At 38.7% G+C, this 53,670-nt stretch overlaps 1 protein-coding gene across 2 annotated transcripts; it reads right to left on the bottom strand.

Moving 5' to 3' along the window:
- Window positions 1-22,001: 22,001 nt before the first annotated feature.
- On the bottom strand, window positions 22,002-49,383 carry LOC120538447 (gamma-secretase subunit APH-1A-like). Of its 2 annotated transcripts, none has more exons than XM_039767923.1 (7): window positions 49,150-49,383; window positions 45,642-45,812; window positions 44,974-45,047; window positions 44,764-44,886; window positions 24,249-24,376; window positions 23,235-23,358; window positions 22,002-22,870 (listed from the first exon to the last, which is right to left on the bottom strand). In XM_039767923.1, exons 1-7 carry the CDS (start codon window positions 49,260-49,262, stop codon window positions 22,806-22,808), a joined length of 798 nt encoding a protein of 265 aa, XP_039623857.1. In that variant the 5' UTR covers window positions 49,263-49,383; the 3' UTR covers window positions 22,002-22,805. The 2 variants fall into 2 exon arrangements, with proteins under 2 accessions (XP_039623857.1, XP_039623858.1); XM_039767924.1 differs by having other exon boundaries at window positions 23,271-23,358.
- Window positions 49,384-53,670: the final 4,287 nt, after the last annotated feature.

The following is a 53,670-nucleotide window of genomic DNA, read 5'->3' as shown; positions in this document are numbered from 1 at the left end:
ATCGTGTTCTGCCATTCGGGTTACATGGAGCTCCTGCGACTTTCCAGCGTCTGGTGGACAAAGTGCTCCAACCCCATAATGCGTATAGTGCTGCCTATCTGGATGATGTAGTCATCTATTCCAGCACATGGAAGGAACACGTACAGCAGGTCACTGCCGTATTGCGGACACTAGGTGAAGCCAGGCTTTGTATTAATCCCAAGAAATGTTTCTTTGGATTGAAAGAAGCTAAATACTTGGGCTACCTGGTGGGTCGGGGTACTGTGAAACCACAGTGTTCAAAAATAGATGCCATTGATAAATGGTCCCGTCCGAAATCCAAGAGGAAGGTCCAAGCCTTTCTCGGGTTGGCCAGGTACTACCGCAGGTTTGTACCTCAGTTTTCAGAGAGAACGGCGCCCTTGACTGATCTTACAAAGAAGTGGGCTCCTAATCATGTGGTATGGACTGACAAGGCGGACGCTGCATTTAGTGACTTAAAAGAGGCTCTTACGTCAGCACCAATATTAAAAGCTCCTAATTTTTCTCCCCCTTTAATTCTCCAGATGGACGCTTCGGACACAGGCCTGGGTGCAGTGCTGAGCCAAAGCGTCGATGGTGTTGAACACCCCATCATGTTCCTGAGCCGGAAACTGTTGGATCGAGAGACCAGGTATGCAGCGGTGGAAAGAGAAGCGCTTGCGATCAAATGGGCGATTACACAGTTGAGGTACCTCTTGGGCCGGGAGTTCACTCTAGTGACGGATCATGCTCCTTTACAGTGGATGGCCCTTCACAAGGAGTCGAATCCACGGGTCACTAGGTGGTTTCTTGACCTTCAACATTACAAGTTTTCGCTTATTCATCGTAAGGGTTCTCTCCATGCCAACACTGATGCTCTCTCTCGTGCCCACGACCTCTCGGTGCAGGGCGCCTGACCCGATGGGTCTTTGGGGGTTTGGGGGGATACTTGTCACACACGTGTGAGGAGGACGGCAGAGTGCGCTGACTATCTCAGTTCCCTACAGACCTTTACCGGGAAATCCTGCAAGGTTCCGGCGCCTCTGAAAACGTCACTTCTGAAGCCGGCCCCTTTGATGACATCAGTTACTCTCAAGACCTTTAAAGCCTCCATCTTAGGCTACTATAGCAGTTATGTTTTGGACTCTGATATGCACATCGCTTGTTTGAGAAAGAAAACCCTTTTGCAGCTGGGAAAAACAATATACGGGTGGCTGCCCCAAACCTTTATAATGTCTTGGACTCATTTTTATGACAGTGGCGTAGTCGGCAGGATGAAGTCCCAGAAGAAATCGGGACTCGGACATGTAATGAACCAGGTAGGAAAGTACTGGGGCCAAGTTTCAGGAGGAGGAGTGCATTTGTGGGTCAGGAAAGACTCCGTACAGGCTCCGCTCCTCAAATACAACCCCGGGCTTATAACTTACCAAATGGAGAATGTGAAGGGGACATACAGACGTAGGCTGGTTTCTGGGGATGAAACAAAAAGGGCTTATTATGTTCTCTCATATATATATATGATTTAGGTGGGAATTTAAGTAACAAGCTGGTTAAGTTTGCAGATAATACCAAGATAGGTGGATTAGCAGATAATTTGGAATCCGTTATATCATTACAGAAGGACTTGGATAGCATGCAGGCTTGGGCAGATTTGTGGCAGATGAAATTTAATGTCAGTAAATGTAAAGTATTATTACACATAGCAAGTAAAAATGTTAGGTTTGAATACACAATGAGCGGTCAAAGAATCAAGAGTACACCTTATGAGGATTTAGGAGTCATAGTGGACTTTAAGTTATCGACTTCCCAACAGTGTTCAGAAGCCATTAAGAAGACTAACAATATTAGGTTATATAGCACGTGTGATGCACTGGTGAGGCCTCATCTTGAGTACCGTGTGCAGTTTTGGTCTCCAGGCTACAAAAAGGACATAGCAGTGGTAAAAAAGGTCCAGACAAGACTGACTAGACTTATTCCACGGCTACAGGGGTTGAATTATGAGGAAAAATTAAAAAAGCTGAGCCTATACAGTTTAAGCAAAAGATTAAGAAGTGACCTGATTGAAGTGTTTAAAATTTTGAAGGGAATTAGTACAATGGATCGAGACTGTTATTGTAAAATGAGTTCATCAAGAACCTGGGGGGACAGTTGGAAAATTGTTAAGGGTAAATTTCGCACAAACATTAGGAAGTTTTTCTTTGCACAAAGAATGATAGACACTTGGAATAAGCTACCAAGTAGTGTGGTAGACAGTAAGAGTTTACGGACTTTCAAAACTTGCAGTAAGTAGATAGGACTGGCAAACTTTGTTGGGCTGAATGGCCTGTTCTCGTCTAGAGTGTTCTACTGTGCTAATATAACTAAGTTCATACTGCTGGATTATAAAGAACATTTTAGAGTTGGGCTAATTAATATAGGTGACTTGTTTATCCATTCTACAGTAACTAGCAATTCCAGGTAGTGGGAAAAGTAATAACAGGTACAAAGGACAAACTTAATCAATGATGATTTACAATACACACACACAATCACAATTTTACAAACAATGCATCTTTTGCATAATTTTGCATAATTCAGCACCTTCGAAATGAGGTTGTGCTCACAAACCATTTATTTCATATAGTAAATTTCACAGCAAGCAATATCACACACATAAAAAGAAAGTGAAATGTTTGTGTTACTGTTCACTGACACTATTGATAGTAGGCCTACTTATAATGAACCTGAACAAGTTATAAGCTCTCATGAAAATTCAGTTACTTGTTACTTTGCACGTCATTCAATGAAATGCCTATTTAATAGATACATTTGTTTTGTAATGCAATATTTTATTTCATTAGTTCCACGGCTATTATCTAAAATGTATGTAACATCACACAAATTCAAATAAAATAAATAGGTTGTGTACTGAAAATGTAATAATAAATACAAATCAAAATTTTTAAAACATTTTTATGGAACACTAGTAGGAGCACCCGGCGTTGCCCGGGAATCTATAACCGGTGAATTCCCAAATGAAAGAAACGGTACATAGAAATAGAACAAACATTTTTCTGATTGACATTTTATTGTAAGTTCCTCTACTCTGGATTCTGTGTGGTGTGGCGGTTGAGACGGGCTTGAACTAGACTTTGTTGTGGCATCTGAAGTGGACCTTCAAATTCTACATCTTTTTTTCGGTGGCATGGGTATATAGGTGAAAAGCAGGACAATTATAATATGTTATGTTGTATTACATACGGAATAAGCACCACAGTGAGATGAATTTACGTTATTTACAATATGTCGGAAAGCGAACAAATAGCAACAGTCAGTCAGAAAGAGCAACGCTGAAATCGTACTGTCAGTCGGAAAGGGAGCAAACAGCACTACAAATACAGAAAGCCAGTGAGAAAGAGTAGCACTGAAACCGTACTGGGAAAAATGGCGGGGAGGGGTGCTCTGTTTGTAAGGAGAGTCTGTGTTGAACCGTGATGCTATCTAACAAGACGTTGGTGATGGTAACTACAGAGAGAAGTGACATACCTGGTGGGGGAAGGATGCAGTCTTTTTAAGGCGAGTCTCTGTTCAAAATTGATTGCATATAACGGATGTTGGTGAATGAAATACAGCACCATCAGTGTGTGTGGGTGTGTGATGTGCGGAAACGTGGGTGTGTCATCCGGTCATGCGGACTGGGTTGTTCGCGTTTTACATCCATACGGCAGTTCCTCTTCACCTGATCATATCAGTCAGCCTTCTCATACTTGGACACTTCCGCCATCTGTTGGCAATTTAAAGAAACATGGGTAAAGAGCAACACAGAGAGACTAAAGCTTCCTCTAGATGGGCCGCAGTGAATGTCTGTTGGAACGTGCGGCTATCTTATAAATGATAAGTACAGGGACGTGTGCCGAAGGCTGTGTTGGTGAAAAGGTGTATATATATACACACACACATATATATATATACACACACACACATATATATAATATATACACACACACACACACACATATATTATATATATACTGTATATATATATATATATATATACACACACACATAAACATATATATATACATATCCATATATATATATATATACATATCTACATATATACATACACACACACACACAGACACACAACTATCGTATCTGTTCAAGTTCTATTTAAATTTTAAATAGAAGGAATTTTTATTTAGTCGACAGAATATTATTCCAGAATCAATCAACTGAAACCTTAAATAACTTATATTTTGCTCTCCATAAAAATATATCCTGTCTAAATTATACAAGTTAGAAATAAAGTAAACGTTAAAAGAACAAACATTCAAATTTATTTACTTATATGTAATTTTATATAAAAAATAAACTTAAATTTTAAATATCCCAAAAGATTTTGCTCTCCATAAAAATATATCCTGTCAAAATTATACAAATTCAAATATGAACATGCTGCATAACAACACCTGGAAATATAAATAAAATGTGTTCTTTTCAGCAATAACAAATCAAATCATTCAGTTGTCTTTGCTCTTATGTCATTTTATCAGATTTGGACGCCTGGCATCTTTTTTTGGCAAGAAGTTCGTTTATGTTTGGTGTGAGGTTCTGTGTTGTGGAGATTCTCAGATGGACTGCAGGTGCTCATCAGTGAGGCGACTCCTGTGTGCTGTTTTGTTAGTCTTCATGACTGAGAAGAGCTTCTCACACAGATATGTGCTACCAAACATGCACAAGGTTCGAGCCGCATGTAGACGGAGCTAGAGTACTTCTGCGGGAATGGAGTGAGTAAACTGTGCGGGCCGTGCAGTATCGTACTTTGCCTTCAGTGTGCCATTACACTGCAGCTCAATCACCTCCATCTGAATCTACACAGGTGCAGTTTCCACATTGACAGCAAATGGGTTGCGAAACAATTCAAAATTATTTTTTTGTTCTTCAAAGTCACCAAAGCGCCGTGCGAACTCAGTGCGCAGTGCGCTCAGTTTATCAGCAAAGTGCGTATTTGGGAACACCATTGTGCCGATTTGGTTCAAGATTACTTGGCAAAAGGGAAAGTGGGGCAAGTTGCACTGGTGCATTTGTGTCTCCCATAAAAGTAGCTTCACTTGAAATCACTTTGTGATTTTGCACGGGTAAAAACGTCTGCTGAAGTGTCAGATTCTTATTTAATTCTTCTGCTTTCTGTATCTTCTGCATTGCATTCAGGTCTTTCAGCCTCACTGATGAGCACCTGCAATCCATCCTGAGAATCTCCACAACACAGAACTCCCTGATGTTTTGTCTCATAGTGCCGTCTTAGATTAAATTCTGTAATTACAGCCACATTAGCTCCACAAATGAGACACACGGGTTCAGTAAACATATACTCAGCCTCCCATCGGTTTTTAAAGGCTCTATTTTCAGAATCAACTTTTCTCTTCAGCATCGTGTGAGCTAGCTTCGCAATAACTTGCAGCATCATAAGCTAGACTTGATTAACGCGGTAAGTGTTCGTTAACTCTTCTGCTTTCTGTATCTTGTGCATTGCATTCAGGTCTTTCATGTTATCTTGATGTTTTGTCTCATAGTGCCATCTTAGATTAAATTCTGTAATTACAGCCACATTAGCTCCACAAATGAGACACACAGGTTTACCGGCAATGTCAGTAAACATATACTCAGCCTCCCATCGGTTTTTAAAGGCTCTATGTTCAGAATCACCTTTTCTCTTCGGCATCGTGTGGGCTAGCTTCGCAATTGCAATAACTTGCAGCATCATAAGCTAGACTTGATTAACTCGGTAAGTGTTCGGCCAGGCAGCTGAAGCACTGCATTATGGGATCTGTAGTTTATTGTGTTACCAGCGCTTCATATCCCCGGGCCATTAATAACAATAATATATAAAATGATCTCGGGGCGGATATAATTACACGGGGCGGATGTGGCCTGCGGGCCTTGAGTTTGACACATATGGACTAAATAGAACTTGAAAAGATATATTTTTTCAAATGTGATCACGCAATTCAGATCGAGTTGATGCGCACTACAGTACAATCGAACCCGTGTGCTATTGTGGTTTTGACTGTGTGCCTCAATAAGTCATCCTCCCCTCGCTCTTACTTTTTTACCGTTCATCTAATGAATACACTGAGTATGGCTTTACCAAAACAATCATTGATCGCGAATAAAGTATCCATTTTTCATAAATCTTCAATTGGTGATCTGTCTTTCTGCGTTAACCGCATATTTTTTCATACGTCTCAAACCAAGGGGATGCGAGGCTAAAATGTATCGGGAAGCGCGCGTACATACTCAGTGCATCCCCTCGGGAATCGAACCTCGGAAGCCGGCGCTAGAGGCGAAGCCTCTACTATTACGACACGGCTGGTGGTTTGTCTATTTGAGCGTAGTAGTGTAATTCAGTTTTTGTTCAGCACTCTTTGGAACTGTTGCTTTTTGTCTGCGCACTGCGTCAGTTCACGTGAGCCACTGAATATGGTTTTATATGTCACTCGCTCGCTTCTAATTGTTTTGCTGCCTTCTTAATTATATAATGTATGTTTTCTTTAGCGGTTTTTGTAGCTCTTCCTGGTTTTCTACATACTGCGTGATTACGTGGGAGGCGTGATGATGTCACACGAAACTCCGCCCCCCACGACTTTCGAGCTCAACTCCATTACAGTAAATGGAGAAAAATAGCTTCTAGTTATTACGCGTAGAATTTCGAAATGAAACCTGCCCAACTTTTGTAAGTAAGCTGTAAGGAAAGAGCCTAACAAATTTCAGCCTTCTACCTACACGGGAAGTTGGAGAATTAGTGATGAGTGAGTGAGTGAGTCAGTGAGGGCTTTGCCTTTTATTAGTATAGATGTACCATGTTCTCATCATGACATTCTTTTTTTATATTGATATTTTTCTTAAGCTTCTGAAATTAATCATTTAACTCTAATTTACAATTTGTGTATAACAAAATTTTATTTGATCTGGTATGACCTGTCATACAGCTCTTAGTTGAAAAGCAAATGGCTATTTTTTTTATATATACATCTACCTAATAATATATTTGTCTCATATGTTCTTAGAATAGTCCAAACTCATCTACCTATGAACTGAAGAATGTATTAAAGGTTGGAGGATATCATGTGAGTGGTGAGGACAGTATAGAAATTGTGAAGGTTATAGAGGAAGGATGAGCACTGCTGGCAAGAATTATTATTATTTGAAGTTTAATGTAAAGAGGACAAAACAAATGAGGAAAAAAAGTTAAAGGTCATGTCCAGACTGAAAATGAAAGTAGCCAAGTGAAGTTTTTGCTGCATAGCCTTCACTTGCATGCAACTAAACATGAAAGAAAAGTGTGTGTGTGTATATATATATATATATATATATATATATATATATATAAATCTATACTAATAAAAGGCAAAGCCCTCACTGCCTGACTGACTCACTCATCACTAGTTCTCCAATTTCCCATGTAGGTAGAAGGCTGAAATTTGGCTGGCTCATTCCTTAATGCTTACTTACAAAAGTTAGGCAGGTTTCATTTCGAAATTCTATGCGTACCGGTCATAACTGGAACCTACTTATGTACATATATACGGCAATAGCCTGCAGCTCGGTCGCCGTGTGAGGCGGAGTTGCATCCCTCATCATCACACCTTCAACGTAATTGAGTGCCTGCCCATATAAGGCTGTCAATCAGCAGCAATCCAATAGACACGCTGCCACTAAATATTCACGGGTGAAGGGCTGTGCTTATGCAAACGAAGATGAGATGGTCAGGGATCGACTAGAATTTGGCACAATCTCAGCGAAAGTGCGAGGGAAACGTTTAAGTGCCGGGTCTAAGCTAACATTAAATAAAGCCGTGGACATTGCAAGATCCCCTCCTTGAACTGTCACCTTATCGTGGTGGAGGGGTTTGCATGTCCCAATGATCCTAGGTTATGTTGTCCGGGGCTTTATGCCCCTTGTAGGGCCACCCAAGGCAAACTGGTCCTAGGTGAAGGATAAGACAAAGAGCTTTTCAACAAAACAAAACAAAAATGATGAGCAAAAACTCTGGACAACGTTTTCCCTTGCCCGGACACGGGTCACTGGGGCCCTCCTCTGGAGCCAGGCCTGGAGGTGGGGCACAATGGCGAGCGCCTCGTAGCCGGGCCTGCACCCATGGGGCTCGGCAGGGCACAGCCCGAAGAGGTAACGTGGGTCCTCCTTCTCATGGGCTCACCACCTATGAGAGGGGCCAAGGAGGTCAGGTGCAGTGTGAGTTGGGTGGTGGCCGAAGGTGGGGACCTTGGCAGTCTGATCCTTGGCAACAGAAACTGGCTCTTGGGATGTGGAATGTCACCTCTCAGGAAGGAGCCTGAGCTAGTGCGCAAGGTCTAGAGGTTCCGACCAGATATAGTTGGACTCACCTCGACGCACAGCTTGGACTCTGGAACCAATCTCCTTGAGAGGAGCTGGACTCTCTACCACTCTGGAGTTGCCCCTGGTGAGAGCGCCGAGCAGGTGTGGGCATACTTATTCCCCCCTTCCTAAGTTTGAGCCTGTGCATTGGGGTGTACCCTGGTGGACGAGGGAGTGGCATCCCTCCGCCTTCTAAGGGTCCTGACTGTTTGTGCGTATGTGCCGAACAGCAGTTTGGAGTATCCACCCTTTTTGGAGTCTCTGGAGAAGGTGCTAGAGGGCGTACCTTCTGGTGATTCCCTCGTTTTGCTGGGAGACTTTAATGCTCACGTGGGCAATGACAGTGAGACCTGGAAGGGCGTGATTGGGAGGAATGGCCCCCCTGATCTGAACCCGGTGTTTTGTTATTGGACTTCTGTGCTCGTCACGGATTGTCCATAACGAACACCATGTTCAAGCATAAGGGTGTTCATATGTGCACTTGGCACCAGGACACCCTAGGCCTCAGGTCATGATCGACTTTGTGGTCGTGTGTCGGACTTGCGGCCATATGTCTTGGACACTTCGGGTGAAGAGAGGGGCGGAGCTGTCAACTGATCACCACCTGGTGGTGAGTTGGCCGATGGTGGGGAAGATGCGGTCAGACCTGGTAGGCCCAAGCGTGTTGTGAGGGTCTGCTGGGAACGGCTGGCAGAGTCCCCTGTCAGAAGTAGCTTCAACTCCCACCTCGGCAGAACTTCAACCACGTCCCGAGGGAGGTGGGGACATTGAGTCGAATGGGCCATGTTCCGTGCCTCTATTGTTGAGGCGGCTGACGGAGCTGTGGCTGTAAGGTGGCCGGTTCCTGTCGTGGCGGCAATCCCCGAACCCATTGGTGGACACCGGCGGTGAGGGATGCCGTCAAGCTGAAGAAGGAGTCCTATAGGACTTTTTGTCCTGTGGGTCTCTGGAGGCAGCTGATAGGTACCGGCAGGCCAAGCGAATGCTGCCGGTTGTTGCTGAGGCAAAACTCGGGCATGGGAGGAGTTTGGAGAGGCCATGGAGAACTTTTTCGGACGGCCGAGGAGATTCTGGTCCACCGTCCGGCGTCTCAGGAGGGAAGCAGTGCAGTGTCAACACCGTATATGGTGGGGATGGTGCGCTGCTGACCTGACTCGACGTTGTGGGTCGGTGGGGGGAGTACTTTGAAGACCTCCTCAATCCCACTAACATGCCTTCCAATGAGGAAGCAGAGCCTGGGGACTCTGAGGTGGGCTCTCCCATCTCTGGGACTGAAGTCACCGAGGTGGTCAAAAAACTCCTTGGTGGCAGGGCCCCAGGGGTGGATGAGATATGCCGGAGTTCCTTAAGGCTCTGGATGTTGTAGGACTGTCTTGGTTGACACGTCTCTGCAACATCGCATGGACATCGGGAACAGTGCCTCTGGATTGGCAGACCGGGGTGGTGGTCCCCTCTTTAAAAGGGGACGGAGGGTGTGTTCCAACTATAGAGGGATCACACTCCTCAGCCTCCCTGGAAAAGTCTATTCGGGGTTCTGGAGAGGAGGGTCCGTCGGATAGTGAACCTCTGATTCAGGAGGAACAGTGTGGTTTTCGTCCTGGTGCGGAACAGTGGACCAGCTCTTCACCCTTAGCAGAGTCCTGGAGGGTGCATGGGAGTTTGCCCAACCAGTCTACATGTGTTTTGTGGACTTGGAAAAGGCATTCACCGTGTCCCTCGGGAATCCTGTGGGGGTGCTCGGGAGTATGGGGTACGGACCCCTGATAAGAGCTGTTCGGTCCCTGTACAACTGGTGTCAGAGCTTGGTCTGCATTGCGGCAGTAAGTCAAGCCCGTTTCCAGTGAGAGTTGGACGCCGCCAGGGCTGCCCTTTGTCACCGATTCTGTTCATAACTTTTATGGACAGAATTTCTAGCGCAACCAGGGTGTTGAAGGGGTCGGTTTGGTGGACTCAGGATTGGGTCACTGCTTTTTGCAGATGATGTTGTCCTGTTTGCTTCATCAGGCCGTGATCTTCAGCTCTCTCTGGATCGGTTCTCAGCTGAGTGTGAAGCGGCTGGGATGAGAATCAGCACCTCCAAATCTGAGACCATGGTCCTCAGCCAGAAAAGGGTGGAGTGCCCTCTCAGTGTTGTGGGAGAGATCCTGCCCCAAGTGAAGGAGTTCGAGTATCTTGGGTTCTTGTTCACGAGTGAGGGAAGAATGGACCGTGATATTGACAGGTGGATCGGTGCGGCATCCACAGTGATGCGGACTCTGCATCGGTCTGTCGAGCTACGTTCCTACCCTCACCTATGGTCATGAGCTATGGGTAGTGACTGAAAGAACGAGATCGCGAATACAAGCGGCTGAAATTAGTTTTCTCCACAGGGTGTCTGGGCTTTCCCTTAAAGGGTGAGAAGCTCAGTCATCCGGGAGGGGCTCAGAGTAGAGCCACTACTTCTCCGCATCGAGAGGAGTCAGACGAGGTGGCAGGGCATCTGATCAGGATGCCTCCTGGACACCTCCCAGGTGAGGTGTTCCGGGCATGTCCAACCGGGAGGAGGCCCCGGGGAAGACCCAGGACACGCTGGAGGGACTGTCTACCGGCTGGCCTGGGAACACTTTGGGATTCTCCCGGAAGAGCTGGAAGAAGTGGCCGGGGAGAGGGAAGTCTGGGCCTCTCTGCTTAAGCTGCTGCCCCCACGACCCGACCCCAGATAAGTGGAAGAGGATGGACAGACATCGCAAGAATGCACAAGATAGCACAAGCACAGCTGAGAACCTTCGATGCATGTACTCCGAGCAGCTCACGTGAACTGACTGTGAACGCAGTATGCAGAGAACAAGACCGACCTCCAAACAGCGCAGAGACTTTTGATCACGTGAACGTGTCTGCAAAAAGTGGCGTCTCCTGCCCTGCTAAAAATATTATAAAAGTCAAGCAGTCGGCTCACGCATAGCTGTGCCGGCCTTCGAGATGCTGACTGCGCTTCTGCCTTAAGTGAAAGTAAGCACTTAATCTTTTCCTCCTTCCCCTGAGCTATAGCCCAGACAACTGCAAATACGGGATCCCTTTTCTAGACCGCAGCAAACTAATATTAAGGCGCTTCGCACTTTCTTTTGCACGTATACGATTATGAGGTCACGGAAGACACGCATGGGGTGGAGGACCGACAGTACCATCGGCCGGTTAATGGCAGGGCCATCTCTCCAGTCTAAACGAGACCTGCCGCGACACTCCCCAAATGGCGCTCATATCGTCAGCGAAGACGTCTCTCAACACTATATAAAGGTGATATTTTTAGACTACCTTGATGTCTATTGTTTAATTTTGATTTCATTAGATGGACAAGATACAATGAAACTGTTGGCATTTGCAAGTGAAACAGCAGATTCAGAGAGCAGAATTGAGTCATTAAGATCAAAGACCTCACAAAGCCTACCGGAGAACACTTCACATACCTTGATTAACCTTGATCATAGACTCAAAGCTCTGTGTGGCTATATTCTTTCACTGGGACTAAAGAGACTTCTCTCTTCAATTACACGTCTGATGAAATCGTTATGGCCAAAATACTAGGTCTGCTACCTAACTTCCTTTTCATGGTGGAAATAACCTCTAACATGTTTTTTCTTTGCAGATGCATGCTGACATTTGTGTTATGAAAAAAACAAATTTTGATATAAAAAGAAAGAGGAGCAAGGGAAGCAGGTTCAGTACTTCAAGTTCTTTTTTTTAAAGTTTTCAAAACTGCATACACTGCAGTCTAGAATTAAAACTTAAGGCAGCTCTGTATCTGCTCTGGAGGTAGATAGTAAACAGCAGTATCCATGAAAGGCTGAAATAATTTCTGAAGTGAACCTGACAATGTAAAAATTGCCCAACCCCACGATGTATACTCTTATTAAACAATGAAAAAAATAAAAAGGTAGAACAGTTTTCTTCCAGCTAAGCAAGACCAGGTGGCTTATTATCAATGTGACAGAGAGCATTATGCCAGACTAAATATTTAGTCAGGAAATGTTTAATCTGGCACAATTTCAGACAATACTAAGTGGGTACATATCTATTAAGGCAAGGTTATTTGACAGAAGAATAAAAATATGACTGTAATATGGTAGAAGCCTGGAGCAAAGTCATAAAATATGGCCAAAGGAGTCAAGTGTCTGGTTGCATATCATCTAATGCACACATTTTAATGCTCAATTTTAAATTATATTACCTTAGTCTAGTATAAATGTTGAGAAGTGAATTCTTTGGCGAGTGGGGATATACTTGCCTTTTTGCATAAAGTTTTGGAATGATCCTGTACCTGTTTTAGAAAAAATGTTTAAGGAAAAGTTGTTACACAACTCCTTTTTTGGGTTTATTCTATATTATACAAGGATCGGGGAAAAGTACAGACAGGGTTTTGAGTTGAAAACTGGGACATATTTAAAAACACAAAAACAGTTTGCACATAACAGAAAAGTGGAGTATTTGTGAGAAAGCTTTTCAATGATACAAATACTTTACTGACTGTTTACATCTCCAAAGATGACACTAAAATGTATATGTCAAGCATTAAATGTGGGTTATATCAAATGAATAGGCATATTCACCGCTTGGTTTTCAAGGATAAAACCAGTAAAAAGTAAATTTGTGACCGTACTAATGCAATTCTTACTAGGTTCTGAAACACTACATTTTTGCTGGATCTGTACTTGGAAAGAGGAACATACATATTTTTTTCTGTTACCATATTGGGAAAAGCTGCAGATTATCCTAACATTTGGTTCTAGTCTATTAAAGATTATTTATAACATACTGGGTAATTATTATTCAATAGTACCAATCATGCTCTCTCAAGGGACAGGTCACCTTAAGAAATTTATTTTTTAAGAAATGCAAGGATGTTTTGCACCAACTTTTAAATGTTGTGTTAAACTGCTTTGAGGAAGATGTCAAGGTTCAAGTTGTGTCTTCATCCTGTAATCATCTGAAGCAGTTATACTGAAACAAATCAATCCTGCATTGTTTAATAATTTTTATAACATGATTTATGTTAACTGCTGCAGTATTTTTTTTATGACAGTTGCTTAGTTGTGGCAGCATAACTCAGTAATTTACCCATGTATTGGCTACAAGATAATGGCTTCATTTTTGTTACTACTAGTCCTCTAGCAGTTACACAGCTTTGCAAATAAAGGTACAAAATATTACTTCCATGAATAAACAAACTGAAATGTGATCATGATGATAAATACTAAGAGATTAGAACAGCACTCGCAGACATTTCTCCATTTCTGGTCTTAAGGGTCTCCTGCTCTCCATCTTCAAGTCCAAATCTAAAGCTTTTTCTATTGCATTTATTATACACAAAAGCAAACATGACAAACACTATATTAAATTTTATTGTCCAACAGTGCATAAATTCAGTTATTAGTTTCTTTTATACTGCAGAAGAACTGCAATCAATATGCAAAAATTCAAACTTTTACCTGCTCATAAGACAATTGGTTCTTTTTTCTCTTGTTTCTGCTGACAATACATACAATGTCATCACAGTTGTGGTTTCATTAGTGACCAGAACACAAAATTACATCTGTTACAATCTAGGAGTTTACTGTAATTAAGTAAGAAAATATAGACCCATAGGATTAGCTACACCAGCTCTGCCAGAAAAAAAAGTCTGAGAGTGTAATTAGTTCAAGATAAGAATAGAACAGCATTTTTTCAAGTGATACATGAACACTTAAAGAAGAGTGAGCAAGTTGATCCTAGATAATCAACATTCCATAAAAAGGAAATGGAGCTTAAAAAAAAAAAAAAAAACACAAAACAAACAAAAAAAAACACCACACACTGAGTTCCCTCTGTCATTTTATTTTTGAACTTTTATGGCTGCACTGCACCTGACAATATCTTCAAGTATCATTGCACTACTAAAATGAATCGTATTATCCCAACACACATCGTCTTTGAGAAACTATATTGTACAGAACAGTTTATATTTACCTTGAAAATCAATTGATGGTTCACAATAAAAATGCTGGCATACTTAAGTCAGAGAGATGCAGTATATGTTTAGTTACTTAAACCAGGAAAACACTTGTGTATTAAGTATCATCATACATTATTAAAAAAAAAAAAAAATCCTACAACTGTAGAGCATAGTGTCCCATTTATTAACCATTACCATTTATGATTTTTCAAGCACCAAATACATTTTTCAATTGATATATAAACTTGTATACCCCTGACACTGTTATAAGGCTGAATACTTTATTATGTAACTGAAAAAGAAAGTGCTTGTTAGAAAGTTTAAATGTGCTACACATCTTTGTTTTGTTTTCTGCAACTGAACACTGTTCATTTTTTAAAATGTTACATGCATCACTTTGGCATTTTCTTTAACTGAACAATTTGCAAGAAGATCTTTCCTTTACATAAAAATCTAATTTTTATTAAAAAAACTGACATGAGAGAATCTATCTTGACTATAAAAAAGATCAACAAAAATTACAGGATATGTATTCTACATACTGCAGTTAAAATATGTTTAAAGATGCTAGGGGGGGTTTGGGAGGCTTTACCTGGTGTCCACTATCTCATAGCTCAGGTGCTCGAAGGGAGTTGGGGTGCTTCTCCGTTAGAGAAAGTGATTGTATTTAAAGAGATTGTATACAGAAGAGGATGAAGGACAAAGGAGGAAAACAGTTTGGTCCCAAGTTATTATATAAAGAAAATCAGCTACTTGAGTATTTTACTACAACTCTCTATTTTAAATAACAATGACTAATAAAACATAGAAAAAGGTAATGAAAAGTAAAAAATTTAATTATATTAACACCTTGTCAAAAACAATATTATGAATTACTTTATCCTCTAACTTACATTACATAAATGTTGCTTTTTTACATTTCTGTTTGCATATTGCCATTTTTACTGAAGTACCATGCACCCTCGTGTAAGACAGGCACCCTAATTTTTACAAAGAAAATCGTGAAAATCATTTTGCCCTGTGTACAATGCGTGTTGTGAGATTGTATAGGATGCGTTTAGAGAGAGAGAATGCGAGTGCGCGCGAGAGAGAGTATGGCAATCTGTTTAATTTAATCTGTTTAATTTAATATGTGCTTTCAAAACTTTGATATCATTAGTTTTAAATTTGATATCAGCACTTTGAAATTTGATATCGGACTTACAAAATTTGATATCAAGTTTCCAAATTTTCATATCGCTTTTTTACAATGAGATATTGTGTGATTTAAAAGTTAAGAAAATATTCTTTTACAGGTGCAAAGAAGGTACACATCTATTCAAAGAGCAGTCTATCAGGGAAGCACTAATGAAAGAAATGTCAAAGTGATCGACTCATTGATAAGACATGTACGAAGAATTCAAGATTTTATTAGAAACTCTGTAGGAGACTTAATTGAAAGCCTTCACCGACTGAGAGACTATATTCGTCTGCCACCACAGAATAATGGTGATCATCGCAATTTCTTGGCCAAACGAATTTCTTCGGGTATTGTTATTTTACTTTAAAATATTCTGTCACCGCCAAAAAAAACACGTTTAAGTGGACCTGCAGGTATTAAGTCTCATAATGTGGTTTATGTCATAACGTCATGTCTATTAAGTTTGCAACATGTTTACTGGCACTTATGCATATCGCTTTATGCTGATATATTACGGTTTTATTTCTACAAACCACAACGTGAAGAACACTTTGCGCGGAGGAATAAAAAACATCATTTTGTGGGGCAGAACCTAAAACATCATTTTGTGGGGCAGAACCTGATAACATCCTTTTCAAATTTAATATCGAGCTTTTGAAATTTGATATCAAGTTGCTAAAATTTGATATCACGCTTTGAAATTTGATATCAAGCTTCTGAAATTTGATACTGAGCTTTTGAAATGTGTTATCGAGCTTCTGAAATTTGATATCAAATTTCATAAAAAGATAAATGGATTAAATTTTAAAGTGACCTGCCATACTATGGAAGCATTCAAGCTCTCTTTTTTGAAATTAAGTTTCAAAAGTGTGATATCAAATTTAAAAGCAAAAATATCAGCATTGTAACTGCTGATATCATGTAAAACGGATTAAATATTAAAACGGCGTGCCATAATAGAGTGCGAGTGCAAGCACGAGGGAGAGCGTGCGAGTGCGTGAGCAAGGGAGCGAGAGAGAGAGAGCGCGAGTGTGCGAGCAAGGGAGCGAGAGAGCCCAAGTAGAAGAAGTAAACATTACAGAATTAAATTTCCTTGTGTATGACTCGCACCTGATTTTCTAATGCTAATTTTCGGTAAAAAATGTGCGCGTGGTACAAGCATAAATACTGTATTTGGGATATTTTGCTCTTTTTCACTTATTGTATGACTAGCAAAATACCCACACTTCGCAGCGGCGAAGTACTGCCTTAAAATTTTTATTAAGAAGAAAATTAAACCTTTTTAAACTGAGGGAAAAAATATACCAAAAATTATTTGTTAAGGATCTCTTTGTATACCACATTGTGAGTTCGTGAGTGAATATGACCAAGCTGTGCGCTGAGCTTACACTTGAGCATGCAACGTACAGTTGGACATGTGAACAGTAATCTTGTTTCAAATCTCACAGCTTGGATTGCTGCTGTCATAATCGGTTTGCGTTTCCTGGTTTGTTTCAATTACAACAGTATTTGTAGGACATGTGTTGACGAGACATTCGGCATCTGTCAAGCGTTGTAAGTATACAACCAGTTTCATCGATAACTTCACATCCAGCTTTTGAGAGTTTAAACATTCATAAACATCAAAGTGTCCACTACTGAAATCGTCACCTGTCAATCTAAGATGTTTAAGAAGCATTGGCGGTTATCGAAAGGTGTAAAATAAATATTTGGCCATTTCGGTACACTTGAAAGCGACAACCGAACAATTCAGCGGCAGCCATCAACTCACATGCAGATGCATAGGTGAAGGGCTTAAGTATTTCTCTATCTCTTATAGTGCTCCTGTGTAGTATAATTATCTCCAGTACCGTCATCAGTCTACACCTTGAACCTGTCCCAGTCATTCAATACATAAGACACAATGTTCCTCCGGATATCAAGAGTGAGCCTGATATGGCCATGCAATATGTAACAAAGAGAATGGAAAAGGCAGGTGCCATCTCTGGGAATGGAAACCACTCGGTAAGTGAGAGTTCTTTGATCGATGGTGATCACCTCGATAGACATGTTAATGGGGGTACGGTTGGAATGATAAAGGAAATGGGTACCTGAACAATGTAAATTAAGTCTACAAATACCTAAACAATAACTATAATCGTAATAAATGAACAATAAAACAGCAGAGAAGCCGTGGATTAAATAAAAAGGCTGTAGTTTTTAGCAGGGAGACGTGAATCCCGTGACGAAGCAAGGAAGGAAATGTAGAGACTGTAGCGACTGACGGCCTTATATAGGCAGGCCGCCAACAACGTGGGAGGCGTTGGGATGGGAGACCCAACGCCGCCACACACAGTGACCGAGCTGCAAGCTATGGACGTATATGTGTACGTAAGTAGGATTCAGTTAGCGTTGGGAACCCACGTACCAAATTTCGTGAAAATAGGCCCATAAGTAACAAAGACCGTTGAAAAGTTGAATATGGCGGCCGACAGTGGCATCATACCACCAAAATACCATGCCATACCATTTTTATTTGTTGAGCGCTTAAAAACACAGCATTATAACTGACCGAAGCGCTGTACAGTTAAAAAGATGCAAGACTAAAAACAAAATATTAAACACAAACATTAAGAGAAAAATTAAAACAGAGATACTAAAAACAGGCCAGAGGACCCAATAAAATAGGGAAATAGGAAGAAACAAGTGGAAATGAGACAGGTTAAGAAGTAAAAGCCAATGTGAAAAAGTGTGTTTTTAGGCATGATTTAAATGAGGCGACTGAGGTGGCTTTTCTAACCACTAAAGGTAGGGAGTTCCAGAGCCTGGGTGCACAGACGGAAAAAGCCCTTTCACCACGAGCTTTAAAACGTGCCTTGGGAACAGTTAGGAGCAACTGATCTGCGGATCTAAGAACATGAAGAGGATTGCGAGGATGAAGCAAGACACTCAAATATGCGGGGGCTAGACCGTTTAGTGCCTTATAGGTTAAGAGGAGTATCTTAAAATCAATTCTGAATCTAACCGGCAGCCAGTGTAGGGTTTTTAAAATTGGTGTAATGTGTTGGCTTCTGCTGCTTCCAGTTAGAAGCCTTGCAGCTGCATTTTGAGCCAGTTGGAGTCTAGAAAGAGTGGCCTTACTGATACCATATAGGCAGGAATTTGAGTAGTCGAGCCGGGATGTAATGAATGCATGAATTACTGATTCCAGGAGGTGGTTAGACAGAAGAGGCTTGAGTTTGGCGATTCACCTACGATGGAAAAAGCAGGATTTTACGGTGCTATTGACTTAAGCATCCATTTTCAGGACTGCATCCATTTTGATTCCAAGATTGGAGACAGAAGAAGTTACTGGAATGGGAAGAGAGTCGAGGCCAAGGGGTGGAGTCTGTTTGCAGTCAGGACTAAAAACAATGACCTCGGTTTTTGAATCGTTCAGGTGAAGAAAGTTTACAGCCAACCAGTCCTTAATGTCAGTTAGACAGTCGAGGAGAGGTTTGGTGGAGTCAGTTGGCTTGAGGGAAAAATAAATTTGGCAGTCGTCAGCATATAGGTGATATGAAATTGCATGTTTTCTAAAAATTGCACCTAAAGGCAGGATATAAATTGAAAAAAGTAGTGGCCCTAAAATGGAACCCTGAGGGACCCCACATGGGAGTGGGACTGATTCAGATGAAAAATCGTCTAGCATGACTCTAAGAGTTCTGTTGCAGAAATAGGACCTGAACCATTCGAGGGCTACACCAGTCCAGGAATCAAGTCGGGAGATCATGATGTCGTGGTCGATTGTGTCGAAGGCAGAAGATAAGTCGAGAAGAACCATATTCACGTGGAGTCCTGAGTCCAATGCCAAAAGGTAAAATAATAAAATAAAAAATAAGTACCAAATTTCAGCCTTCTACCTACACGGGAAGTTGGAGAATTAGTGACGTTGGAAAGTTCAATATGACAGCTGACAGTGGCGTCATACCACCGAAATAAGTACGTACATTGGTTTTGGTTAGCGCAGGGAAGCCGCCTACCAAATTTCGTGAAGATGGGGCCATGAATAAAGTTCAACATGCCGGACGTTGTTGACCGTTATGCGTGGAATATCGAAATGAAACCTGCTAAACTTTTGTAAGTAAGTAAGCTGTAAGAAATGAGCCTGCCAAATTTCAGCCTTCTACCTACACGAGAAGTTGGAGAATTAGTGACGTTGGAAAGTTCAATATGGCGGCCGACAGTGGCGTCATACCACCAAAATAAGAACTGCGTACATTGGTTTTGGTTAGCGCAGGGAAGCCACCTACCAAATTCCGTGAAGATGGGGTCAGCCTTCTACCTACACAGGAAGTTGGAGAATTAGTGACGTTGGAAAGTTCAATATGGCGGCCGACAGTGGCGTCATACCACCGAAATAAGTACGTACATTGGTTTTGGTTAGCGCAGGGAAGCCGCCTAGCAAATTTCATTAAGATGGGGCCATAAATAAGTTCAACCGTTATCGACTGTTATGATCATTACGTGTAGAATTTCGAAATGAAACCTGCTAACTTTTGTAAGTAAGCTGTAAGGAATAAGTCTGCCAAAATTCAGCCTTCTACCTACACGGGAAGTTGGAGAATTAGTGATGAGTGAGTGAGGGCTTTGCCTTTTATTAGTATAGATTCTCTTTGTTCTTGATTTTTATTATATTCAGCTCTTCTTTGTTCATTTTCTTTTTTAGATGTTTATTATCAGCTCTTGTCACAATTTCTTTTGCGATATAAAACACTGAGTGTCACGGGGTGGTGTGGAGAGAGGATGTGTGCAGCAGGAATAATGATTGGGCGAGCGGTATGGAGGGCAGTGGTCAAGGCTGAATAGACAGGACAGAAAACTTTATGAAAGAAGAGGTATAACACTTTAGAAGTATTTAGTTTCAAACATTTAAATCCATTAGTCCATAATTTCATTTGAAATGTTTACAACATTGATACCAATATTTAAAGCACATGGTAGACATTTAAAAAAAAAAAAAAGTCAAATGAGACTTATTCTGACCTTCTAACCACTGGAAACATACAGTATTGTATACACATATATGCATACACTGTCAACATCTTTATTAAACATAAAAGGTTAAAAACTAAGTGCTAAAATAAGATATATTGATAGATGTTTATGTTTAGGACAGAAATTGATTCCCTTTAGAAAATGTTTTAATAAAACAGAGTTCAGATAAATTAATTTCTCCACATATTATATGCCAAGATGTCTTTTTAAAAGTCTGGTTGATTTCATCAATGCTTGAAAACCACAAAAAAACTCAATGTAGTTTATCTGGTGTAAGAGCACCCTCAGGAGGACAATCATGTTTCAAGAATTAAAACTGTTTAAAAAATGTAAAGGGGATAAATGAAAAAGAAAAACAAACAAAGAATGGTATAAAATTTTGCTTTTAATTGTAATTGCTTAAAAAAAAAAAAAAATGGAATGAGGATATTTTATGTAACCACCCCCAAAATCTCTTAATTAAAATCCATAGATGCAGTATAGCAAGGAAACAATTACATCGAACAAGACCCACTTCAGACCCATTTCATTTAAATAAAATCATAATACTTTTGCCCAAAATCTACCATTAATTTCTTTAAAAAAAACTTAACAAATTGAAAAAAAAAAAACCTGAAAAGTGAACTACTGATAAGTTTCATAAGTTCATATAAAGCATTAATCTCTTAGGAATTCATGTGAAATAGGCAGGTATTAACTACAGACAAATATAAAATTGAAAGCCCTGAACCAATGTTGATTTCATTTTAAAAAAACAAAACAAAAAACTGATACTGTTAAAAGACTTATTATCTGTACCCCTGAAATTGTGGTTACATTCCCTGATTAAAAACAAACACCTTAAGGGTAATGCTGACCTTCAGGATTCATAACATTTAACAAGTTTTTAAAATATTTTTGGGTTTCTTTGCTCACTGTACTATAAAAATATTTAAGTAAAACAGAAAAATAAAAAAACCAACAATAAACTAATGCATAAACTCATTAACTTTTCACATGAATGAGCAACAAAAACCTAACCATTAACTCAATTTTTGGAATTACAGTGAGCATGGTAGCACTTGCAATTAAATTAATCAACAAAAAGTATCACTTAAATGGCAGAGAACGGATACATAAAATACCACAACACTACATTCTCAAACCCACTTAATCCAGTTTGAGTTTGCGGGGCCCCCAGAACCCTGGCTCCAGTCACCTCTGAATAAAACACCATTTCAACACAAACCCAAATACCACTGGAAATTACAAGCATGCATTTAGTGATGAATGACTGAAAACTTGTTGTTAAAGCAAAAAAATGTAACCAAATTAACTAGCTACATTTCATAAACCTTTTAAAAAGGTAAGCACCTCAAAAATGGTAATGCATATAAAACAAATTAAATCATCTGCATAGGAATTTCTACAATCTTATAACAGGTGTACTGAAGAAATTAATGATACAACAGAGCAGTAAACTGGATTCTGCAGGTATATTTTTTATTTATACAAAAAAAATATATTTCTGACCATTATTATAGGTTCAAGAAAGCATAATTTTATCAAGCATACCACCTAATACCTTTACAGTGAAACATTTCCACCTAAAAAAATATAGATGGTAAAATTTTTACTATAATTCACTTGTTCAATTATAAGTAAATACTCTGGCACATAACCCATTTGCTTTCAGTGGAAAGCAGATACATAACATTTTAATTATCATACTTAAATTCACAAGGGGGCTAAATTTTCCAAGGTGTAAACTAAACCAGGGATAAACACAAAATAATTTTATTTTTTTTACAAAGTTTAAAGTTTTAACACAAAAAAACCCTCTGCAACTTCATAGTTCATATCCTTACAAAAAAATCCATTCAGGACCATTTTACTGTTCATTCTTTTGGGCAGCCACTTATTTATTTCTAGACATACAGTGATATGCAAGAGTCCCCATTATTCCAGAAATGTATAAATGTTTAAACATATTCAAAAAAAGAAAAACATTCCCATTTCAAAAATTGTGTTAATCTCCTTTCACTTTGTAATTAGAGATATTCAGGTTTATGATTAAAATTGTGTTTTCCATTTGTTGCTTCATCTCTACAGAATCAGAGAACCTTGGGTAATAAGCATCAGGCACAAAGAGCTGACTCTTCAATGTCACCTATACAAGGGGTTGCCTTAATTAAATAGATAACTAACCTGATCATAAACACTTTCTTTTAGAAGCATATAATATATCTGCATATCCAGAATGCTCCAGTTGTGAATTCTAGTGTGTCAGTCATCAATGGGACCCTGAAGAGCTGAATAAACAACCACTCGATCATCTACTTTACTCTTGCCTGTTAAAGACATGAAAGAATACAGTGTGTTTTTTATGTTGATGCATCCTTACATGAGGGTGGGAAAAAAAAAATTGTAGACCATTTTCTGTTGATTGTTAGGTTTGAGAAAAAAAAAGCTAAGCATCATTAGCAAATGAGTAAACACACTCAAGCCAAATTCAAAATAAAACTACACTCGCACAGTATAACAACTATCTAGCTAAAAATAGAACTAAAAATGGCATCAGGTCACCATCACTAACAAAGCCCTTGCATTAAAACTGAATACAAGAGAGTACGCTCAAATACATAAAAGCTTTTACATAAAATGACTACTCTAAGAAGCCAATAATGCTAAGAATAATTAAGAAACTGCTCTTACATAAGAAACAAAGTTGCAAGTTGTGTAGAGACCCACCAGCAGTGAAATAGGCCCATACGGCCATTCCAAAGGTCAGAATATAGATGGGGACAAGGCTGCATTCATACCAAGGGTTCAAAAAGGTCTGCAGAAAAACCAGAGGTAAAACATGAAGATAAAGCAATTATATGAAGAATATAGTTTTGTATGTTATTTAAATAATTACACTATTACCAAGTGTTATTTTAAGAATAAACTTCATAATACAGTAACTATGCTGCATGACACAATTTGCAGTCTATTAACATTTGCTCAGAAAAATACAGAAAAAGAAATCAAATAGACTAAATTGTTTATGACTGCATATCGGTCTACCATACCTCATGAAAGGGACTCAGTGTGATGGAAATAAAGTAAAATCTTTAAGTACTTAGTTCCTTGACATACCAGCTCTACAAATCTGCATAAAAGTCCCAATCAGACAGGTGAAGTAAAACCAAATTGGATTTAGCTCCTCAGTCTAAGAGATCCCAGAAATTAGACGCAAGTCTTAATATATTTCCTGTCTATCTGAATTTTGTACATCTCTTCCAAGCCAGTGTGGATTTTCTCGGTGTACAAAAGTTTATTCCCATATATCTAAACTTACAAATTAAGTTAATTGAGAAGTATTGTATGCCAAGAGAGATGGGAGTGTGGGTGCCTCTCTCAGGGCACACTTGAACCATGACATTTAATCAAGATTTTAGCTGCAGGTACAGTATATAGCCAAAACATCAGGGAATAGCAGCTCCCAGAATCTCTCTTCTACAACATTAATGTTCAAAAAATGAACAAAAAAGCAACTCTGTTATCTAACATTTTTGTTTAAATACTAGATTGACAGAGCATGAAAAATAAAGAGACAGCCTAAATTTTAGATAGGTCTAATGTAAAAATCATTTTATAACCTGGATACCTTCTTTTACTTCATCCAACAATGTTTCACATACAGACAATTTATAAAAAAAAAAAAAAAGAAGAATGTATTCTCACCAGAGCTGAAGTCAAAAGGTGAGTGATGACAACGCCACTACCAGCCCACCAGTTTCTCTGTTCACAAGCATTAAAGAAAATGACTCCCCAAAAAGTGTGCAAAAAGATGACGGCCATCGTCAGAAATGCTGACAAGACAAGAAGGCAGGGGTGTTGGAGGGAGAAAAACAAAAATCAAGACAGAGTCATAATAAATAATAAGCAAAACAGCTAAAAACAGACAATTACAAATAACACAATCATTGAATAATTACATGTAAACAACTAAACGATCCTGAAGTATGCATAAGACAAATTACAGTATAAGAGAACAAGGTTTAGAATAAATATATATTTATAATAGGTTATCCGTTCTTTTATCGCTTCATCTCTTTGCAAACCGGAAACAATGGCTATTTACAGGATGACCACATGGATCCTTATAGCTAGTGCTGGGCGGTATACCGGTTCATACCGAAAACCGTTTTTTATGATATGGATTTTTCTTATACCGCAGCACCGGTTTAAAATTGCCTAAACGACGTTCGGAACGTGGAGCAGCAGGAAATGTTCAAGTAGGGACCTTTTTCACTGCTACACCGCTAAACAGAGATTTGTTGCACTAGCGCTCTTTTTCACTGCTACAACACCAAATAGTGGGAGGTAGCATTGGTATGCCGCGCGGTGAAAATGGACTAAAAGTAAAGTTGAACATGATGAACAGAAGAACTTTTACCAAAAAAAAAGGAGTCACGTCCGTTGCCTGGAGACAACTTTAGTTTTAAAAGGTCAGATGCGTAAATACTGTTTCTATACTACTGGATAATACTGCAAGCCAAGTTGTACTTGTTTTATTTGTTTTCAATACAGTGTAATGTACCTGGGTAATTGTGTGACGACATGTTGACTTTATTCTCATAATTTGTCATTAAAGTAGACCATCGTAAACTAAACTTCACCGTAAAATGAATATTTAATTCACTAGATTTTCTCAAACCCCGTTATAAGTTATATAGCAGATTAAATGCTTTGTGTTAAGTGATTCTTAAAACTGACTTCTTCTTTCACTAAGAGGAGGCGCCGGCAGCGATCACCACACAGAATACATTCACTTCATGATCTTCCTGCTCTCTGAACGTTTAGAATGTCAAGATAAATACTTAAAATAATTTTCATGGTGAAATGCATTAATGCATGCATTAATCATATGGGGGCACGGCGGCTTGCCTGCCTTGCATTTGCATGTTTTTCTGGTGGGTTTACTCAGCGTGCTTCAGTTTCCTTTCAAAGTCATGTAGGATGTGGGGTTTTGTTGTGCTATATTGACCCTGCTAGTGTATGTTTTGCTTGTATTCATCCTGCGATGTGCTGGCGACTCGTTCAGAGATGGGCGCAACTCTGAATGGATGGCATAATTAAACATGTATAACAAAGATATTTTTAAAGTTCTGAACACTCCGTGGGCTAAGTTTATAACTAGTTTTAATTTCACAAAGACGTTTATCGTGTGGCGATTGGTTATGTGGTGAAAGAAAAAGGAAGGAAAGAAAAAGGAACTGTTTTGGTACATCAGATAGAGACAGCATGCATGCAATAAAGATAGCCCGCTCAGAAGAACATGCATTGAATTCTGTGTTTGTGTCTCCGACCAGCAGATCAGAAACCCAACATTTGCACAATATTTAAGTTAAACCTGTGTGATAGCTATTCATACATCCAGTTTTTTGGAGCCTCATCACACCTGCCATAAAGTTCTCTACACTGAACATACACCTGGGGACCCCTTACTGCGAGGGAGCAGCACTACCGCCTCACTTCCGTGCATGTGTAATACCTGCTTTAATGCATTTCATCATGAAAATTATATCAAGTATTTATCTTAGCATTCTAAATTTTCAGAAAGCAGGAATATCATGAAGTGAATAGATTCTGTATGGTGATTGCTGTCTTCTCTTAGTGCGGAGGAAGTCAGTTTAAGAAGCGTAGTGATTAACCACTGGGTCAGGGAACATAACACAAAGCATTTAATGTGCTGCATTAATTTATGACGGGGTAAATTAAGTAATTGATTAAACATTGATTTTAGGAAGAAGTTTAGTTTACGACATTCTACTTTAATTACGAAGTAAACTATGTGAATAAAGTGGAAATGTCGACTTTAATCTCAACATAAACGGCGAGAATAAAGTGGAAATGTTGACTTTGATCTCGACATATAGTTTGGTTTTTTCTTCCCAGTATAGCTTAGCTTGAAGCAAGGTCCATATTAAAGCAGTTTGCCTAAATGATGTTTCAGTTGGTAAAGATGTCATCACCAAGTTGCAATTATTTTATTTTAATCTGGTGAATACTGCGTAATGCACCTGGGCTTGAAGTCTTGAAGTAATAGTGCAACTATCAGTAATAATACTATTATTTTATTGTTATTATTTATTAGTTTAAATATGCAGTTTAATGATGATAAAGTTGTTTAAAAAGTCACTTTAACGTGTCAGTGGACAGAGATTGTTAACATTAACAGAAAGTGTAGTTGGTTTACAAAAAATAGTTACTATTTATTCCTTTTCTAAGACATATTCGGTGCAATACAATTTTTGACAAGCACTTCTGGAAATTTTACTAAGTCTAAATGCCTCTTTGTATGGTTGAAAATATGTTGTCAAAATTAGTTTGTTTTTGAAAAATTAGTTCAATAAAAAGGTTCTATATTTTGACGGCATCTGTCATGAAATGTGATACCTTCTCCATTAGTGCCACCCCCTTGAAAACTATCACTTTATGGGGCAATGCAAAACTGTATTAATACTTGTGTGCACATTAAAATGTTGTTTTTTTTGTACAATGTACAATACTTGACAGTGGAATAGGTTATTCTTAGCCAGTAATTGCAGTGGAAAATGTGGTTAACATCCACTCATGCATGGGGGAAAAAAAATACCGTCAAATACCGTGAAACCGGGATAATTTAGAAAAATACCGGGATATACAATTTTGGTCATACCGCCCACTCCTACCTATAGCTTTCATCAAATTCTGATCCTTCCATCAGCAAAATGGAAAAGTAACCTAGATTTGTCTGACAAAGTAACTTTTTCTCCAATCCAACAGTCCAGTTTTGGAGGCTCTGCACACATGGCAACATGCTTATATTTCGCTTACATCGCCACATAACACTGTGTTCAGCTATGCAAAACCACATTACACAAGGTCCAATAAGTGGTGCGCTAAAGGATTACATTGCATCCCTGTGTTGAAGTAAGAAGTGATCTGTCTAGTTGTGTTCCATCTGTTTGCTTGTTACAATTCTCAGCATCATCTGTTGAACTTTGAGTCACAAGTTTCCTTTCTCCATCAGTATTTTTGTTTGTTACACTTTAAACCTATTATAACGATTGGAGGGATGCAAGAACTGACCAACCTAGTGCCAGGTACCAAGTCATACTGCAATCTCTAAGGACACTTGTCAACACTCAGTTAAATACGAATGCTAGAAATGCTGGTCTGCACAAGCAATACACACACCACCATCACATGACATATGTGTGGGATTATGAAATTCATGTGAAGGCCTATTGCAGGTTACATAAGGTGAAGCCCATGACCAGAAGTCTAGAAGTGCTGGGTGAATCTTAAAGACTCCAAAGGTCAATATTACTTCAGATCTCTCAATCTTATGCCTGAAAAAGGGAGGAAGATAATCGGGGTGTGTCCCCCACCTCAGGCTCTCACCATAAGACACAGTAGTCCTTTCATTGTTTAATTAAAAGGTACTAGCTATCTGAAATATCAAGTCACCCAATCCCAAAACCATAACTGAGAGGATGGCTTGAAGGAGGATTTTTTTCTTTTGTTGAGTTGTATTTCAGATCATCTATAAACATAGACATATCAAAAGAGAAAGCAGAAAAGAACATACAATGCGCCATTGGCCTCTTTTCTCCTTCCAGCACTGGAACTACATGAATTTTACACAAAGGAACACTGCAATCACTTTACTCAATAAAGTGCCCTCATCAGGCAAATAAAAGTAAAGAGAGAGAGAGAGATAACAAAAAGAGTATGGCAGAGAGAGAAAAGGATATTGAGCATTACATATTAACATGATATTTATAACTAAGAACCACAGTTACTAATCGATGAAATCAATGCAAAAACAGCATGTAAAATGGTCTTCTGGTGTCTACCACTGTACAGTACTGAGGGAGTTTTCCATTAGCACAACTAGACAAGCTCTTACTTACTGACTCTGAGGTTCCAGGTGTGTAATCTTTTCTCTCAGCTGCAGCCAAGAAGTCAGAAGTCTTCCTGTTTTATTTAAGTATGGTACATTCCTTTTACTTCAACATAAGTCAATGTTTACTGGTTAGGAGGTCCTAGGTTTGCAGCCAGCTTCTCAGTGGGAGGATGCGAGATCAGCGAGGCTGAGTGATTTTTACTAGGCAAATCTAAATTTATGAGCCTCACACAGGAACATATACTCAAAATCCTACATCTGAAGACATTCCATTTCCAGAGGTCCAACATTATCCTGCCTATTTTTCACTCCACCCTTTAGATGGTCTGTCAACTGAATGTACCAGCTAAATGGGTACAATGCATTCTATTTGAAATATAAAAATGGTATGCAACAAGCCCATCCACAAACAAGTACACCTAAGTTTTCAATTGTTTTGAGAAACACAACAGAAATATCGAGGCAATTAATAAATGTAGGGCCATCTATTTACATGCCATGTAAGTGCATGTTTTACCTAAAACCTCAATGCTGCGGTCTATAATGAGGCAAGGCATGTCTGTGAAAGCTGAAGGTTGTGACAAGCTTTTTTAAAAAAAAATAATAAAATCAGCACCCACCCACTTGAACAGCGAACCAACTTCTCTTCTGCCTATTGTACTTATATTTCATAAAAACTATAAATTCAGGTCCCATGTAACTACTGTCTTAATTAATGCCTCTAAGCATCAATCAAGCACTGCTACAGTCTATTTCAAATGGCTGAATATAATAGGGTGGGGGGAATCCAAACATTTTTTTGGGCCACTCATCACTTTTGTGTTTTCTGTAAATGTCAGTTTAGCATGTGCTTTACCAAGTGAATGACAACTATGACCTGTGCCACCTTTGCCAGCAAGCACTACTACAGCCATTAAGGTAGAACAGTCAGAGTGAAAGGAGCCTGTTCAATTGTGTAAATCAGGAATGGCTTCAATATTGGTACACATTGCCTAAAATTGCAAAGTGTAGCTGAAAAAGACTGAAATTCATTCAGCAACTGAGGAGAACCTTTTCTTTTTAACTATTCTAAAAAAGTAAAAATTTCTAAAACTTATGTTAGGTCCATACTGCACTAACCACCTGTTCCCACCTACAGCAATAAAAACACATTACATGCAAAAAAATAAATTATGTTGGGACTTAACCTAAAAGTTTTAGGTTGTCAAATGTATTCTAAATTTGCTGTGGAAAAAGAAAATGTATAATATTAATAAAAGTCAGATGGAGGTCTTCAACACATTTACACCAATAACTTTCAAATAATATTTTTTTTTATTTAAATCTACTGCAGCAACACAAGAAATCTGGTTGAGCAATTTGACATGTATAAAAATGATCAGGAATAATAACAGAGGAAGATCTTTCCATTTTTCAGCACACTTATCCTTTTCAGATCCTAATGCAAGACCATTATAGGACACATACTGTACAGTGGGCCGGTTTTGAAACAACTGTTTAACTTCTCCATCAGGTCCTATAAATGTGAAAAGAAGAACATATGCAAGGAACACATGCTATTTCCACATAGAACATGCCCTCTCCAAAACAGTACAGATAGAAGACGGCTCTTGTGAATAATGAATTTCAATATCACTTTAACATGAATAACCTCCACCTAACTTGTGTAAGCTTGTCTGCTACAAAAAGGCTGCCTATCGGTGAATCATGTTCTAAATTGCTCCTGCTTGAAAGTTTCTTTTTTTAAAAAAAAAAAAATCACATTCCAGATAGTCTGAATCATGTTTCTGCTCTTCCAAATATGATACTTTGAGTGCAAGGATCCCAGAAGCTTTTTAAATATAAACACTATTGCACAGCTTAATTACCAAGAGGGAACTCTATTCATACACCTTCTTGAAATTAAAATTGTTTTTATGTGAATATTTGCATTTTACATTCTTTGATAAGAAAATGGAAAATATACTAATTTTCATGTTTAAAAACAAAAACTCTTCTTTCTTGACACAGCTGCTGCAGACAGGATCAAAATGTTAATCAAGAACGGTAGAAAATTAAAAAGACTGCAAGCTACACTGCCAAAGGCCACATTTGCATGCAATAGAATTGTCTGAATTCTCCTGCCAATGTAATTGCAATTAACTTGCATTGTACACATCTCTTTCATACACTAGTTACTAATAACGCAGTTGCATACTTTTAGTAGAGAGTCACATGACCTCCGCAATGTACTTCTTTACAGTCTTTGAAACAGCTTCTACATACATACTGTTATATACTTTAAGGGTGGACAAATTATAAATGGATATGGTAGTTTGTTCAGCTACCAGCTTGTTAAACTTTCCAGTTCAGATACACTTCTGGCAGCACAGCTTTATACTACCCATACAGGGCAGTGGGTAGATAACCTGTAACTTTTTATAGCCGTGTTTTTTTGTAAAGTTCTGTTGTACATGAATGCATAGCAATGCTGTACCACAATATAAAAGACAATCTGCATTGTGGAAAACACTTTGAAAAATGATTTTTAAAGGATTATCATGTTGAGACAAAAAATGTAACAAAAATGAACAGAAATACTACATTAATATTGTGTTCACTAAATTTCTTTTCAAACCTAATTTAGACCCCACCAATTACTTTCTCTGTGAAAAACACCATCACTTGGGGTTATTATTAAGTGCAACATATTATTTACATTGCCATACACCTTTAGCTGTATATAATATGCCAGTGATCAATGCATACAGCAGCATTAAGCTTTTTCACACTTGGGCCATTATGCGGGTCTTCATGTTAGTAAGGATAATGTTTAGGCCTGAAAAACATGTTCACATTCTTTGGCCTAATAATAAAAAATGGGATATCTGCTGCATCAGTATAAAATTGTTTCCAAGATGTACATTTCATAAAATAACTCTACACCAAGGGTGTCACTGGCTTGAGAATTTATTAGGGGCTTACTGAGTCCAGCCCCTGAAAATAATTACCTCACCGTAAGTCAGAAGGGAAAAGTGGGAGGGCAGTCCTGCATGGAGTGATCACAATCTCAAAGACAACTGGTGCGGTTGACAATTTGGGCCCCAGTGGAGTTTTTGCACTGTTGACTAGAAATGCCAGTATGCTAAATGGGAGCAATGGCAACTGGGTAGGAGGGCTCCAACTGATCGGGACTGGATGATTGAGATCAGGGGCTAATACCCAAGAACCCAAAACCCCAAACCCACTGCCACTGCACAGCATTACATCAGCATTTTCTACATCTTGCAAGCAGATTAATGTAGTAAACACTCCAATATTATTACGTTTTCAATCCTAAAATTAGTTTTGCCAGAAAACAAAGGATCACTATTTTATGTGGTTTCTTCATATTTTTTGCATAGAGCACGGTATAGCAGTCATTGACACTTGGCAGAATATCCCCCATATTTAATTATCTGAAAAGTTCTTCCAGTATTTGAAAACTAATTTTTGTCATAATGTTTCTCATATTTACGATTCCTTTCACTTGAAACTGTAATAGAGCAGTAGTTGAACGGTTCACATTATCCTCTTCTTTACGGTTAAAAAAAAAAAAAGTATTACTTAAATTGTGGTACACAAGAGGACACTTAACCTTTGGCATCCCTGCTCTTACTGGCCCACTTGGTTTACATATAAAATTCTTTATTTCAATAGCTTCACAGACTTGCTGCAAAACTTTGCAGTATTACTCACTAGTGGATGTATCCATGGTAAACCTGGCTAACACTTGATGCATCCATGCTGGTCATGAAGGCCGAACATCAAAAAATTACAAAAGAAGCAGCGGTAATTGCCACGCATGGTGGCGAGTTTTGAGAAGAGACTGGTTATGAGGGTGCCAGAATAATTAACAAATGGTTAAATACGGCACAAGAGGTCATAAAAGCGCATAAAACAAAGTTATTGTCTGTTATACCTGCATTTTTATCACTTTTTAATTTAATATTGTTTTTTATCAGTATGCTGCTGTTGGAGTATGTGAATTTTCCTTCGGGATTAATAAAGTATCTATTTATCTATCTATCTATAAAACACATGCAGAAATAATTTTAGTTCATCTTCTCATTATGGAGGTCTTTGTTTGGTTAAAGGGTCAGACATGCCACTTTCTCCTTTTTGTTTCCTGTTAAAGCCAGCAATCCTTTCCATCTATCAAAAGTTCCTTTACTATGAAATTGTTAAGTATGCTACATTGACCAAATGCCATTACCTGCTGATTAGGAGAATATCAATGCAGTGATTGAACAGACTGCAACAAGTATAACTACATTTTAGGTTGCTGACAGTGCACGTGCTTTACATTGCGGTCTGAACACAGGCTTCATGTTGTAAGTATAAACAAGACAGACTGCAACATAATAAGCAGGTGTCTTTAAAAGTGACCCCCACGTTTAGATCCTGCTTGAAGAATTTGGTCTTTTATCAATTTTCATTTAATTAAGGAAATATTGCATGGATCAAAGATCAGAAACATCTGGTAGTTCACTGGTCTTTTCAAGTCTGGTGCCTGGATTATTGATTTGTCAATCCCTGTGATTAAGTGAGCTGTAGTGTACAAGAAAGAACAGTCAATACTTCAAAAAAATAAACACAATTTATGTTGTAACAATTACACTTTCCACCAAGCTTTAACCGAAATTTACATTTTAAATATATCAGAAGAATATAAAGACAATATAAAAGCACCAGAACACCACAACAACCTTTCATAATTACTGTATGGAACCAGCCGCCCAGAACATACTGAACCTTTTAATCTTCAAAGGCTTGCTTTAGTATATGTGCAGACAACGTGGAAATGAAAAAACATTTACTTAACTTCATGTTCAGGACTAGTGTAAAAGGCAAAGCATTTTATGCTACAGGTCTCAATATAAATATTGGCACTGTAATCTAAATCTTAATAAATATACTGTATGCTGTTGAGGTTTGTATTCCTTTTACTACACTGTAGAGTTCAAAAGCATTCTGATTACTGACAGTGCAAACATCTTACATTGGAGAATGTAAAATACTCTGAGGAATTTAAAGTGGGATATATTAAACATTCCCGTATTCACCTGGTAGCTCTGCAATCACTGTCACTGTTATGCCCTATTGGAAAATCTGCTCGTCGGAAAATGAAAAGGGCAAAAGAGCAAATATCCAGAGCAAGGATAAAAAGTTACAAGCTTGTCTGGAGATGAAGACGCAAAGATCCTGAGCGTGCATAAAAGTAAAGTGGAAAGGATTCAGACCTGACTTCATATAATGAAAAAATATTCTATTGCTTTCATGTAAATTGTATGAACTGTTAGAACGATTCATGGCAAGTTCAGGTACTGTGATATTTAGGGTACTGTGGAGAACCGGCTTAAACATCTTATTTCAGACGCTAATTTAATATCAGGTGGAATTCAACAGACTGATTGGAAACAGCAGGTGAGGGATAGAAGATTTTTTTCTGTGAATGTGCAATGGTGACAAAGGGAGCACAGTACAATTGAAAGTTAAATGTGTGATCAAGAAATTGAAATGTGGACTAAATGTGTCCATGTCACTCCCCAGGAAAGTAAGTTACATCATCTTGGCTGACTCATCAACAGAAATGATTTACTCTGTACCAGTATCTTAATGATGTACGCTGGTGGCTTCAAACAAGGAAATCAAGTATCTATTTGGCATGTTCCACTACAAGGTGGACCTACTCTATACAAATTTTATTCACTTTAAATATAAACCTTTGGTACAATCTGGGCAACTCTAACCTCATCTTACTGCCATTTACAACACAGTTGACGACAGTAATAGCCTTCTGCCATCCAAACCAGACGTTTTTGTGTGTGTTGCTGTTGTTTGTTAACTTTATTTATGTGTACTTATTTTGGGAGCTTCTGTAAAATTTTTATTTCCCCTCTGTGATGCATAAAATATAACCCATTTATCCATCCTTCCAGTACAAGCGGTGTTGGACCTGCGACTCTCTTCAAACCTGAACTAGTTTATATTATTTGATTATTGTACAAATGAACTTCCAGTGACATTAATTTAACCTCTTGCAGCACCAAGACTGAAAGCAACTAACATGTGATTCACAAGTGATTTTACTAAAGTCAAAATTCCCTTAGCCTCCTTGTATACAACACACAGAACAAGAAACAGCAAGTATGTAGCAATCCAGCACTTGGAAGTGTTAACTGAAAGCAAACAATCAATTATGGGCGACAAGTCAGGAGATGGATAAAAAAAATTCAAAGGCTTTATCAGTGTGTACATGTGACAATATCAGAAATGCAACCCTCCCAAAAAAGTCACATTTATGGAGCAAGAATAAATGAACTATTTGACCTCAATGCCAAACAGTACATCTGGCGGAAAGCCAATGCAGCTTACCATCCAAAGATCACCATACCTACAGTAAAGCATTGAGGTAGTAGCATCCTGTTGTGGGGTGTTTCTTTGTAGCAGGGACTGGGGCACTTCTCATGATAAAAGGAAAAAAAACAAATGGGTCAAAATACTATCAAATTCTTGAGAGCTGACCACACAGTGGCTGAAAAATGAAATGGTGAAATCCTTGGGTGGCCTAGTCAGAGCCCAGACTTAAACCATACTGAAAATCTGTGGAATGACTTGAAGATTGCAGTCCCCCAACAGTCGCCATCCAATTTGACGGAGCTTGAACAGTTCTGTAAAGAAAATTGTGCAAATATTGCACACAGTCTGGATGTGCAACATTGGTAGAGAAGTATGCCAACAGACTCATAGCTGTAATGGAAGGAAAAGGTGGTTCCACAAAGTAATGATGGGGGGAGGAAGGGGGGTGATCCATTAACCATGTCAGTGATTTCTTTTTTTATTTTTTCTGAACTGGTGCTATTACAGTATATCTTAAATATGGCTATTGTAAGTTGTATTGAGCAAATGCAGCTGGAGAAGTTTCGAGTGTCTTCATTTCAAATGGCAAAGAAACAAAATGATTTTTTTTGAAGGGGAATGGATTCTTTTCTATTTCCACTCCAGTGCTGTTTGCCTTTTCTCTTTTTATTGCATCGTTTGTGTGTAATCAGACTATGACTTTACACAGGCCTATCACCAGAATTTTATAGATATTGGAGTCCCATACAACAGGCTGCTTTCTCAATTGAAACAGAGAATTTATAGACCATAGATAGATAGATAGACAGTGGTGTGAAAAACTATTTGCCCCCTTCCTGATTTCTTATTCTTTTGCATGTTTGTCACACAAAATGTTTCTGATCATCAAACACATTTAACCATTAGTCAAATATAACACAAGTAAACACAAAATGCAGTTTTTAAATGATGGTTTTTATTATTTAGGGAGAAAAAAATTCAAACCTACATGGCCCTGTGTGAAAAAGTAATTGCCCCCTGAACCTAATAACTGGTTGGGCCACCCTTAGCAGCAATAACTGCAATCAAGCGTTTGCGATAACTTGCAAGGAGTCTTTTATAGCACTCTGGGGGAATTTTGGCCCACTCATCTTTGCAGAATTTTTGTAATTCAGCTTTATTTGAGGGTTTTCTAGCATGAACCACCTTTTTAAGGTCATGCCATAGCATCTCAATTGGATTCAGTTCAGGACTTTGACTAGGCCACTCCAAAGTCTTCATTTTGTTTTTCTTCAGCCATTCAGAGGTGGATTTGCTGGTGTGTTTTGGGTCATTGTCCTGTTACAGTACCCAAGATCGCTTCAGCTTGAGTTGACGAACAGATGGCCGGATATTCTCCTTCAGGATTTTTTGGTAGACAGTAAATTTCATGGTTCCATCTATCACAGCAAGCCTTCCAGGTCCTGAAGCAGCAAAACAACCCCAGACCATCACACTACCACCACCATATTTTACTGTTGGTATGATGTTCTTTTTCTGAAATGCTGTGTTCCTTTTACGTCAGATGTAACGGACATTTGCCTTCCAAAAAGTTCAACTTTTGTCTCATCAGTCCACAAGATATTTTCCCAAAAGTCTTGGCAATCATTGAGATGTTTCTTAGCAAAATTGAGACAAGCCCTAATGTTCTTTTTGCTTAACAGTGGTTTGCGTCTTGGAAAACTGCCATGCAGGTCGTTTTTGCCCAGTCTCTTTCTTATGGTGGAGTCGTGAACACTGACCTTAATTTAGGCAAGTGAGGCCTGCAGTTCTTTAGACGGTGTCCTGGGGTCTTTTGTGACCTCTCAGATGAGTTGTCTCTGCGCTCTTGGGGTAATTTTGGTCGGCCGGCCACTCCTGGGAAGGTTCACCACTGTTCCATGTTTTTGCCATTCGTGGATAATGGCTCTCACTGTGGTTCGCTGGAGTCCCAAAGCTTTAGAAATGGCTTTATAACCTTTACCAGACTGATAGATCTCAATTACTTCTGTTCTCATTTGTTCCTGAATTTCTTTGGATCTTGGCATAATGTCTATCTTTTGAGGTGCTTTTGGTCTACTTCTCTGTGTCAGGCAGCTCCTATTTAAGTGATTTCTTGATTGAAACAGGTGTGGCAGTAATCAGGCCTGGGGGTGGCTACGGAAATTGAACTCAGGTGTGATACACCACAGTTAGGTTATTTTTTAACAAGGGGGCAATTACTTTTTCACACAGGATCATGTAGGTTTGGATTTTTTTTCTCCCTTAATAATAAAAACCATCATTTAAAAACTGCATTTTGTGTTTACTTGTGTTATATTTGACTAATGGTTAAATGTGTTTGATGATCAGAAACATTTTGTGTGACAAACATGCAAAAGAATAAGAAATCAGGAAGGGGGCAAATAGTATTTCACACCACTGTGTGTGTGTGTGTATATATTTTTTATTGTAAAGACAGTTGTCAGTTTCATTAATAATAGCAGCTATGTAACTAAAATATTAAATAGGATGTTCTTAAAATACAAACACAAAATGGCAATCTGAAAAATCCTGCATAGAAATTTGTTTGGCGTATCCTCTTATTGGCCGCAAAATAAATTTCAACTACTCTGCAAAATATCTTTTGCTAATTTGTATGTCTGATCAACGCAATGCATGCATTGCATAAAAATGCCCAAAATAGCAGTGAGGGGAAGATTCAGAACTCCAAGGCTTTGTGGGATGTTAGAAACCACAGGTGGAAGAGGCCATTTACCTGAGCATTCAATGCAAATTTCCATTTTTTTTTTTTAAAGTGTGGAAAAATATGCTAGTTTCTCTTTCACTGGGCATGCATGGAATTCTTAGGGAGCCGAATGTTAAAAAGATGCCGCCAAGCCAAATAAATAAATAGCTGCCCTTTTCATTCTTCCATCATCTCCAAAATGAGCAGAGAAAACAAAAATCTTTATGTATTACCCTCTTGATTTTTCATTCAAAGTATTAACAAAAATTTAATCTTTAATTAAAATTAGAATTTTTTTACTATTAACAAAAAATACATATTTTTATCAAAAATCCACTCCACTACTAATAGCACATAATTTAATACTCTGTATTCCTCCTTTGCCAAAATAATGGCTCTAAAGTCTTCGCCTGCAATAATGCTTAATGAGGTAGAATGTGTAGTATTTGTAACAATTTGTGCATACAGAACCTCTTCTGATCTTTCAAATTTCAAGGTCCACACCTGTAAACTCTCCCTCTTCAGCTCATCCCACAAGTTTTCAACTGGGTTTAAGTCGGGGCCTACAGTACAATAACTACGGGAAAATGTTAATTTTGTGGCCACCAAACCATTTTTGAACTGATTTCAAGGTGTACTTCGGACCATTGTCCTTCTGAAAGACCTAATTTAGGAATCCTAGCAGAGGCCGTCAGGTTTTGATTTAATACCTCCTGTGTCCATGATACCAATTAACCCAACAAGTTTTTCATGGCCTTTGGCAGAAAAGCAGTATGATAACATCAAAGATCACTGTATTTCACAATAGGACAGAGGTACCTTACTACATGCCCCTACATCAAACCCACTGTGGTGTATGTTGATAAATGACCATAGAACATGACCCCATTGAAAGTTCCAGCAACCTTCAAGTGCATACAGTTTGCCAAACTGTATGTACTGCAGTTTAATTGCTAAAGCAGAAGCTTTCCTGGAAACCCTGCCAAAGAATGTGTGGTTATGTAGGTTTGACCTGAATTGATCATACAGTAGTTTGAGACTTTCTGACCCAAAGATGCATTTAATGTCTGTAGTTGTCTAGTTGAGCCATCCTCCTAACTGTTCATGGGTCAGTATCAACACACATCCTCTTCTTAACATCTGCAGTTCCTTTAAACTTCTTCTTACTGCCCTGATGGTGAAACTTTTCTAGGTATTTTCTTTCTGGGGTGGCAGCATAAAGATGAAAGACGCTTCACGCCTGGACAAACTTGTTAAGAAGGCAGGCTCCATTGTAGGATTAAAGTTGGACAGTTTAACATCTGTGGCAGAGCGACGGGCACTAAGCAAACTCCTGTCAATCATGGAGAATCCACTGCATCCACTTAACAGGATAATCTCCAGGCAGAGGAGTAGCTTCAGTGACAGACTTTTGTCACTGTCCTGTTCCACTGACAGACTGAGGAGATCGTTCCTCCCCCACACAATGCAACTCTTCAATTCCACCCGGGGGAGTAAATGCGAACATTAATTTTATTTTAATTCTTTTCATTTTTATTACTATTTAATTTAATATTGTTTCTTTGTATCAGTATACTGCTGCTGGATTATGTGAATTTCCCCTTGGGATTAATAAAGTATCTATCTATCTATCTTATAGTCATTTCCAGATTTGTTCAACTCAACAAACTTTTTTCAGACATTATTACTCGGTTTTAATGTACTTCTCTTTGTGATGGATGGCTAGGGGATTTGACCGGTGTATCACACCATATTTAAAACTCTAGTGAAAAGGCAGCCACGACTGACTATTTAAATGTCCCTGCTCATTCATATGAACTTAGATACAAAATATGAATGGGAAAATACTTTAGTTAGATTTCACTCATGACTTTCTAGGGTTGCCAATAAGCGTGGCAAACATATTTGAAAGGAAACCTAAATACTCCTAAAACCTCCTAAATACTCCTAAACTCCTAAAACCTAAAACAGACTTTGCACATAATCATTTAAATTGCAGTATAAGAGCAATCATAATTACTATTACTAGAAAGACAAGCATTCTGGAAGTTATTTTTCAAGTAGAATAGATAATACAGTTGTGAAAATACAGAGAAATATCGAGAATACTAAGGTAAACTTATGAACTGGGCAGTCTGCATTTCTCTATTAGTTGCCGATTACTGAAATCATACAAGGGGCTAATGTCTGCATGCAGAAGGGGATTTAGACCTGCAACTTGGTGATAATTTTAAACACCCAGCTAAATAATTGTACAGGAGCAAGTAATGTGTGAATTAATAAAATAAAAAAAATAAAAAACCACATCACAAGATAAACAGAGTAATTGTTCAGATTTCTTCAGGAACAGGAAAATGTGGTTCTGTGTCTCCTCACATTTGTATCCCAGTTAATCAGGAAGTCATCGATTTCAGCTGGAATGTTCTTATACACTCCAATAAATTTAACGTCCAATATAAATGGGTAACATGCTCCAGTTACATTGCTTTACATTAATTTCCAAGGGAGTCAACAATTGTAGCACATGTTTTTGCTAAAATTATTTACTTCTTGATAAGGGCTTTGTTTTTCTTTGAATTAACTTGTTTCAATTAAAAGTCAGATTTTCAAATTTTTGCAGTGTAAGATGAAGACTCTTCAGCAAAAAGGGATTTTTTTATAACCCTTCTTACTAATTTTTACAAGGGGAGTGCCAATAATAGTGGAGGGCACAGTATTGTAAAGCTTTTTTTATTTTCCTATCTTAAACAGAGATGATACACATTTTTGTTCATATACTTTTGTATATTAAACAAAGAATTTTGATTAAAAAAATATACAGGTGAAACAAACCACAATGCTGCTGACTTGCTACCAACTGCACCTTTCTGCAACGGATATAAACCATCAATAAGATTGCTCTTTCTATTAAATGAAAAACATCATTTCAGTTTTCTCCAAAATGTCTGCGATTTTGGCAAGGCTGGTTTTTAATGTGCCTCATGGCTATCAAAGTGATCCAATTCGTGAAAAAACAGGTTTCCTTAGGATTTTTGCAAATATCCAGTAATTTTTCAGTGATTCAATAAGGAAAATATATTTTTAATATAGTCCTAATATTAAATTACAAACAAATGAATTTGCTTTATAATAATAGTTTAACTGATGTTATTTGTCATATTGCATTATTAGATATATCCCCTTATTCTTAATTAGAAAACCATGCTTCCCTAGAGGTAGCTCTCTGGGTTTCCGTTCTTGTTGTTAAATTTAATTTAAAAAGAACATCTGGACAATTAAATTTCAACATATGTAAGTCTGGAGCCACTGTCTAAAGAAATGTTGGAAAAAGAAAGAAGGGCCGAGGAGCTCAAGGTAAGTTGATGCAATATAAATGATTGAAAAGACTTCCGTCTGCGAACACTTAACAGAACTTTATAAAAATGGCTGTGTTGGTGAGGTGTCTGTGCCATCGCACTAATCTTAAGCCTTAATTTTCTCCTTATTTCTTTTGAGGCTAGCTGTGTCTGTCTTAAAACTGATGCTGGTCTATGTGGACATTAGTAGATGTAATTCTATATAGAACCCTTTTACAGGGATATTTTGGGTTGGGTGTGGCTGTTGGTTCTGTTTGTTTATTAAAATTAATTTCGACCATGAAAAAAAGTGCACAAAATAAACTAATTCTGCTAATGTCTGTATGATCCGGTTTCCACAGATTTCTTTTGCTGAAACTAAACATGATTTAGTGGCGTTAGTGAATGTGATTTAAAATGCAATGTATACATGTACAGTTGTGCTTGAAAGTTTGTGAACCCTTTAGAATTCCCTATATTTCTGCATAAATATGACCTAAAACATCATCAGATTTTCACTCAAGTCCTAAAAGTAGATAAAGAGAAACCAGTTAAACAAATGAGACAAATATATTATACTTGGTCATTAATTTATTGAGGAAAATTATCGAATATTACATATTTGTGAGTGGCAAAAGTATGGGAACCTTTACTTTCAGTATCTGGTGTGACCCCCCTTTGCAGCAATAACTGCAACTAAACGTTTCCGGTAACTTTTGATCAGTCCTGCACAGCAGCTTGGAGGAAGTATGTGAACCTCCAGGATTAGCAGTTAGTTTGAAGGTGAAATTCGAGTCAGGCGTTTTCAATCAATGGGATGACAATCGGGTGTGAGTGGGCACCTTGTGTTATTTAAAGAACAGGGATCTATCAAAGTCTGCTCTTCACAACACGTTTGTGGAAGTGCATCATGGCACGAACAAAGGAGATTTCTGAGGACCTCAGAAAAAGAGTTGTTGATGCTCATCAGGCTGGAAAAGTTTACACAACCATCTCTAAAGAGTTTGGACTCCATTAATCCACAGTCAGACAGATTGTGTACAAACAGAGGAAATTCAAGACCATTGTTACCCTCTCCAGGAGTGGTCGACCAACAAAGATCACTCCAATAGCAAGGCATTTTATTGTCAGCGAGGTCACAAAGGACCCCAGGGTAACCAAGAAACTGAAGGGCTCTCTCACATTGGCTAATGTTCATGAGTCCACCATCAGGAGAACACTGAACAACAATTATGTACATGGCAGGGTTGCAAGGAGAAAACCACTGCTCTCCAACAAAAAAAAAAAAAAACCATTGCTGCTCGTCTGCAGTTTACTAAAGATCACGTGGACAAACCAGAAGGCTGATGGAAGAATGTTTTGTGGACGGATGAGATCAAAATAGAACTTTTTGGTTTAAATGAAAAGCATTATGTTTGGAGAAAGGAAAACACTGCATTCCAGCATAAGAACTTTATCCCATCTGTGAAACATGTTGGTGGTAGTATCATGGTTTGGGCCTGTTTTGCTGCATCTAGGCCAGGTCGGCTTGCCTTCATTGATGAAACAATGAATGCTGAATTATATTAGAAAATTCTAAAGGAAAATGTCAGGACATCTGTCTATGAACTGAATCTCAAGAGAAGGTGGGTCATGCAGCAAGACAACGACCTTAAGCACACAAGTCGTTCTGCCAAAGAATGGTTAAAACTAGAACTGCGTTCTGTACTTGCGCCGTTACTTAGAGTCAGGTCGGGGCGGGGTTACAGTGCATGAGCTTATTCAGTGCATCAGGTCTTTTTTTTCTTTCAGTACATGTGCTTTCCCGGTTCATTTATATATCTAGTGAATTCTCTGCCTGCCTGTCTGTCTCTCTATTATGCAGTGCTCCGTCTTTCTGTGTGTTATGAATCTTAAAAATAACAGTTATAAGAACACTTGTTCAGGTTAATTGCAGTCTCAATTGTTAAAAAATATTTTAAAAGGAGCATCCCAAATGAAAATATAACGATCTCATTAACTGACAGTGCATACCAGTTTATAAATTTTATGTCCGTTTGAGGTTAAAAAAAAAAAAAAAAACACTTTCTCCTCAGTGAGGAATCTAACTAGAGTCTCTGAGCCGCAGCAGGGCTGCTGCGTTGTAAGTCAGCAAATCTTATCGCTAAGCAGCGGAAGCTATTGGATCGTCCTTGAACCTTTTGTGAAAATGTTAATTTGATGTTTGGACTTCATGCTTCATACATTCTATAGTTTATGCCCACATTTATTACTAAAATATGAAAAGGTTTCTGTTTTAATAATGTGTTTACACAGATTAATGTAGAAACGGAACACGCATTTATTATTATTATTATTTCCACTCCACTCCCATATAATCAATGAAGGCATGCGCTGGGAGAAGTTCTTGTGCGTTCTAAGTTGGTGGGGGGATGGGATGGAATAGCCGGCTGCTTGCAACTTGTCTTTATCCGCACATTTAGAGGACAAAGGAGGCTGGCAGAGAGGTGAGAACGGTTTGAAGAAGTTTTTTCGTAGACGCTGGTAATTCTAGTGTTAAAGAAGAATAAGTTAATGTTTTGGAATGGTCAAGTCAAAGTCCTGACCTTAATCCAATCGAAATGTTGTGGAAGGACCTGAAGTGAGCAGTTAATGTGTGGAAACCCACCAACATCCCAGAGTTGAAGCTGTTCTGTACGGAGGAATGGGCTAAAATTCCTCCAAGCCGGAGTGCAGGAATGATCAAAAGTTACCGGAAACGTTTAGTTACAGTTATTGCTGCAAATTGGGGGGGGATTCACACCAGATACTGAAAGCAAAGGTTCATATACTTTTGCCACTCACAAATATGTAATATTCGATCATTTTCCGCAATAAATAAATGACCAAGTATAATATTTTTGTCTCATTTGTTTAACTGATTTCTCTTTATCTACTTTTAGGACTTGAGTGAAAATCTGATGATGTTTTAGGTCATATTTATGCAGAAATATAGAAAATTCTAAAGGGTTCACAAACTTTCAAGCACAACTGTAATTTGGTTATAACTAGTAAAAATTGGTTTCACATAAAATACGATATCATGAAAGCACCTACAGAAAAGTCATCTTCTTTAACTGCTGGATACTATAAAAAGAAAAAATATCTAGTAAAAATCAGCTCTTTAGCATTAAAAAGAGTAAAGGATAAGCAAAAATTACAAATAAACAAAACTCTGTAATCTACTTAACACTTCACACACAAAGCACTCCACTTCTCGTTTGGGTGTGGATGTCCTCTCTGTCTGTCTGTCTGTCTGGACAAGACAGAGTGCCTTTAGCTGTGAGGTAGCTTTAAACCTTCTCTCAGATTCAGAAGCAGCTCTGGTTTTGCCCCAAGGGAACCAAGCTAGAACTCAGTTAAGTAAACCCTGGTGCCCCTAATTAATTCCTTGAACCTTCCGTTGCATTTAAACAGCCAGGTGTTTCAGGAACTCTCAATATCACCTTGTATTTATGGGGAAACATGGTCAACATTATTGATGCTTGGGACCACATACTGCCTCCCATTAGAGAAAAGTTATTACAACTGACAGCAAATTCCCTCATGCTCTTACAGCTTCCTAGCGGGAATTACTTTACAGTACTTCTCCTGTAGCTATTATGTATGTACCTCTAATTTAGAATTTTTCTGTGAAAAGGGTAACTACGTTACATCAACTTGATGGTGCCCTTACTTTGGCAAACTCTTGACAACTGATCAACCCAACACAAACCATAACTGCTCAAACAGTATATTCCTGTTGGTTTATTCATGGACATTTTTACATTCTTCAAACAGAGCAGATCTACAATGCAAGAGAAAAAAAACTTTCTTTCAAACAATGAAGTTCCATGCACTCACCTGAGGTAATAAAATACTGTGGAGAGTCACCATGTATACCAACAATTCCTGGTCCCAAAGAGTCTGCCAGAATGTTGATAGCTGAGAATGCCCCACTGATGATCCCAAACGCTAAACCTGAGACTGCAGAGTGAAAGAGTTTAATCCAAAATGTACTCTGTAATCTTAGGGCTGTTGTTCAATAATTACACACACACACACAACCTTTACCATAAGCCATTTGTGGAAGGGATACTGGAGACTTTCCATCTTCACTTATTGCAGCCAGACCTTCATCTGCTTTTCTAAACAACAAGGAAAGTCAATTTTAATGTTTTTATTTAGCAGGCAACAACCCCTTCTACCAAAATGCCATCAACCCAAAAACCCACCACCCCAATACACCACGCTCACTAATGGTTTAGGCTTAAGTGTTTACCTGAAACAGCTTAAGCCATAAAAACATAACCACAATACATTCAAAACAGATTACTTTCAACAGCCTCATACTAAATGTCTTAACGATTAAGATGTTATATTTGGTTTAGAGTCGAATAAAAAAAACCACAACAAACTTCAATATTTAATGTTGCAAAACATACATGCATCACTTAAGCATAATTCATGTAGTGGAATTCTATGAACCTTGAGCATTAATAAAAAAAACAAATAAAGGTCAATATTCCAGTTTATAAGAATGCGGTTTTTGAGAATGTTAAAAAAACAAATCATATAGCTATGGTACTGAAAAGGTTAAAATATTTAAAATAAAAAGTGTGGCAAGGGAGGCATTACTAAAATTAATTTCCACTAGATGGTGCTCAGCACTCACATTCAGCTTTTTCTCTCTCTCTCTTTCTCTGTAAAGCAAGGTACTGTATATTTCTCACAGTACTTACTTCAGTAACTTGTAACAGGCAAAGCGGGAAACCTCCTGGAACAAAACAGAAGCTGCTGCCCCAAAAATCAACAGTCCATACTGAATATTCGGATTGCTCTTGTCACTCAGATGGACGCCAACAAACCAAAGTAATGAAGAAAACAGAACAGATACCAGCCAAAAAAAGGCCCTAGTTGAGAGGAGAAAAAAAACAAGAATATGTACAAAGATCTAAAGAACACAGAGCACCACTATACATCATAGTGTTAAAAACAAAAACAAAATAAAACAGCAATGTGCAAATAACATTCTATACACTCCTGACAGTATCTATGTAAATAAAAGGTCTGTGTTGGCAATTGAGGTGGAAAGTGAAAAAAAAAAAAATGATTTAGCACTTCCCTGTGTTAACCTGGCCAGATAAACTATTCTATAAAGCATGCATGATTGCAAGGTAATGGCATGCTTAAAATTCCAAATACTAATTGAGGCTAGTATTGCAGGAGGTTCAGAACAAAACCTGAAATAATTTACCTGCCAATATATTTTAAGATACACTTTAATGATTTGCCATTAAGATCAATGCTGAACACATTATGTTAGCTTGCCAAACAAATGTTGGAGCTGTTGACGAGAATGTTGTAATATAATTATCATAATTATTGTGATCAGCAGTTACTGTAACTTCTATTAGTCAATTGCTTCAACTTTACGTTAAACACCCAACAACCATGGGACAATACCTCAGTAGAAAGTAAGGAATTATCAATGAACTAAAAAGTGAAATCCATGTCTTATGATATAACAATGTTTTCCTTTCTCAGTCTTGGCAGGTTAATGTGGTTGCAAAAGCCCACTCCAAACATTTAATTGGAAGCCAAACCTTAATTAAAACTATTAAATGGCTTATACGTGCTCACATATGTCCGCTGTAGATATATGTAATAAGACCACTGTTGGAGACAGAGCCTTTAGCTACTGAGCTGCCAAACTCTAAATATTCAAACTACTAATATTACAGGGACCCCTTCAATCTCAGGTCTTAACCAATAGCTTACTAATCCATATTTAGTCTTTCATGATCTTCTGCTAGAATTGTTATCATATTGATGCACTACAAAATGCCCATAGTCAGAGTAGGTGACCTTGTTGATCTTGGGACAGTTGAAATCTGGCACTAGAATTTTTTTCCCCACTTAAAAAAAAAAGTATATATTATTGTACATTAATTATCTCTGTATACCTACAATAACCAGTGTGTGTTTTGAACATTGTTTGACTTAACATTTAACTAGATTTTATTTGCATCAGAGCCTTTTGAAATCTGGAAGTGAAAGTGACAGTTGTAGAAAGGATGATGTGACATCTGAAAGTATTTAAAACATTATGTGCAAAATAAACCACCCAAGAATATATCCTGAGAGTTCAACAAAATTCTTAAGCCAGTTTAGTACAGTATCAGAAAAACTTTAAATAATAACATTTCCTGCATTGAAGGGTATAAAACAATAGGATGCATCAACAATAAGGATTATGGCTGTTTTTGCACATATATCTGAGTAGTAGATCTATTGAAACTATTCATATATATCATGTATAAAAGACTTCTACTTTATTATGAGAAATTAGAAATAAATGGAAAATTATTAAATCTTTCTACAATAAAAAAATGTTTTGTTCTAAATTTATTTAATACGCATCTAACTGGTATAACTGTTAATGCATCAGGAACAATGCTGGCCAATGAATACATTAATTTGGCATGTACTGTTGCATGTCTGACCAACATACAAGGGATAATTTTACTATGCTCTGTACATGCCAATGCTACCATTAGCACTACTGTGAAACTATTTTAAATGTGTGAAAGAGAGGCTCCATTTGAATTATCCATGATGCAGTTGCAAAACGTGTGTCTGAAAAGCTGATCATGTTTAAACATAAAACATTAAAATTAGAAATATGCATTAAAATACTCTGCAGCTCACCCCTATACAAAGTATTGGCATTTCAGTTCTCACAACACACTAAGGCATTTGGACCTGCAACTTCAAACCTCAGAACCCAAATTACGCTCTACTGTTGCTCCATATATCACTGAATCTGTATTTTCTGTAGTAACCTTCACAATGATGACCACGGGGAAATATTGTACAAAGCAAGTCAAGTAAATTATATGCCATTTGAAACCCAGAAAAAAGCATAACAGACTCTTGAAAAATCCTTCACACATTCTGGCATAAAATTATAATGCAACCTACTCAATCCATCTCAGGGGCACAGCTTGCCAAAGCCTATCCTTGTAGCACCAGGTATAAGGTATGAAACCATATAAGGCACAGGTCATACATTAAGTGTAATGTAAAACTAAGAGGACACTCTATTAAGTCAGCTAACAAAGAACACGTAACAATCTGTTTAAATCAGAACAGCATCACAAGTACAAACATCACTATCTAATATTAGCATACACAATTTTTTTTTCTGTTTGCTCTCAAATCAGTGGAAACGGCAAATTGATAAAAGTTTTAAGGATCTCTAAACAAAGCACCGTTGTGAAAGCCACATGCAACACCATGTATTGTATTTTACGGCCTTGCTAAGGTTTTCGTGTACTATAATGGCAAACAGACATTTAGAAAAAGACACCAGCACAAAAAGAAAAAACATCCATTGCTGTGGAGTTGAAACCAGTTGGTAAAGGGGATACGGTATATCCAAAACTCATAATGCTCTACACCTCAAGTTCCGCACAGGTTGTAATCTGTGCGATGTATAAAATGCTCTCTCATTGTTTGGTCTGTAAATCGATACGTGATGCAATCTTGATGAAAAGCTCAATACTATACAACAGAGTGAATCACTAACTGGTACGGAGAGGCCCAGCCCGATCACTGCCTGTGTGTTTTTGTCCGTGTTACTTATTTTATTTTTCGTGATATTCCAGTTTCCTAAACACCGTATGTGGCCCCAAACGGCATGCATAAAAGAATTGTCCTGTTATAGACCACGGTCACCCGAGATCTTGCAATGGGAAAAAAAAAAACAAACGTAGAAAAGAACAAACATAGAAAAGGAACCGTGCACCGTTTTTAAATATTGAACTGTTTTAATGTTTCCAAAAGTTGGAATGTACTTCTCGAAAACCATCGACTATTTTAAGCATTTTAAAATCAGAATAAACAGTACAAGTACATAAAGTTTTTTTGCAAACACCAAAGCAAGAATGCCCCAGTGCCCATAGTGTATAAAGTAATTAAGAGGCACAGCTGCCAAGTTAAATAACATTTCAAAGCAAACTTTTTGGTTGATTAAAAACTTTTTTTGGGACCATAAAGGCGGAAATACATGATACGGAGATGAAACTAATTGGAATATTTTGAAATTGACCCTGAAAATAAAGTTCTACGGTAGCTTAACACTAAGTTAATGCCAATTTAAAACTAAAGAAATTACAATTCGGAGATAACGTCAGAAATGACCAACGAATACCAGTTAAAATACACAAACACAACGAATGAACATACCCAGCCACCAGGATAATAACCCGCAAAGGGTCAACTGCAACAGTAAAAATAAATAAAGAAAAGGCAGGTCCAAACGCAATAAATGTGCAGCCGAAAAAAACAGCTGCCCCCATGACAGGAGACCCTCCAAAACAAACGTCTAAATCAACACAATCCCAACGTTATCCAATGTGTTTCTCCATGCTCGTAGTAAAGCCAACTTCCGAGGACGCTCTAACAAGGAAACGTCGCATGGGAGGGAAACGTCACTGTGAAAACCAATCAGACAACACAAAAAGATAGAACTGACAACTATAGTATCCTCTTACTGCCATTAGCGGTTGCGTGAGGGCGGTCTTTAATATAGAAAAACAACAAGCACCACCCTCATTCTGCGCATGCGTATGCATGTAACTAGCGCGGTGGAAATACAAGTATTTACAGTACTTTCAAAGTACCTGGTTTCCTGCTGATTTCAGATAATGCTTGCCATGTTTGGTGTCTGCCTTAACGTCTGATGCTACCGAAATTATTACAGTGAGGGATGCCTAGTATTAGGAAACTTCTTCTTTCGGCTGCTCCCGTTAGGGGTCGCCACAGCAGATCATCTTCTTCCATATCTTTCTGTCCTCTGCATCTTGTTCTGTTACACCCATCACCTGCATGTCCTCTCTCACCACATCCATAAACCTTCGCTTAGGCCTTCCTCTTTTCATCTTCCCTGAAAGCTCTATCCTTAGCATCCTTCTCCCAATATACCCAGCATCTCTCCTCTGCACATGTCCAAACCAATGCAATCTCGTCTCTCTGACTGTCTCCAAACCGTCCAACTTGAGCTGACCCTCTAATGTACTCATTTATAATCCTGTTCATCCTCGTCACGCCCAATGCAAATCTTAGCATTTTTAGCTCTGCCACCTCCAGCTCTGTGTCCTGCTTTCTGGTTAGTGCCACCGTCTCCAACCCATATAACATAGCTGGTCTCACTACCGTCCTGTAGACTTTCCCTTTCACTGTTGCTGATACCCGTCTGAAACAAATTACTCCTGACACTCTTCTCCACCCATTCCACCCTGCCTACACTCTCTTTTTCGCCTCTCTTCCACAATCCCCATTACTCTGTATTGTTGATCCCAAGTATTTAAACTCATTCACCTTCGCCATCTCTACTCCCTGCATCCTCACCATTCCACTGACCTCTCTCTCATTTACACACATGTATTCTGTCTTGTTCCTACTGATCTTCATTCCTCTCCTCTCTAGAGCATATCTCCACCTCTCCAGGGTCTCCTCAACCTGCTCCCTACTATCGCTACAAACCACAATGTCATCAGCAAACAACATAGTCCATGGGGACTCCTGCCTAATCTCATCTGTCAACCTGTCCATCACCATTGCAAATAAGAAAGGGCTGAGAGCCGATCCCTGATGTAATCCCACCTCCAACTTGAATGCATCCGTCACTCTTACCGGAGACCTCACCACTGTCACACTTCCCTTGTACATATCCTGTACAACTCTTACGTACTTCTCTGCCATTCCCGACTTCCTCATACAATACCACAGCTCCTCTCGAGGGACCCTGTCATATGCTTCCTCCAGGTCCACAAAGACGCAATGCAACTCCTTTTGGCCTTCTCTAAACTTCTCCATCAACATCCTCAGAGCAAACATTGCATCTGTGGTGCTCTTTCTTGGCATGAAACCATACTGCTGCTCACTAATCATCACCTCACTTCTTAACCTAGCTTCCATTACTTTTGCCCATAACTTCTTGCTGTGGTTCATCAATTTTATTCCCCTGTAGTTACTGCAGTCCTGCACATCCCCCTTATTCTTAAATATCGGCACCAGTACACTTCTTCTCCACTCCTCAGGCATCCTCTCACTTTCCAAGATTCCATTAAACAATCTGGTTAAAAACTCCACTGCCATCTCTCCTAAACACCTCCATGCTTCCATAGGTATGTCATCTGGACCAACGGCCTTTCCATTTTTCATTCTCTTCATAGCTGTCCTTACTTCCTCCTTGCTAATCAGTTGCACTTCCTGAATCACTATTTCCACATCATCCAACCTCTTCTCTCTCTCGTTCTCTTCATTCATCAGCCTCTCAAAGTACTCTTTCCATCTGCTCAACACACTCTCCTTGCTTGTGAGTACGTTTCCATCTTTATCCTTTATCACCCTAACCTGCTGCACATCTTTCCCAGCTTGGTCCCTCTGTCTAGCCAATTGGTACAGGTCCTTTTCTCCCTCCTTAGTGTCCAACCTCTCATACAACTCATCATACGCCTTTTCTTTAGCCTTCACCACCTCTCTCTTCACCTTGCGCCTTATCTCCTTGTACTCTTTCTACTTTCTGCATCTCTCTGACTATCCCACTTCTTCTTTGCCATCCTCTTCCTCTGTATACTCTCCTGTATTTCCTCATTCCACCACCAGGTTTCCTTTTCCTCCTTCCTCTTTCCAGATGTCACACCAAGCACCCTTCTTGCTGTCACCCTTACTACATCTGCTGTAGTTTCCCAGCTGTCTGGTAACTCTTCACTGCCACCCAGTGCCTGTCTCACCTCCTCCCTAAACTCAACCTTGCAGTCTTCCTTTTTCAATTTCCACCATTTGATCCTTGGCTCTGCCCTCACTCTAACAACTTCTTGATCTCCAACGTCATTCTACAAACCACCGCCCTATGAAGCTTAACTACACTTTCCCCTGCCACCACTTTGCAGTCTTCTTCTTCTCCATCAGATCAACTCTTAGATAGGATGTAAACTACTTGTGTGCATCTTCCTCCACTCTTGTACGTAACCCTATGTTCCTCCCTCTTCTTAAAATATGTATTCACCACAGCCATGTCCATCCTTTTGGCAAAATCCACTATCCTCTGACCTTCTTCATTCCTCTCCTTGACACCATACCTACCCATCACCTCCTCGTCTCCACTGTTCCCTTCACCAACATGCCCATTGAAATCCGCTCCAATCACCACTTTCTGTCCCTTGGGTACACTGTTCATCACTTCATCCAACTCACTCCAGAAATCTTCTTTCTCACCCATTGCACACCCAACTTGTGGTGCATATGCACTAATAACATTCATCATCACACCTCAGATTTCCAACTTCATAATCATTACTCTGTCTGACACTCTTTTCACCTCCAAAACACTCTTGACATACTGTTCCTTCAGAATAACCCCTACTCCATTTTTCCTCCTATCCACACCATGATAGAACAATTTGAATCCACCTCTGATCCACTTGGCCTTACTCCCCTCCCATTTAGTCTCTTGCATGCACAATATATCAACCTTCCTTCTCTCCATCATATCTGCTAACTCTCTCCCTTTACCAGTCATACTGCCAATATTCAAAGTTTTTACCCTCAGTTCCACTCTCTTTACTTTCCTCCTCTCCTCCTGCCTCCAGACACATCTCTCCCCTCTTCTTCTCTTTCTTCTTCTTCGGTTTTAGGAAACCAGGTGTTTAAAATGGATGGTGGGATGCCTCCCTTGGGTTGAATTAAATGGTTTTAGTAATTATATGGCTATATAAATAAGTCACAAAGTTGTTATGCGGGTTAAATAATCAGCGCCTATGCCTCACAGCCCTGGTGACTGCATTGTTATTTGGGGACGGCAATGTGTACTTAGTGCAAGTTATTCTTTTGAGAGTGACTATCTGTTAAAATAACTTGGTTTGAAAATTTGCAGATAGATGATCATAAGACGTGTATATAATATTTAGAGTAGACTTGAGAGTATTAAATGTCTAGTTTTAAAATTAATTCAATGCTGCCAGCGTAATTGGGCGTAAAGGAACAATGTGACAGCAAAATACATGCAGCTGTAGGTAGAATGTGGTGGTGTCCTACAGGGACAATGCTGGGCTGCTGCTCTCTTTAATGCTTATGATCAATCTGGATAAGAGTATAAACAAAAAGATGGTTAAGTTTGCAGACGATGCGAAACAACGAGGAATAGAAGAGTCATTACAGAGTGCCGTGGACAGCATATAGACTTGGGCAGATTGTGGCAAATGGAATGTAATGTAAGTTAATGTATAGTATTACACATATGAAGTAAAAATATTAGATTTGAACGGGAGGTCCGAAAACCGAAAGTACCCCTTAGGAGTAGGCCCCAGGATTAACAATGGATTTATCATTATGTACTGTATGTCTAGACAGTGCACAGAAACCTTTATCAAAGATAACAGGAAATTGGTTATATAGCATGATGTGTAGAGCACTAGTCAAAAGAGATTATATTTCAGAATACTATGTGTCATTTTGGTCACCAGGCTAGAAAAAAGACATAGAAGCACTAGAAAAAGTCCAGACAGCAGCAACTAGGCAGATTCCAGGACTGCAAAGTATGAATTATCAAGAAAGACTGAAGGAGTTGAACCTATTCGGATTAAGATTAAGAGGTGACATGACTGATGTTTTTACAAATTAAGAAAGGAAGTAGTATGGTGGATCAAGGGTTTAACTGTAAAACAAGTTTTTCAACATGAACATTGGGACACAGGTAGAAAG

Source organism: Polypterus senegalus, chromosome 1 (assembly GCF_016835505.1).
Source record: "Polypterus senegalus isolate Bchr_013 chromosome 1, ASM1683550v1, whole genome shotgun sequence".
NCBI lineage: Eukaryota > Metazoa > Chordata > Cladistia > Polypteriformes > Polypteridae > Polypterus > Polypterus senegalus.
Note: the sequence above shows the minus strand (reverse complement) of the source record. Positions and strands in the feature narration are given on the sequence as shown.

What these genes read in the sequence shown, in the direction of transcription:
- LOC120538447 (XM_039767923.1), bottom strand. Translation starts at nt 49,262, where the DNA reads ATGGGGGCAGCTGTTTTTTTCGGCTGCACATTTATTGCGTTTGGACCT. An exon ending in ACCTTTTGACTTCAGCTCTG is followed by an intron (nt 23,359 to 24,248) that starts GTGAGAATACAT and finishes GTTTTTCTGCAG; the next exon opens with ACCTTTTTGAACCCTTGGTA. An exon ending in CTTGCAACTTTGTTTCTTAT is followed by an intron (nt 22,871 to 23,234) that starts GTAAGAGCAGTT and finishes TGTCTTTAACAG; the next exon opens with GCAAGAGTAAAGTAGATGAT.